Genomic DNA, 72089 nt, shown 5'->3' on the forward strand with positions numbered 1-72089 from the left:
TTTAACTAACTTGGAAAAGAATTCTAATTATTTTGTACACGAGTGAGGTGAAATTTTTAAAAACTGGTTGTATCTATGTGGTAGCTTCATTCACATTTTACTATTTTTTAATTTCCTTTTAATTTGCAGGTGTTTATTATGTTTTCTCACATTATGAAGTAGTCTAATGTACCATAAAATATTATTAACTGCCATAAAAATTAAACTGCTACCCAGCAGAATTCATTTTAAAATCTTTTATTGTTCAGATAAGATATTCATAGAAGTCCAGTTCACTGTAGTTGCTCCCCATCCATGAAACAAACCATGTAGACAAAAATAGGGAATGGCAAAACCAGTCATATGTGTAGCAGGAAGGACTCAGTCCCAGGCAGCTTTTGATCAGCCCCACATGACACAGAGGACTGAACTGTATTCAGTACCAGAAACAAAATCATTATGATGTTTAGATGGATGTCTATCATTAGGAGGCAAGTGCTGGCACTGTGTTTCTCTGACAATTGTTTGAGAAAAAACAACCAAACCAAAATGGAAGTATCAACATCCCTTTAATGCTTGAATTTTCACATTAGCCAATCGTTATATTAGCATTATTTGGCAAGACAAGGGTGACGATAAGGTAACTTGTTGGCACCAAGAAGAAAGGCTTACCTAAACAGTTTGTGAAGCTATCAAGTGCTGACTAGATTACAGAAATAAGTAAGAAAAGAAGATGGAAAAAACAAAAAGAAATAAATCTTGGCCAATTCTTGCAGACATGTCCAACCTTTTGACATTGAACATGGCATTGTCATTTATAAAACTCATATTTGAGAACTTCACAGTTGGGTTAAAAAGAAAAACACACAAAAAAGTTCTCACAGTGTTTTAAGGAAGTTTACAATTTTGTATTGCCCCATGATTGTAGCTACTCTTGGCCAAATGTCACCCCTAGGCCACGGGATAAACAGAGCTACCACAAAATACAATCTACTTAATCCATTATTTCAACTATTGTTTAGAGCACAATAAAAGTGATTTATATTATAAAGAAACGTTGTGATTTATGTTAGATAAAAACATATCTTTATGATGAAGTTGAAGTGACATCATATTTGTGAGAATTAAATATGTTTAATTGCCAGCCTTCTGCAAATTGCATTTAAATTAAAAATAATGGAAGAATTAAAACAGCCAATTATGATCAAACAATGGAAGACACATTTTATAGAACTTTGTTTTTCTTAAAAAAGTGTACGTATGAAAATTATCTGTGTGCATGGCAACCTTACTGATGTTATATTAAATATTTCCAGAATGATATACTACAATGTTACAGCAATTTTATTTCATATCACATGAGAGAGGGCCCAGTTGTAGCTAGGCAATAGTCTTCATAAGTTTAATATATAAGAAACTCTTTGTAAATTGTAACACATAGTTCAACAATTACCTCTAAATAACAGAGTTAGAAGGCTTCAAATAGTTTAAGTTTTGGGTACTTGAAAGATTGGCTTTACAACTGATGTTGGAAGATACTTTTGTTGTCACTAAACTGAAAAGTAGAAGAACACAAGCTTCCAAAAATGTGTTTAAAATTTTAAATGATTTGAAGATTAAGAAAATGATAAAAGTGCTGTTAGTTTAAAGGTTTCAAATTTGAATAGCTTTAAGTTTTAGAATTTCAACTTTGTATGATTTTCCTGTCTTGGAGATTTAAAAAAATTCCCTTGAAATTTTGATCATGCCTATAATATCTTTTTTATTGTTGTTGATTCTGAGGAAAGGAATAATATTTTTGACTTAATGACAGGACAGTGATATGTTTGACAGAAACTTGCCAACACAGTTCAAGGGGTTCCTTTGATAGTCAAGAATACAGACACTGCAAGAAAGAGAAGGGGAGAAGAGGAGGGGAGAGGAGGACATGGGGGAGCAGGAAGGTTGTGTCAGGGGATGAATAGAGGAGAGCAGGATGAGAGATACTATAATAGAGAGAGCCAATATAGGGTTGAGGAGAGATCTGGCACTAGTGATATTTTCAAAGATCTACAAGAATGACATCAACTTACAATCTAAGCAATAGTGGGGAGACTAACTTCAGTGCCCTCCCTTGATAATTTGATTGATGACTACCTTATATGCCATCTTAGAGCTGTCATCTGGTGGCTGATGGAAGCAGAGGCAGACACCCACAATAAACACTGAACGGAACTCCTGGAAACCAGTTGCAGAGAGGAAGGAGTGATGAGCAAAGGAATGAAGACCAGACTGGTGAAACCCACAGAGACAGCTGACCTGAACAGGGGGGAGCTCATGGACCCAAGACCGGTGACTGAGAGGTTAACATGGGACTGATCTAGACCCCCTGAATGTGGGTGACAGTGAGGAGGCTTCGGTAATCTATGGGCCCTCGGAGAGTAGATCAGTTTTTATCCATGGTACACAATGGATTTTGGGAGCCTGTTCCACATGGAGGGATGCTCTCTCAGCCTGAACACATGGGGAAGGGCCTAGGCCCTGCCCTGGATGATATAACAGACTTTGAAGATCCCCCATAGAAGGCTTCACCCTCCCTGGGGAGCTGACTGGGGATGAGATGGGAGGATTGGGTGGTTGGTAGTGGGTAGGGAAGGAGGGGAGGGAGAGGGAGCTGGGATTGACATGTGAAGCAAGCTTGTTTATAATTTAAATTAAAAAAATTCAAAAGGAATACAGATGCTTAGGAATATACGTAAACATTTGAACCACAAAATATGGCTCCACACAGCGCAACCAAATTCTTTCACCTCTGCAGAGCTGTATGAACTTCAGCTACTTTCAGACACACTTGTACATATGAAAGATTTCCTTAGGGACAGAAGGATCACATTTCTTCTTCCTGTGAGTTATGTTTATCATACCCTGGCCTCTTAGAGAAGTTAGTCTGAAAGACAATCTCAGGTGATGATCCTCATACTGGGATTATGCCTGGAATCTTTAAATCATTTCGAATTGTTTTCTATGGCTGCTGTAATAAAGTGTCCTACACAGAGTGACTTAAAACCAAATTTTATTGCCTCACAATGCTGGAGTGCAGCAGTCCAAGGTCAAATTGTGGGCAGAGTTGATTCTTCCTGAGGTTTCCAGGAGTAACTTGTTCTCTGAGTCTTTCCTGACCCCTGGTGGTTGGCAAGCAATTTGTGGCATTTCTTGGCAAGCACACTTGGACTCATTGGATCTCTGCCTCCATACTGCATATCATTCTTAATGTTGCCTGTCTGTGTCCAATATTCTTTTTACAGGAACATCACTCACACAGTCAGGGATCAGGCTCCATATCAACTCCTAGCATAATCTCATTTTAACCAAGTCTATGTACAACAAGAATATTTTCAAATAAGGTCTTATTGTGGTATCCAGAAGGATAGGATTTCAATATTTGAATGAGTGGAGAGATGGAATTCAGTCTGTATCAGGATATCTAGGAGAACAGTAGAGATAGAATTCAGTATGTATTAGGATATCTAGGAGAACTGTACTTCTGGAACATGATAGGGTGGGGGAGGGAGGGTTGGGTGAAGTGCTGAGTCCAGGACATGGCTCCAGTAATTATAACTATTTCACCCATTTTGTCTTCTAGAAGGCGGTGGTGGTGGTGATGCTTTTGTGTGTGTGTGTGTGTGTGTGTGTGTGTGTGTGTGTGCATGTGCACATGAATTTGTGTGTGCATGTATGTCTGTGTCTGTGTATGCCATGTCCCATTCTGAGATTTCTGGTGGATTCTTGAACTGTGGGAAATACTGAATTTTATATAGACTGTTCCCCCCTTATATATACCAGTGGCCAAGTATAATTTAAAAATTAGGCTCATGGTCCTGGAGATATGTTTCAGTGCTTAGAGCACTGTTTGTTCTTACGGAGGACCTGGGTTCAGTTTCTAGCACCCACACAATGGCTTACAAAAATCTGTAATTCCAGTTCCAGGGAATTTGACACTCTCTTCTGACTTTTGCAGGCACCAGACATCCACATAGTATTCATCCCTTCTTGCAGGCAAAACATTCATATGCACAAGAAATTCAGCTCAATGAGAAATAAACAAAACAAGTAATAAAAATAGAGCGATTGTAGCAGTGTATGAGCCTATAAGCACTCCTTGTATATATTTGAAGCAGGACTTATTTACTATATTTAACACCTAGCTTATCTGCCATTAACTAATTCATTAGTTTGCTGTTCATTCCTTTGAAATTGCTTATTGAGTTTCTGCATGTGTCAGGAATTGTGAAATATGAAGCACAAAATTTATTTCCTGATGACTTACTCTTGAAGTCCCTAAAACTTCTTAGAGACATCTAAGGCAGAACACACTTGTTCATCATCTGAAGGGCTTATGTGGTATGTCTACATTTTTAATGCTGACAATCACTCTTGACCACATAATCAGCTTCTACAGTCTTTGTCTATACCATCAGCAGTTGGTGTTCTGTGGGTCAGGGTTACCGGATTCATTTGGGAGAGCAGTGGCTGTTTCCAAGTAGGAAATCCTGCAACTGAGTCAAATGTGTGGAGGAAGAGATGGGACGATGTGATGCATAGTGTAATTTATGGATACATTTCTAGAGAAAGAGGGGACTCAGCAACAACTAATACACAATTTGTTATTACAAATTTGGGTGAAACAATATGATTAATTAGAGTAAAAGGCAGTCGGTACTCAAGTGACCCAGAAAAGAAACTAGTTAATATGAGTCATGAGTTAGTTATTAATAACCCCAAATCTCAGTAGTTTACCCCCTGAGATCACAACTCAGCCATGCACTTTAAGAAGATTCAATGCTGGTGGACCTTTATGAGTATAGCTTCGATATTACAAGGAGATGCAATTTCACAGCAAAGTCCCCATATCCTCTGACTCTTAAAATCTTTCCACCACCTCTTCTATAATGTTGCCTGAACCTTAGGCATGGGAACATTTTGTAGTGTATCCATTGGGGCTGGGATCCACGATTCTACATTTTGATTAACATTTTATAGATTCAACAGGTGATATATATGTGTATATATGTATATACACACTCACATATATATGTATACACACACACATACGTATAATTCTTGTTGCAGTCTCCACCAACCAAGAGAGCAATGCCTAAAACTTAGCTTAGGCCAAGACTCTAGGGCCTTCCTCTGATGCACTTTAGACTATAACTTTTTCTAGTTGGCAAACCTCTTTTTTACCTTGCCTGTTGATCTTACTCTGATTCCTATTTATGAGGCCTTCTGCCACAATCCGGACATTTGTCACCCTGTCCCGAAGCCCTGAGTGAATCAGCCCCACATTCTGACCATGTCATGTGGACTTATTCTTCTGTTCAAGGCTGAAGAGTTCACTCCATTTTATCTACTCAGGGCATGCTTTGTCATAGTTGATAGATGGAAGTGTCTTGACTATAAAGCTATTAAGAATTGGCTATATTTGAAGCCAATCCTTACTTCACTGTTAAGAACACATCCTTATTTCCTTTCAGAGTCACAGTTCAATCTGACAGGTATGAGGATTTTACCTCTCTCTGCCAATAGTAGCGTTAATAAGAACCATCAACTAATGATTGACTGTTTTCTCCATATTAATTAGATTCCACATTGTTTCCTAAGTTGTCACTTTTTTTTACAAATTAATATTTTTCATATTCTAACTTTTCATATCCTAACGTGGCAGAGGGGGGAGGGATATGACACAAATGGAATGTTTTCTTTGTGTTTTAATTACTTTTTTATTTTCTCAATGCTACATGGAGATCATGACAACAAGTGCTGAGGAATTCTTTGTATTCAATCTTATATAGGCAGACATAAAAGTTAGGACTTAAGAACAAGCAAAAGAAAAGAAAAAGGGAAACCCCACAAAATTAAAATTATTAATGCAAGAAGCAAAGATATAAAGGAACTAAGCACTATTCAAAACCGTAGATGGATACCTGGGAAGATGACTCAAGATAAGAGCATTTGCTATGTAGTTATGAAGCTGTGAGTTTGAATATACTGAATCCATGTGAAATTGGAATCATGGGGGATGTCCTTCTGTGTGCAGTGAATATGTTTATTTTACTGGTTGATGATAAAATGCTGACTGGTCTGTAGCCAGGGAAGAAGTATAGGCAGGGCTAGCAGACCAGGAGAATCCTGGGAAGAGGGAAGGCAGGGAGCAGTCGCCAGAGGGGATGCCACATAGCCACCAGAAGGTAAGATGCCTAGGCATTCTCTGGTAAGCTAAGATCACATGGAGATATATAGCTTAATAGAAATGGCTTAAAAATTAAGAGAGAGCTAGCCAAATAGAATCTTTCACCATTGGTCAAACAGTTTTGTAATTAGCATAAGCCTCAGTGTGTTTATTTGGGGCTCAATGGCTGTGGTATGGGGACAGAAACTCAGTCTTCAGTGGGCCATGACTGTATGTGTCTTAATGCCAGTGTAAATCTGGGAACTTCACTGGCTAGCCACCAAAATGGGGGAGCTTCAGAATCAATGAGAGAACTTGTCTTTAGAATAAGGTGAAGGCTGTAGAAGAGGATGCCTGAGGTTAATGAGAAGAGAGTTCATAGGAGCACATTATCTTCATGGCATCTGGAAGAAAGACAGAAGGACTGTGGGTAGAGAAGGTTGTTGTATGTGAATGTGAAAGACCATGTCCGTATGTGACCTCTTCTGTCATCCAAATGCTGTCCATAATGGTAGCTGTCTTTATTTACTCTTCACAGGATTTATTGTACAATGCTTTCATGTACTGGCAAGTAAGTTTATAAATTACCTTGCTATTTAAAATTAAATACAGCAGAAAGATAATTATGAACTACAGAATAAAAGGTTTTGCTAGACCATATGATTTTGTAAGTAAATAGTATGTCAAAATATCACACTTATTATTAATACATAATGTTAAGTATAATGCTGTTGTTATGGTGCTTTTTACCTTTTGGAGGGAACAATCTCATTTATTTTAAAATTCAATTTTGAATTCTGAGACAGTGCTGGGCACCAAGCTATCACTTACTCAGTGTGAACATTCCTGTAGTCAAATGAGTTTTTAGTGACCTCTCCAGATATTTGAGAGGTTTACATGTAGCTCAGCTTAACAAAGGATGAAGCTGTATGTATTTTTATCTTATAAGTATATTTTATGTGTCTTAGGCTGATATTTTGTCTCCTTTCTAGCAATGTTCTAAGACTGTGCATCGTACCCCTGAAGACTGCTGTGGTGAGGTTGTGGTGGCTCAGGTAGTATCAGGAAGGATTTGAGGGAGCTTAGTGAAGGATTTAAAGAATTTAGAAATGCTCAAAAACCCTATGAAACTTATATCACAGATATTGATATTTGGGGATGACTGTGTTGTCAATAGAAGTTGTGTCAAAGGATAGAACTGTGGTAGGTGGAATTTAGCCTTATCCTCTCAGTACCAGAGATTTTCTGCATGGACGGAGACAGGGGCCTCACATTTAGCCAGGTCATAATGGGTATTGACCTTCTCCTGCTGGGGTTGGGCTGAAATTGTCCCTTACTCTTCCACTTTGCCTTTCTTAGGAACCCAAATCTCTTCTTTTCTTTTTCCCGCTTGTTTCCATTTTTTTTCATACTAGCACTTGTCTCTCTAGGACATGCACTGCCTTTTCTTCTTATTGGAAAAGAAAATGCTACTTAATACCTTTCCCAAATGGGCAATGTAAATCACTGCACTTTGGATGCAGGGGTAGGGTGCCTCTATGTGAGGAACAAGGACATAAGTCTAAATGCACTGCTTCAGTCTGCTTAACCATATGCATCAGAGCGACAGAGCACAGCTCCTGTGACATGCAGAAATTTCCATGCATTCCCTGAGACCGAGGAAAGGGCATGGGCTTTACTGTTGACTTGTGCAATGGCACCAGACTCCCGCCCACACATGCACTTCACAGTTTATGAGGGAATTGATGACCTTTGGAATTACCTAGTCAAGAGGAGATGGGCTTTTAAGAAAGTACTTTTAAGAAAGTACACTGTGGAGTGTGCCAGAATGTTTTGACTCCTAATATAATACTTTTGGAAGTATTTGCATGAGATGCTATTATGGTTTTGTCTTGATTCATATTTGCTCTTTTGTAGTGTTTATGGATCCAGTAATGACAGGCAGAGAGGTAGCTCTTGGGGATCACAAATTCCTTCCTTCCTTCTTTCCTCCCTCCCTCTCTTTCTTCTTCCCTCCTTTCCCTCTCTTGCTCCTTTCTTCCCTCCTTCCCACTTCCCTTTGGTTCTTATGTTTCCTTTCCCTTCCCTCACATCTCCCCTGCTAATTTCTTCTCTCTAGTTTCCTTTCTACTGCTGTGGTAAAATACCATGACCAAAAGCAACTTGTAGATGAAAGTGTGTATTTCTTTTATAGCTTAAAGTGGTAATGAAATGAAGTTCGGGGCAGAAACTCAAGGTAGGAATCTGAAAGCAGAGATCCTGTATGAACTTTCCTTACCAGCTTGTTCCCCATGGCTTATAGAGCCTCCACCTAGGGACATATGTTTAGGGATGGCAGCCCCCTGCCACCATGACCAGGCCCTCCTACATCAATTATCAATTATCAATCATCAATCAAGAAGCTGTCTCACAAACTTGCTTACAGTCCAATATAATGGAGGAATTTTCTCAGCTGAGGTTCCCTTCCCAGAGAGGGAAACTTGTGTCTAGTTTGCGTCAAGCTGACAAAATCTAATCCACACTCCTTTCTCAGTCTCTTCTTTTTCCCCTTCAGTCATTCATTCACTCCTTAAAATTCTCTCTTTTTCTACATCCCCTCTCCCTCCTTTTCTAGAATATTACGTCAAAGTCTGGTTGTCTCAAGTTTTATAGAAATAACATGTCATTTTCATCTAAAAACATCTCTATAGCAGTTTTTAAAGTTTTATATTTATTTCTACAAAAAAACTATTTCGGCTCTGCTTTTGGCATAAAAATTTTGCTGTGCTTTTCAGTCCAAATCAAGTCATATTCTTTCTCCTGTTGTCTGTAGCTGCAGTGCTTAAGAAAGTGCTACTGGGGTTTGCTCCCTTACCAACGATATAAGTGCTTGTCCCTCAGGGATGGCCCTGGAGGGGACTCTGCATATTTAGCAACCAGAATGATTCTCTCAGAAAGACAAAGAATAAAATTTCCAGCTACCTTTTCAACTAGTGAAGGTACCCGTGCTATGTCCCAAGCTTCCATGGCCTGGGGAAGAAATAAAGGACACTAGAGGAATGTAGATGTTAAATGAATTTGTATTAAACTCTGAGGAAGGCAGGCAATGAGTATCTCAAGGTGAAACTTTCTTTTATTTCCAACTTAGAACAGATGAAAAAGAAGTCTGCAGTGTTTATTGTTCCAGGAAAATGAGTTTTGTTCCCAATATAATAAAATACAATCTATGGGTTCATTCTTTTTGGGAGGTAAACTTAACATTGTGATTGGATTTTCTGGTGAGAGGTTCTATATAAGAGATAAAACTCTCCCAGTGGTGGTTGTATTCTGAAAACACTGAGGGTATCTCCTATGTCTTGTCTATAGTAGAGGTTAACCTACAGGCCCTCGCTGGGTGTGCTGGCTCAGGGTTGCCTTGTCTCCATACCACTTTTGCTATAGAATGCAAAGTTTTTGGGCTTGGCAAAGGTTTAGTAAATGCTTGGGAACGTCTGTGAGAGGTTCTAGGAAGCAAAATGCCCTGCTGCTAGTGACCTTTCATTCAAGTGATGAAAGCTCAAGAGTGCATACAGTTTTTTTTCCCCAGCCTGGTATTTCCACTTCTCTGTTTCTTCATCAGTCTGAAGAAGGTTTGCATCTCAGGGTATCATTCTCTGTGAACCACGGGGAAGCACCCACAGTTAATAGTGGATATCGAGAGTTACACTTGAGGATTCTTTTTATTTTTATCATCACTGCGTGCACATTCTTGACTCATAAGAACTACTTATGTGTCCTTGTATCTCCCTAAAGGTTTTAGGACATGCCACCAAATCTCCAAGTCTTGACTAAATGCTGATCACCTTGTAGGTTCACATAAGTTCTTACACACCCACACCCACACCCACACATACACGCACGCACAGAGAGAGAGAGAGAGAGAGAGAGAGAGAGAGAGAGAGAGAGAGAGAGAGAGAGAGGGAGGGAGGGAGGGAGAGAGAGAGAGAGTTACTAGAACTTGGCTATCACTGCCACTAGGGTCACAGTCAGCCCAACAGCAGTGGAAGAAGAAACAGTGACCTTTCTGCTTTCAAAGTTCAAAATTCTGGCTTTAAAAATATGCTGGATAAAGTACTGTTGAGATAAGAAAGTGTCAGGAGAGAATGCCAGGGTGTATGTTGCCAACAGGAGGTTTTAAAATACACTCTGTACTTGGGGACTGGATTGAGGCTCTGTAGAATCATCAGATCTGTCAACAGCTGTGTGAGGCAGGAGGTGTCTCTGTGACATTATCTTGGATGGGGCCCTGTTTCTTTGTATGTTGGCAGTGAACCTGAGAGGGCTAAGGGGGCTTTGGGGAAAGAGAAATATTGAAATTTCTTTACTGTAATCATTTTTCTGAGAAGCTGAGCCTTGTCCTCATTTGCTTTCTTCAGTTATGATAAGTACCATGACCAAATGTATCTTGGAGAGGAAAGGGGTTGTTTCATGTCATAGTTTACAGTCCATCATGAAGAAAAGGACTCTAGGCAGGAACCTGGACATAAGAACTCAAGTAGAGTCCACAGAAGAAATCTGTTTATTGACTTGCTGTCCAGGCTCTTCTTCAACTCCTTTTCTATCCACATCCCAGGACCACATCCACATCCACAGCCCAGGGGTAGGACTACCCATAGTGGGCTGGGCCCTCCTACATTCATCATAATCCAGGAAATGCTCTTCCCAGACTTGCCTACAGGCCAATCACATGGAGACATTTCCTCAGTCAAGGTTTCCTCTTCCAAGAAGACCCTAGGTGTGTCAGTTTGACAAAAACTAGCATAATCCTCTGCGTGTCCTTAGGAAAAGATATGGAAATTGGCTGATGAAGAGTGAGACGGAGAGAGGAAGAGTGACCACAGACTTGAAGGATGTGGATACTTGAATGAGTTGGCACAGTTGCCTAGGAGGTGTAGATTATTTGACTAAATCTTTGAGCCTTCATCAATAGCTGACACTTGGTCTATAAGCTTACCTAGTAGAGTTGTTTCTCCTTATGGAAGGGTTCTGATCCACAAGAGAAAAGAGAAAGATTACTCGGTTAAAACAGCTAGGAATGTGCACAGACTCATGCAGAATTAGCTAAAACAATCTTGAATTTTCCGAATTATTAGCCCTTGGTTAACAAAGCTTTCTACAACTGACTATAAGGGCAGGTTGAGTAGAAACTGCATGTGGTTTTTAACTACTAAGTTACAGAGTCATGAATCTGAGCTTTTCATGTTGGGAACATCCCAACTCTCTTACTATACCCTGCAGCAAACAAAGTGAGAGATACAGTCATGTAGGGTCTTTATCTTAGAAGAGAAGGACCATTGCACTGAGAGAAACCTGAGGGAGATGGGACCAGAATACAAGGAAAGCATGACTCAAAAGTTGAGCCACTGTTGATTAAAAATTTTTATTGCATGGTTCACAGTTTCAATGTATTTGGGAAACTTGGAAAGCTGTCCCTCAGTAGGTATCTTTGTTGACACAGAGTATGCCATTACTTCAGTTTCTTACCAGTTGCCTAGAGCACAGCACCATTGACATTTCCATTTGGGCAACTACTTGCTGTTAAGGATTACACTGTACATTGTAGGATATTAAATAGACTCACTGGCTTCTATCCAGTAGCATTCCTGACTTTATTTGTGACAACTATAATTACCCCCAGACATTGACAAATGTCCCTTGTGGGGCACAATCACCTCCAATTGAACCACTGTTCTACAGTATAAATTCTTACTGTATAAACATGTCCTTGACTGTAATATAGAATGTTAAACCATCAGTGTTCTGCATGTAAGATACAAGAGATGTACTAAAGTGTGAGAGAAACTTTCAAAAAACGATAAGTGTATCAATTTTGTAGGGTTGGCTCCTTGAAATATTACATACATTTTCTTTAGAATTACAACTAAGTAAATGTCATTGAAATTTAAGACCTTGATCCTGAGAATGGTTATTGAATACATTCTGAGAGCAGCTTTCTATTTTATCTAAAGTACTGCCTTTCATACTGTCTTCTACATTCTATTTCCCAGAGCTTAATGACATGTGTGTCTCACCTGCAGACTGTCTCCAAAGTCTGGGAGTGCTGATAAAGGAAAGAAAAGGGTGATAATAGAGAAATTCCTGAGGGGGAGGAGACAGAGAGAGAGGAGAGGAGATCACACACACGCGCGCACACACACACACACATACACACACACACACACACAGAGAGAGAGAGAGAGAGAGAGAGAGAGGGGGGGAGGGAGAGAGAGAGCTACTAATAAGTGCTATCACAAAGTATGGAGTTGTAAGGAGGAAGAATAGAACATTGGCTGACTGAGGGCACATCCTGTGTTTCCCATGGAATTTAATAAGATGGTGTGGTGCAACACCATGCTTTAAAAGTTTGTAGAGTAAGTAACAATTTAAAAATGTTATAATATTAATATGAATAAACAGAAAGAGGAAAGCAACCCCACTTTACTGTCATACTTATTTACTGGCCCAGTTTTCCTCATAAGTAGAGTTTTACTTAGGTTTCAGAGGGAAGATATTGTATAAATATTTCATTCTCAGGGAAACCGAGACTCACAAAAGATATATTTTTCTCTAGTTCCTGAAACTGGGTTCAGTGATTCTAAGACTTATTGACAGTTTACTGTGGAGCGATTTATATTGTCACACCCACAGATCCTCTGGTGCTTTAATAATTTGTATGATTTATAGGTTTGGATATGAATAGCTCAATGTCTTCATCATGTTATCTGATTCCCAAGCTTATCTTTTCCGTTTGAGTGAGGATTTGTATGTGTGATTAATTCAGCAATTTTAACTGCGAAATATTTGTCCCATAATGAGTTCCCATGTGGCTTGCAAACTCTGTCTTTCAGATAAGATGGAAATTGCTCTGTCTCCTTTCAGCAGGGAGCTAGCAGAAAAACAGGAGTCAGTGCATAGTTACACTGGGAAAACTGATGTGGTTCCCAAAGTGCATGCTAAGAGGAGACTGAATTTCTGCTGCTAATTCTTTCATCTCACACACAGGAAAGGGATCTGAACCATAATATCAGCCACCCTGTACTCTCATGGAACTATGAATCCAGTTCCTAAAATCCCTGCCACACTGGCCAAACAAGTATGATATGCGCATACCTGAGCACTTCTTAAATATTTTATTATTGCCCAGACGGAGCATCGGAGGTCCTCTTCTTCCTTTATTTCTGTTGCCCTTTCAGCACAGATTATCTGAGGCCAGGGCCCTACCAGATGTACCTCTAACCATCCATTTGAAGGCATTTCTAAGATGTTTTTCAGACATCATTATTGATGTTTGCTGAGGAGGTGTAAAAGTGATGCTGAGATAGCATCTGGCTAAGTTATCCACTCTGTTTCAAGAGGTGATTCTAAGGTTCATTAGCTCAGCATCCCCGTCAGCCAATAATGAGCACCCTAGTGCAACTGCTCAAGGACTGAACATGGTACTTCCTGTCTGTTGCCTTTATGGAGAAATCTTTAAGGAAAAAATCAATCCTTGCAAGATGGTTTAAAAGTATCACTGTTGACTGGCTGTTTCCATCACTCGGGTTTTGGCATAAAAACTTTTAGTTCTAAGAAAGAAAAGTAGTTATGTATCCTATATACATTATCCCTAAAAAAAATACGTTAAGGAAAAGCATCTCCCTGAAGCAGAGTGAGTCATTTCATTGAGGAGTAGGCTGGCATTTTAGTGGCTGGTAATAAATAGTGCTCTGGGACTAAGTAAACTGAGTTTAATGATGAGTTTTACAAGGTGGTTTGTTCCTTCTTCTGGGCTCAATGACCTTTTCCCGAGAGAGGAATTGATGTGAAATCTACATCTCTCTTTTATATTCTTCCAAATCTTTAGCTCACTAACAAGGTACAGAAAAGATAAGAGGGAATAAAACACAAAATTGAAAGAATGTGGAGAGGGAGGAAGAAGGCTTTTATCCAGAGAAAGAACCCAATGGCATGCGAGAGACAGCTTTGTCCTCTAAAGGAGAAATACAGAATTTTAGGTGGCTGAGGGAATAATTAGGGAAAAAGACGTAACACAGTGCAATGGGAAATCTAGATTCTCCTAGCATACCCATGGCTCTTCATTGAATGGTACCACTGTTCACACTTTACCTTGGTCAAAATGCCCTTATGCTTTCCTTAGCCATCTCCCACGCTAGTCATTTTCTCTCTGTTGATTTTGAAAGTGTATCCATGTCTCCATCTTAGTGGGATGCTCGGGTCCTATCGTCTTTAACCGTGGCTGTCCACACTTGCTTCCTTGCCAGTCCCACTGATTCCACCCTTGCTGTTGACAGTGCATCTACTACAGTGCAGCTACAAGATCTTTGCAAATCAAATTCTTACCACTTTATTCCCCAATGTTGAAAAAAGTAATGACTTATACATCTAGAATGAATATTTGGAAACCTTTAAACATTAGAAATCATTATGTCACTTTATCGGGGTATTTATGATATTTTGGGTGTATGTATATATTTACAAACAATATTCATGCTGTAGATGTCAGATTTTATAACAAGTTTTCAGTGAAACATTGAATAATCCAGGTATCTTTATTTTCTAAAGGTGGGATTTTACCAAAATGCCTTGCTATGCTAATGAGTGGAAATCCCCATACATTTTTTTGTAGTGTAAGATGCATGTTTCTTAAGTATTTTAGATTTGTGTATTTAGTTGTTGATTAATTCAATCTTTTGAGTATTCATTTGAATTTGTAGAGGCCAGGTTGTATGCCAGGCATTATTCTAGAAGTGGTGATGAAAATGGGTAATTCTAGAACACTGGAGGCTTAGCGTCCAGTGTGATCTTAGCCGAAATAGCTAATTCTTAGCTTTATATTCAGTTTTTACCTCCAATGCTTGTAATGACATGACAATGATTGTGGTAGAAATATGACTAAGTATAACTGGAATAGGTTTTCATTACTGGAATTTTATCAAGACATTCACATGTATTATTTTATTGTATGTTTATGGTCACCTTCAAGGCAGGTGCTAATATTATTTACAGATGAGAAAGTTGATTTTGAGAAGTAACTTGGGCAATGGAGCAAAGCTAGAAGCTCCCAGGGAAGCTTTTCCCAGCTTTATTTTCATTCCTTCTTTCTTTCTTTTTTTTTTTTTTGTCTTGCTCTACTTTCTTTTATCCCCTTTCTTTATTTCATTCTTTTGTAACATGAACAAATTGTTAAAATTTGAGGGAACAAACAACAGGACTAGTATAAAAAGGAGTTCTTAATTGGTCTAGAAAATAAAAGACCGGAGTCAGATATAGAAGGAAATGCCAAGAGATCAGCGAGAAACGGCGAGACTAACCAGTCTGGCTAGCTCAGTCAGTAGATCATGAGACACTTCTTTTCTTTTTTTCTTTAAATTGGAAACAAGCTTGCTTCACATGTCACTCCCTGATCCCTCTTCCTCCCCTCAGTCTCTGCCCCCACCACCCTCCCAGCCTCCCACCCAATCCCTACTTGGTTCCCCAGGGAGGCTGAGACCCTTCATGGGGGATCTCCAGAGTCTGTCATTTTGTCCAGGGAAGGGACTGGACCCTCCCCCATGTGTCCAGGCTGAGAGAGCATCCCTCATTGTGGCATGGGTACTCAAAGTTCACTTGTATGGCAGGAATGAATACTGATATACTACCCAAAGCCCCATAGATTGACTAAGCATCCTCATTAATACCCACATTCAGGGGTTCTAGATCAGTCCCATTCTGTCCTCTCAGCCATCAGTCTGGGGTCCAAGAGGTCCCCCTTTTTCAGGTCAGCAGGTCAGGTCAAGCCTGGTTTTGAACCCTTTGCTCATCACTCCTCACTCTCTGTCACTGGGTTCCAGGGGTTCACCTTAGTGTTTAGCTGTGGATGCCTGCCTCTACTTCACTGGATGAAGGTTCTAGGATGGCATAAAAGATAGTGGTCAAAGTCATTATCAGGGAGGGGCATTTAAGGTAGTTTCTCCACTATTTCTTAGTTTGTCAGCTGATGTCATCCTTGTAGATCTCTGGAAATCTCACTAGTGCCAGATCTCCCCTCAAATCTATAATGACTCCCTCTATTATGATATCTCATCTCCTTCTCTCCTCTATTCTTCCCATGGCTCAAACTTCATGATGCCCCATGTCCTTCCCTCCCCTCCTCTTATCCCCCTCTCTTTTTCCCTGCTCCCACTCCCTTCCATCCATGTTCCCAATCTGCTCAGGAAATCTGCCTCATTCCCATTTTCTGGGGTATCATGCAAATCTCTCTTAGGGTCCTTCCTCTTTGCCAGACTCTCTGGCAGTGGGATTGTAGCCTGGCACTCCCCTGATCCATGCCTAAAATCCCTATACCAGTGAGTGCATACCATGTTTGTCTTTTTGTGACTGCTTTACCTCACTGAGGATGGTTTCTTCCAGTGCCTTCCTTTTGCCTGCAAAATTCAAGAATCAATTTTTTTTCTACTGAGTATTACTCCATTGTGTAAATGTACCACACTTTCTCTATCCACATTTCAGTTGAGGGGCATCTAGGCTGCTTCCAGTTTCTTGCTATTGTGAATAATGCTGTTATGAACATAGTGGAACAGATGTCCTTGTTGTATGAATGTACATGTTTTGGTATGTTCTTAAAAGTGGAATTGCTGGGTCTTGTAGAAGACCGATTCCACCGATTCCAATTTTTCTGAAGAATCACCATACTGATTTCCAAAGTGACTGTACAAGTTGGCACTCCCACCAGCAGTGGAGGAGTGTTCCCCTTTCTCCACATCCTCTCCAGCACAAACTGTCATTGATGGTTTTGATTTTAGCCATTCTGACAGGAGTAAGTTGTTATCTCAGAGTTGTGTTGATTTGCATTTCCCTGATGGCTAAGGATGTTGAGTACTTTCCTAAGAGTCTTTCAGACATTTTATATTCCTCTATTGAGAAATCTCTATTTAGTTCTGTACCCCACTTTTTAATCGAGTTGTTTGGTGTTTTGGTGAATAGCTTCTTGAGTTTTTTGTATATTTTGTAAATCAGCCCTCTGTCAGATATGGGTTGGTGAAAATCTTTTCCCATTCTGTGGGCTGCCTTTTTATATTGTTGACTGTGTCCTTTGAGGTACAGAAGCTTCTCAGTTTCAGGAAGTCCCATTCATTGATTGTCATCTCAGTGCCTGTGCTATTGGTGTTATGCTCAGGAAGCAGTCTCCTGTACCAATTCATTCAAGGGTACCTCCCACTTTCTTTTCAATGAGGTTCAGTGTGGCTGGATTTATGTTGAGGTTAAGTCTTGTGCATGGCAATAGACATGGATCCATCAGCAGTCTTCTTTGTGCCAATATCCAGTTATGCCAGCCCCATTGTTGAAGATGCTTTCCTTTTTGTATTGTATAATTTTAATTGCTTTGTCAAAGATCAGGTGTTCATACATATATGGATTAATATCGGGTTGTTCAATTTGATTCCATTTGTCTACCTATATATTTTTTACCAATACCAAGCTGTTTTCAGGCCTATAGCTCTATAATAGAGCTTGAAGTCAGGGATGGTAATGCTCAGGACATTGTTTTGTTGTACAAGGTTGTTTTAGCTATCTTGGGTCTTTTGTTTTTCCTTATAAAGTTGAGAATTGTTCTTTCAAGGGCTGTGAAGAATTGTTCTGAGATTTTAATGGGGATTGCATTGAATCTGTAGATTGCTTTTGGCAAGATTGCCATTTTTACTATGTTGATCCTACCCACCCAAGAGCATGGGAGATCTTTCCATTTTCTGGTGTCTAATTTTTTTCTTTAAAGACTCAAAGTTCTTGCTATGCACATCTTTCACTTGTTTGGTTAGCATTACCCCAAGGTATTTAACGTTGTTTGTGGCGATTGTAAAGGGTGATGTTTCTCTGATTTCTTTGTTTGCCCTTTTAAAAAGTATAGTAGGGCTACTGATTTTTTTTAATTGATCTTGTATCCTGCCACTTCGCTGAAGGTATTTATCAGCTTTAGGAGTTCCCTGGTAGAGTTTTTTGGGTCATTTATGTAAACAATCATCATCTGAAAATAGTGAAAGTTTGACCTCTTCCTTTCTGATTTCTATCCCCTTGATCTCCTTTTGTTGTCTTATTGCTCTAGCTAGAACTTCAAGTACAATATTGAAGAGGTATAGAGAGAGTGGACAGCCTTGTCTTGTTCTTGATTTTAGAGGAATCATGTTGAGTTTCTGTACATTTAGTTTGATGTTGGCTATTGGTTTGCTGTATATAGCTTTGATCATATTTAGGTATGTTCCTGTTATCCCAGATCTCTCCAAGACCTTTATCATGAAGTGGTGTTGGATTTTGTCAAAGGCTTTTTCAGCATCTAGTGAGATGATCATGTGGTTTCTGTTTCTTAGCTTGTTTATATGGTCGATTACATTGATGGATTTTCGTATGTTGAACCATCCCTGCATCCCTGGGATAAAACCTTCTTGTTCACGGTGAATGATTTTTCTGATTTGTTTTTGGAACTGATTTGCCAGTATTTTATTGAGTATTTTTGCATCAATGTTCATGAGGGATTTGATCTGAATTTCTCTTTCTTAGTTGTATGTTTGTTTGGCTTGGGTATCAAGGTTATTGAAGTCTTGTAAAAATAGTTTGGCAAAGACCCTTCTTCTGTTGTGTGGAATACTTTGAGGAGAATTGGTATAAGCTGTTTTTTGATTTTCTGGTAGAATTCTGCACTGAGGCCATCTGGCCCTGGACTTTTTTTTGGTTGGGAGACTTTTGCTTCTATTTCCTTAGGGGTTAGAAGTCTATTTAATTGCTTATCTGTACTTGATTTAATGTTGGTAAGTGATGTCTATACAAAAAATTCTTCTCAAAGTCATAGGCACAGATATTATTAGTTTAAGGGAAATTTCCTTGAGAAAGGTTGATTACTTTCTTCATGAACATAGAAAAATTTACATTGGACGTCATAAGCAAGACATACTGAGTGGAGAATATGTTCTTTAGCCAGCAAGTTGGGAAGGAAATGCTATGATGTGAATGCGTGGATCTCTTCAGAATTCATGCTGAAGCTGAATGATATTAAGAGACAGGCTCTGCAAGTGGGGAGTTTAGACAGTCTTCCAAAAAGCCTTATTTGACAAGTTCAACCTATCCTGTTTCTTGTTCCTTCAGCTCTTCTGCCTGGTAAGGACACAGTGCTCATAGCAAGAAATCAGCATCTCAGAATTCTCATCACACACTGATTCAGATGATGAGAAGTCAACATCCTAGAAAACACCTCCCCATGTGCTGAGTCAGAAGCTGTCTTGATCTCAGACTTCCCAGCTTCTATGACTGTGAACTAATTTTTACTATTTATAAAATATCAAGTCAGTGGTATTTTATAAGAAGAAGTAAGAATTGTTCAAGAAGGAAATCTATGAGTTTTTGTCAGCTTATGCTTTCATGGATAGCTCTTCAGTGAGCCACCATGAACTTAAGCAAATGTGAAATTACTTTAAGCTTTTCATAAAGGGAATGCATATTGACTTTAAGGCAAATCACCTTTATGCAAAACTGGACCAGAAAAAGACCCTCACTCTGGGTGCATCTTTCTTTTTTAGAACACTGATGAACAAACTACTTCCCTGGTAATGGAAGAGTCCACTCTGCTGCTGAGCTCCAGTTCATGGAAAAAGTCCACCAGGATCTTTGAAAACATTGACCTTTTGGGTTGGATAGTCTTCTTCAGTGTGTTCATCACTATCACTAACCTGGACCAGCTGAGTGTCCCTTCATCCTTATCCCAGACTGGGTATGACAACCATGAATATCTTGAGACATTGAGATTTTTCTGTTTATCCTGATTTGTGGAATCAAGGGTTTCCCCAGGGCTTTTCACTGTTCTCTTACATGGAGATTGCTCAGGAGCAAACTGCTCACAAGCAACTTCATTGCAAAGTGAGGAAATGTCATGGCACTGCACTGAGAGTTTTCTTATGGAATAAAAAATAAACATGATAAGTGGACACTGATGAACTAGTCCTCTTGCCAGACATTTTTCCTTAGATATCCAGAATTTAAACAGGGATTTCCTTCAATAACATAGATATATCTAATGGAAATAATACTGATACGTGTTTTGAAAGAATCTGCATGTCACTTCTCTACAGCTGTACTAAGCCAAAGTAATCATTGCTTTCCAGATAACCAGATGCCAACTTGTGATCTTGTAAAATGAGTGAAAAGGGGCCAGGGAGATAACTACTGTGGGAAAGTGCTTGTCATAGCATCGTGAGGACCTAAGTTAGATTCTCATCACCCTCTTGAAAAAATCCAGTCCAGAAGCATAGACCTGAAATACCAATGCTGGAGACACAGAAAGAGGGGCGTTACTGGTATTCCTTGACCAGACAGACTAGCAGAATTGGTGAGTTCCAGGTTCAGCCAGAGATCCTATGTGACAATATAAATGAATAATTGAGGAAGGTACCTGAAGTCAATCTCTAGGCTCTACACCTATGCATACGGTGTGTTGAACAGCTATACACAAACATGCATGCACATGTGCTCACACACTTACAAGGAATACAAAAAATTATTAAATAGAAAATCTGTTTTCTCTTGTATCAGTTTTACAGGCTTTAACATATTTGTAACAAATTTATATATATATATATATGTATATATATATATATATTTTTTTTTACTTTTAATGTGATAGTCACTTCAGACCCCACAGAGTTCCAGCATTTGATGAGCATTTGAAATGTCTTGTTTGCTAATTTGCCTCCCGAGAAGCCATTTCATTTTCTGATGGCCTTGGCTATGGGGTGGGAGTAGGGAGTGCGCTCCCAAGCAGCACTGGAAAGCCTTTTCACAGTAGGGAAAGAAGGTAACATTGGTTATTTATAACACCGCTCTTTATCCCTTCCAAGAGTTCCTGTGGGGAGAAAATGAATTTTAGTTCTTTCATTACAGACAGCAGAGGCAGCAGTTTGAATAGCTTACATAGCTCATCCTGGCTTCTTATCACTAAAATCTCAAAAACTCTGCCTTGGATAATCTGTTCTTATGTTATCTCTGTCGTAGATGAGGATGGAATGGCAGTCTATATCTAAGGGCTTACAATAAACACTAACTCATAAACCTATTGTGTTAAGGTAATGCAACTTTGCTAATAAAGTAATAGTCAATGAAATAATTTACATGTGGTACATATTTTGGTACTCTAGCCTTACACTGGACAATTAAATCCAGCCTTTAAAATGTCTAGATTAGATTCTAGGTAGATCACTCGGAAGAGCATCGGCTGCTCGTCTAGAAGACCCAGGTTCAATCCCCAGCACTCACATGAAAATTCACAACTGTCTGTAACTTCAGTTCCCGGGGATCCAACACCATTCTGGCCTCCACAGGCACTCATGTGGTGCACAGACATACATGCAGACAAAACACCCATATGCATAAATAAATTAAAGTAGGTTTTAAGATGTCTAAATTAAATGTGTATGTGAGTAACAAATAAATTTTTTGTTTGTCTTTTAACATATTTTTTATTTTAAAACAATCTTTTCACATTTTACATACCAACGCCAGTTCCCAATCCCTCCCCTCCTTCTGCTCTCCCCACCTCCCACCCCCACTCCTCAGAGAGGATAAGGCTTTCCATAGGGAGTCAATAAAGTATATCTCTTTGAGGCAGAACCAAGGCCCTCCACACTTTATCTAGGCTGAGCAAGGTATCCCTCCAAAGACACTGGACTCCGAAGAACCATTTCAAGCAATAGAGATAAATCCTGATCCCAGTCAGTGGTCTCATAGACTGCTTAAGCCACATATCTGTCACCCACATTTAGAGGACCCAGTTTGGTCCCATGAAGGTCCCTCACCTGTTAGTCCAGAGTCAGGAGAGAGTGAGCTCCCACTAACTCAGGTCAGCTATGGGTATCCCTCAGTCTTTACCCCTTTGCTCATATTATCACTCCTCCCTCTCTTTGAGCGGACTCTGGGAGCTCAGCCCAGTGCTTAGCTGTGGATCTCCACATCTGCCTCCATCAGTTGCTGGATGAAGGTTCTATGATGATAATTCAGGTAGCCATCAATCTGATTACAGGGGAAGGCCAGGTCAGGCACCCTCTCCACTAATGCTTAGGTTCTTAGCTGGGGTCATCCTTGTGGATTCCCAGGAACTCCCATAGTGCCAGGTTTCTCACTAGCCCCATAATGACTCCCTCAGTCAAAATATCTCTTTTCTTGCTCTCCTTCTCTGTCTTTCCCTATCTCCACCATCCAGTTTCCTTATGTTCTCCTCCCTCTTCCCCTTCTCCCCTCTTCCTCCCCTTCTGCCTCCCACTACTCTCCTAATTTTCTCAGGAGATCTTGTCTATTTCCCTTTCCAAGGGGTATCCATGTATGCCTCTCTCAGGGTTCTTCTTTTTACTTAGCTTCCCTGGATTCATGGACTAGGGTGGTTTTCATTTACTTTACATCCATTATCCACTTATTAGTGAGTGCATACTCTGTTTGTTTTTCTGGGTCTGGGTTACCTCACTAAGGATGTTTTTTTTTCTACCTATATCAATTTTCCTGTAAGTTTCATGATGTCATTGGTTTTTTTCCCACTGAGTAGTACTCCATTGTGTAAATGTGACCACATTTTTTAAATACATTCTTTGGTTGAGAGGCATCTAGTTTTTTTCCAGATTCTGGCTATTAAGAATAATGCTGCTATGAGCACAGTTGAGCTAATGTCCTTGTGATACAGAGAGTGTATCTTTTGGATACATGCCCAAGAATGTTACTTCTGGGTCATGAGGTAGATTGATTCCAAATTTTCTGAGAAACAGACATACTGATTTCCAAAGTTATTGCACAGTAACTTGAATTCTTCAATGTGTATTTTCAATGCAATTTTTTAATTTTAATACAAGTTAAATGTAAATTTCAGATTATCCAGCAGTTTATTATTTACCTTTAAAAAATACCTGATATACCTAGTCAGTAATTTGCTATAACTTACATTCACAGGCATAAAGTAGTGATAATTGGTACTGTTACATCTTTTATTATATTTTTCTAGTCTTGAAAAGTAACTGATATCATTTCACAAACTTATTGAAAATATTATACTTGGTAATAATTTAAAATTGAAAGTTTTGTCATTTTAGTTTAAGTGCTCCTATTTTTAAATATATGTGATTTTTAAAAATTCTTAAATTTATTGCAAATATTTAGGCATTTTACTTATTGATGCTTTAAGTATTTAATGAAGTTGTGATTTGTTATGCATTATAGCTACTTTTTTATTGCTAATAGTTTCAGAATATTTTTTAAATTGAGAATTCAGTCTTCAAAATCAGATTTATTATTCCTTTCCTTCCAAAGGATTTTTTTCTGGCTCCCTTTGCCTATAGCAGAACTACTTAGAGACGTCTGAAAGCTTATCTCTACTAAACATATTTGAAATTTTCATCCTTATTTACTTATGTCCAATCTTGTTTCATCCTGCCAATATGCACATTCAAACCATTCTTAAACAATTACAAAACATCTTATTTTTTTCAGTGGGCATTGCTCTCATTCAAGTACTATCTCTGCTATAGCAGGCGTTTAGCGTATATCTTGTAGTCTTTCTCAAATGATGCTGTTGCTATGTTTTTCTGAATACCCATGTTCATGTAAACACTATGACCCTAAAATATTTTGCCACTGCAAATATGAAACCTAACCCTTGCCATCTAACACCTAAACCTGGTTTCTAACTGTCTTTAAGTACCTTTTTATAAACATTTTTCAAATTATTTAATGGAATAACATTCCTATTTCTGCTCAAATTTGTGTGTATCTTCCAAAACACATGGTAGAATTTTACTTGGTGTTACAAGAGTAGTTAGAATTGGGGCCTTCAAGAGGTGGTTGGGTCATGTCATGAATGTATCAGTGTTGATATTAAGGGCATCGGTTAGTTGTACAGAAAGTTGCTAATTCAAGGGATGACATCTCATCAGGATTTTGCTCTTTCTCAAGCCAGTTCACATCTTGTTTGTTATGACACAACATGAAGGCCGTTGTTAGGTCTGGCACCATGCTTTTGGACTTGTCAGCGTTGAGAAGTGCCCATCAAACTTGTTTATAAATTATTTATTCTGCTACATTCTATTATTGGGCTGGGGTCCCAAGCAAAGTAAGGCAAATTCTCCAGGCAAAAACATATTTTCCATTAAGAAATATCAAGATATTTACTTTAAATACAAATTAACCTCCCCTCTTTGATCAAACACCTTACTCATTTATTCATTAAAAAACTATCAAATATTACACATTAATCTCATAAATATTTCATTTTAATAAAATTTCTAAGCATACAATGTATGGTGGGGCTATTGGAATCTGAAAAGGAATTTATTATGTGGTTTGTTCATGGTCCTGTTTCTTAACTTTTTCAAAAATTAATTAATTTATTTTATATCCAGACTGAAACCTCCCATCCCTCCTGTCCTCCCATGCCCCCTTCCATCTTCCCCTCAATCCATCCCTCCTCCTTAATTGCTCAGAAAGGGCCAGGCCTCCCATGGGCTTCAGCAAAGCATGGCACATCAAGCTGCCATAAGATCAGGCATCTCCCCCTGCATTCAGGCTAGACAAGGCAATACAGTGTGTTAACTGTGCTAACTTTTTGCCACTATGACAGATTGCCTCAGGTGAACAACTTGAAAGAAGAAAGTTAATTGGGGATTTAGTTTTAGAGGTTTGAGTCTGTGCTTACTTGATTTCATTGTTTTGGGTCTATGATGCCATAATACATCGTGAAGTAAATGTATGACAGAAATGGATGTGTCTTCTCACAGTCTGGAAGCAAATGGGGAAAGAAAGGGGTGGGGAATGGAGAGACATATATGGGGTTGGGTGTGGTTGGGTGTGGTTGGGTGTGGGTAGAGTCCAGAATGCTCTCCTCTGTATTTCAACTTGTTTCTCTTAGGCTCCTGGGGGTGCCATTTCCCCTGCGTGCACCATAGGCCTATACTAGAACTTTTAACATGTGAATCTGGGCAGTGGATGTGCAGTGGATTTTGGCTTTATAGCAGTCTTTTTCATAATTATGGTTTTGCAAGCAAATATAGAATCAAGTGCAAAATCATTTCAGTCCTTTGAGGTTTGTAGTAGTTGAAAATACAAGTATAAGTAAATGGTTTACATGCCTGTGTCGCATATGTACTTTTAAAGACAGAGTTTTGTTTGTTTGTTTTTTACACTGAAAGGCAGACACTTTCTTCTGTGTATGTGAATATGTTTGTATCTTACAGATGATGTTAAACCTTGGGGGAAACTTTGTTGAATGAACTTGTAGTATTTTGGAAATGGGATGTTTTCTTACCAAATAGCACAGGTCAATTAGAAGTTGCTACCTCTCACAAACAAGACGTCAGAGCTGGGTTTTCGCCTGTGGGAGGGGGCAGGTGGCATTTGTCAAAGGGCTGGGCAGGCTGTGGGGGCAGCGTGGCTGAGATGAGAGATGCTGTCCTTTCTGCCTTGGTTGGCTCCTCAGGTCTGGCTGCTATTACTCCTGGGGTTTCACGTCTACTGTTGCCTGATCCAACTTTTCTGAAGATAGAGACTTGAATTTTTATTGGAAATGTCCAGTATATTTTAGAGCTTCACAAACCATCTGAGTTGAATTCATCCTGCAGGCTGCTGGCTTATATCCTGGAACCTAGAGAGGTTTTCATTGTTGATGATGTAATTGTAACAGCTTTTACTCAGATAATGAAATAAGTTGTAGCAGTTGGTTAGTAAGTTTGAAAGTCAGACATTTCAAACTATAAATAACAATGAGCCTGTATTGTGAGTATCTCAGAGTAATTGCATCATGCTGTATATGCCTACAATTTTATGCTGAGACATATAAACTAAGTCATTTTATTTGTTTTTATTGCTATGGTCAGGACTTTGACCTGATCTATGCTTACTGGTTGAATTTTATGATTATTTCTTTGTATATAAGTGCTAGCTATTGTTCTCAATTCTAATCTCTCTTTACTCAAAGTACACACAGAAAGAAAGCTTGTCATATAAGCAGACAACATGAAAGAAAAAAATCCTAAATTTCCAAGACTTTCTTTTTACTTATAAATTGCCTTATCATCCCCAAATGAGATGACATTATTTTTAGTTACTTGTCTTTAATCAAAGCATTTAACTAAAGGCATTTAAATGAGTTTTCTTGAAAACAATTCTCTTCATGCTATTTATCAGCTTATGTAATATTTAATTAATCTGGATAATTACAGTGTAAAATAAAACTAGCAAACAAGTTTGGGAAAAAAAATGAGACCAACCCTTGGCAACCATTCAATCCAACAGATGGAAAAGTACATAGAAATATAAAGATTAGCATCTCAATCACAGAATGCAGTGGGATGTGGTCTGTGATCAGTGGCTTTCCAGAGAAGACTCCAGTTCATGGATGAACACATGCAAATGATTAAGGGTAGGGCAGTTAGCAGCAGGGTGCTGCTATCGTGGCTCCTAGAGCTGATCTAGAGTATATGACAGCCTTAGACATTAGCTGTTTTTGTTGACTCCCAGAGTTACTCTGGAGCTGCATACGTTTACTCGGGATGGAGAGACATGGTTGACATGCGGTGCCTTTTGTATATGGGGTGTTGCTCTGAATAGAGCAGCACCACACTAGGAGGGCTACAAAGTTTTAGCAAAATTTTTGCTTTGTGTAAGTCTACAGAGCCACAAGTTGAAAGAAGATGTTTTTAAGTATAACAGTGATAAGAGGACATTCCAAACAATATTTATTTTTTAATCCACAATTTCCATTCCATCTTTTATTCATTTCTTCCATAGAGCAATTATTTATCTTCACAAATAATGCTTTGTACTTAGATTAAAATTCAGGTTTGTCTTTGTAAACAACTCATTTTTTAAAGGAATCTAAAAATATTCCATGCAGCTTTATTCCACCAAGATCATTATTTTTAATCTATTGTTGTTAATCATTATGTTTCATTCACTGAGCTGACTACATTAAATCTTAGGAATGTTACCTAAACTCACAGATATCGGCATTTATTTTTAAATGGTATATATATTTCAACTGCAGAACTACAAAAAAATGTGATATTTAGCTATTCAGCCAATTGCTTTTAAAATCCTCAGGAAAAAATGACTTTTCTCATCACTTAATAATTGACAATGGAAATAAAAAGCAGTTAAGGCAGGTATTTTAATGCTCATAAGGAAATGCTGTGAAATGACCACTTATTGGCCTAAGGAAAAATTTCAAAATGATCTTTAAATCTGTCCTGGTTTCTCTTAGAGGTTCTTGAACTCTACCCTTACAAATCTGGAGTTGAATCTCTAAATGGGATGCCTGGGTCTACAGTATTGTTAACCCCTGATGGTGATTTTTATAGAGAGTGACATGGAGAAACCATGTATGTCTCCTTATAGTGGACCAAACATTCTTAAAACCTGGTGCAAGACAAGGAACCATCTCCCAGGGCAATAATTCACACTGAAGTTTTGTAGGTCTTGACCATTTGCCTATGTGAACTCAGGAGGTTTGTTCTGTCATGCTATAAAATAACTAATAAAGTGGTAGACCTGGGTAGCTGGAGAGATAGTTCAGCAATTAAGAGCACTCTTTCAGAAAACCTGGGTTCAATTCCCAGTTCCCACATGGTGGTTCACAACCTCCTGTAACTCCTGTTCTAGGGACTCGGGTGAATCTTCCACCATAACAGAAGAGTGCAAATATATCTGATTCTGATTCACCTTTGAAAAGTGTGGGGAACTAGATTCAGACATCTTTTTTTGCTAATCGTGGGTCAGAAACCTGTAAATAAACCTTGTTTTTGACTGAACACCTTCCCAAGCACCGGGATTTTAACAGGACATTTTGATCCTGTAGCTCAGCATTCTGTCCCCATTCTGGGGTTCTGGGGACATCTAAAAAGGGAGATTTATTGATAGCTCATTGTAAAGGACATATAGGAATCTTTTCCTTGTGTCTATTGTATTTTGCTTAAAAAAGAGATGTGTTCTCTTTTTCACGAATTAGCACTGCTCTGAAAGTGGTTAAAATCTATCAAAACATTCCAGGCTCTTCATTAAGCAGATAAGCAATCCATTTATATATTTCCGGGATGCATACATGTAGACATATGGTTTAAATTATTTTATTTATTTATTTTACTTTATTAACTTTTTTCATTTATTTCACATGTCCACTACAGTTTCTTCCTCCCACCTACCCCCTTTCCATCCACCACCTCTGTCTCCATTCAGAAAGGGGCAGGCCTCCCATGGGCTTGAACAAAGCATGGCACATCAAGGTGAGGCAGGACTGAGCTCCTCCCCCTGCATCAAGACTGAGATTGGTAATCCAGCATGGGGAACAGGTTCTCAAAAGCCAACTAAGCAGCAGATGCAGGTCCTGATCCCACTGCTAGGAGCCCTACAAACAGACCAAGCTGTAGAACTGTCACACACATGGGCCTAGGTTGGTCCCATGCAGGTTCCCCACTGTTACTATTTGGTTTGCATGCAGTAGAGTGCTAAAATACACAATATTGTGATTTATAACTATTTTTACTTTGGAACATACATATAACATACTTGTTATTAAATCACATTTTCCTTCTTCTGAAATCACATTTCTGCCTTCTGAAAATATCTTGTGCAATATTCTATAGTTAAAAACCACAGGGATGAGAGGCAACCTCACACAGTGTTTTAGAGGTGGGCGTTTGGGGGTATGTGCTAGCTACTGAGAAATGTTATGTAGTGTCACACATGGGAGAACACAAGGGTATGGTAGATATTGATTTCCTGAAATTATTTTGTAGCAATTCTCATGGAAAGAAGAATAAACAACAGACTAGTTTCTTAAGACTAAGTGTGATTGACTTAACATTTGAGTAGCTGTGTCCTCACTGGAAAACTACTGCTCAGCTCTTTGCCCAAACTGTGTGGAACTCCAGAACACAGTTCCATCTCTTTTGTGTCTCCTCATATAAATACATAGGCATATTAAATACTGTGTTTCCTAATTTTGAGATGTGACATCTCAGCTTTTTAGTACTAAAGAGGTTGTATCATTGTCTCATATGTTCCAAGTTTTTTTCAAATATCCAGGATCAGTAACCTTTTAAATAACAGCAAAGCTTTTTGAAATTTGTTCCAGAAATAATTTAAATACTTTCTAAAAGTAATATCCTTTATTGCCACATATGTTACATACTATGTATGCAAAAGAGCCCAGGAGATGTCATTTAGGATATACTTTCACAATAATGTTTATTTAAAATTTTGACATGGTATAAATTATTCCCTCTAGCAAGGAACATCTACAAAAATATCTACAACTCATTTAGAATTGATATCTCTGTAGAGTGAGTGTAGGTCTAGTAACTTTCTGGTTCCTATGCATGTTTAGTACTGCTTGCCACAGTTTTGGAGACCATTCTTTGGATTTGGATTTGTTGGAATGTTATGTTTTCCCCATCCCACAGAAATCTGCTCATTGTTTGCTTTGCTAGCAGAAGCTTCTGAATATAAAATCATTCTACTTGTCCAGTTTTTCTTTGGTTGCTTGTGAAACAGTTGGACAATGGCAGATCATCAGAAAAAGAAGATAAATCTTTGTTCTTTGGAGGAGAATTATCCTTGAACTCTCCTCATTGAACCCTTTGCTTCCTCCTGTCCACTGAGATGTAAGCTGCTGTTCACCATAGCTCCTTCTTGTTTTATAAGTATATGTGACCCAGGGACCAAGAAGTGAGTCCTTTGGAGCCATCATCTAAAATAAAATTCTTCCTTCTCTCATTGTTCACATCATATATTTGGCTACATGACAATAAAGGTAACTACATAATACAAAGAGCTCATTCTAATGTAAATGAAGGACTACAGTGGATCATATCAGGGTTGGCCTTTGACTGTAACAGATACATCATATCGATGCAAGAATTTCATAATAGAATCCCAGGATTGTGGGAGCATTGGCTGTAAAAATTTCTGTAAACCTAAAGCTACTAAATAATTAAATTAAAAAACATCAGATACCATTCCTTCAGCTTCAATATTTTCAACATTATATAAGTAATTTCTGTTTCCAACTGTGTAAAAGAAAATGTAGGAAGTTATTTTAAGGGCTAGGGTAAGTTAGTGGAAAGCTACTGGAAGTTAGAGGAACATTTGATCAATGAATGGGATGAGGTTAACAAATTGTTATTTCTGACACCACAAATGTCTTGCTTTGTGATTAGACCATCTGTGTTTGTTAATTGGTGCTCACGGAAGGCAGACTCCCCTCCCACAGTGCCTGGGAGACTGGGGAGCTATGTTTCTTGATGATTCAGTTTTACAAGAATAGCCCCCAGCTTCTGAGAAAGACACTGCTCAGTTATACATCTGGCGAGAGGCCTTAAAAAAAGATTTATACCTCAAAGAGATAAAGAATTAGCAATTATAATTTTTCTTCCAGCAGATAGTGACAGTAACTGGGGGTTAGAGTCTAGAGTAAGGAAGAAGCCTATCTAAAGTTTTGTTAAGCTGACGGACATGTGAGCATCCTCATCATCTCCAACACTTTCGTTTCTTGATCCTCTTGGTCTAGAAATGTGAGTTGTAGAAGAGAGTGAAGTCTATTTGGGATCTCATTCTTCTGTTTGCTAAGGTTCTGGCCCTAATTCACAGACGTTCCTCCAGGTTGAGCATGCTTCAACTTGAAGACAAGAACTAAGGAATAGAAAAAATAGGTTGGGAATATGTTAAATCCTATAGAGCTGTTTTTATAAAGATTTCACCTATTTTCTGAGAATTTCATAATCAATACAATGTTTTTGGTCATATCTCTCCCCAACTTCAATTACCTTGGAGCCCCCTACTCGAATGTGGGACCTCCAATTGCTACACCCGTTGCACAGCCTGTGTCCGAGAATGTGTGGAGGGTGTCGGGATTGATGACACAGAGACCAGTCGGTGGTGCAAAGAAAACTTCAAGAAGGCTTTTCAGAAGACTCATCAAGAAGGCTCCACTTTATTCTTACCCTAGCTGGTTGTTAAATGTCCTGACACCAGAGGCAGCAGTGGGTGGGTCAGGAAGAGGCAGTTAGTCTTTGCAGAATGTCAAGGTTGGGGTGTTCCCTGTGGGCAAGCCCTTATCAGGAACTTATTGCTCCCAGCACCATATTGTTTGTAGTAAACATTGTCTTACAGCTGCCTGCTCCCAGGCTGATGGGGACGTGGGCCTGCAGCCAAGGTCTGTTGTTCCCACAATATACATCTCTCTTTAAAATTCATATCCTCCTTTTTACTTAAAAAATAAACCTATTTAATTTAGTGCTTCTCATACACACTTAGTTGTAGGCCAACCTATCAATGGTCTAACCCAATGAAAGATGACTATCCCTCCTCTGCCACTAGCTCCTTAGTTAGGGGTATGGCTTCCTAAGTTTCTCTCCCATCCATACTGGAACTTTGTAAGTTCTGTAAACTTTATATTGACCACTAAAAATACTATGTTTCTCAAGAACCCCTACTGTGTTACTAAAAATAAAAATTAATCCATAAAATTATAAAAAAGGTTAGATATGTTATGCCTTTTTATACAACTTGCTTTAATAATATTTTATTTCAAAAACTCATTTTCAGGCTATGCATTTAAAGAATGCAACATATGTCAGAGTGAAATATTAATTGTAGTTAAATATCATGTTCTATCTTTTACAGTTATCTTTGCTTTAATAGGAATGTTCTCTTAACAAGTCTTCAGTATGACATACAGTATCAATTGTCCTTATGTACATCAGGTTCCCAGATTCACCAATTCTACCCAACTGGAAAACTCATGCTTTAAAGTGTTTCTTTTTACTCTACACCCCTAGCCCCTGCCTCCCCCTCACTTGGACCCTTACTATATGTTTCTATATATTCATCTTTTAAAAATTAGATTTATATATGGCTATTTTCTTTGTAGAAAGCTTCTTTCACTTGAAATGGTGTGTTCTGGATTCATACATTCTCTTGCAAATGACAGTATTTCCTTCTGTCTTTAAGGCTGAGTTTACCTCCTTATGCATTTGTCTTATCAATGGGTGCTCAGATTGTTCTAGATTTTGGGTTGGTGAATAAAGCTATAGTGAACACAGAGTACAGATAATAAAGCACTAATTTGATTTACTTTGGTTATATACCTATTCATGGGAATTCTGCATCAATGGTCATTCTAGCTTTAATTTTTTGGTGAGCATTTATTTTTGCTTGTCTGTCTAGTAATGGCCATTCTAAGAGGTCTGAGGTGATAGCTCTACACAGTTTAGATTTTCATTTCCCTATCAATATAATTGGAGCATTGATAGGGATACACACACACACAAACACAAACACATATACAAACATGCATGCACTTACACAAATTCATGGATGCTTACACACACACGCACACATTGTATACAAACACACATGCACTTACACACACAAATACATGCATGCTTACACACACATATTTTTCAAATTCAACATTAATGCACTAATGTTGATTGCTGTAGTAAGTTAGCTTTGCTTCACATTTGGGTAATATTCACTGAAGAACATTATTGTTCTCATTTCCACAACGGGGTCATTCCTATTATATTTGCACTTCATCTCTTGATCAGAAATACTGTGCTGACTTTTCTTCCTGATGCAAAACTCAGTAAATGAGGAATGAATGCATTCCTGCCCTACTTTCTTGACTCTTATTGGGTTGTGCACAGAAATGCATTATCATGCAAATGTTCTTTTAATCATGAGGCCCATAACATTACCAGCAATCAGAACAGATTTGTAATTTGTGAGCCATGTGTAAGGAAAAGATATCTTGCTTCACTGAAAAAGTAGACAATTTTGTGAAGTATTGGGCATTTATCTGCCAAAGTGGGCTATTATACATTGAACCACAGCAAGAAGCCATCATCTACTTCCAATTCTTTTCATTTATGCTTTAATGGAGAATATTTTTGTATCTTGTGTAAAGATGATCCAAATTCTATATTTGAATTCACTTTTGACAAAAATGGATAAGTGAAAATATTAATCAGGAGAACACAATTTGAGTGATAAAATTAGAATTAATATGTTGACTGCAATTATAAAATTTAAAAATATCCACCATTGAGGAAACAATGAGGAAGGAGGACACAGAGAATAGCAATGATCATATTTCCCCCTCTACTGCCTCTTCTCACCACTGTGGGTTGTCTTCTAATGTACCAGATATGAACACTGTTCCATTGTGTGCAGGTATAAGCCACTATTCTTTGTAGAACTTCAAAATACTGAAGCGTTTTTAATTTATACAGGAATAAGTATAGAACCGGTCCTCATAAGGCTAGGTTTTTAATTCTTGTTCTGTAATTCATAATGTATAAATGATATAACCTTAGCTATGTCATTAAGTTTTTCGTGAGTCTAGACTGCTTCATCTGAAAAATGTAAATAGTAAAAGGTGTTCTTGTTTTGTCTGTTACAAGGTTGTAATAAATAGCAAATAATTTGGTGCAAGCTGGTGCGTTTTGTAACCATGAAGAAAATAAAGATTATTACTTATGTTTCAATGCATATAATCTCTATTTTCAGAAACTATCCCTCCATCATGTTGACATTTTCTAATTTTAAGTCATGCTGCAAATGAATGGCTCAGATTGGAACACCTGCTATCATAATTTTTTAAGAAAATGAGTATCATTTGATTTACTAGAACATTTTATCTTAATAAAATCAGTTCAGCATTTATTAGCATGTATTAGTCTGTAATTCCCTTAACAGGCTATCATACTTGATTCTTTTCTCAGATATCAGAGCAGTAGTTACATTACTTTCCAAGAAAACACTCAGTAGGCACTTCTGAGCTTAATAGTCTTACTGGTTTTCCAGGAATATTTTCAAATGCATAGCATTTGAAAACACATAAAAGATGGTAGTTTGTCCACAGGAATGTAAACCCCATGTCATATTTCTACATGACATAATTTCTGTATTGTTAAAATAGGCTAAATACATTAAACTACATTTAATACACCTTATATTAAACTACATTTCCCATTGTATTTTAAAATGACTACAAAGACAAATATCACATGAGGCTATCTTAAAATAAAAGTGGATACTAGAACATGAACACAAAATAATTTTCATTTGTAGCTCTCTGTTCCCCCAGACCCAACTCCCTGTCTTACTCCTCGCAGTGCAATAGACCACTAGCTTCAACCTTCTTTCCCCCATATCTCCATCTTTTGTGAATCCCTAAACCATCCCGTCCTAAAGTCCTTCCCCCAAATCTTTGCTGTGTTTCAGACCCTAACTCCAGCAGGTAGCCACTGCTAATCTAAGAGGAGCTCCTTCAAATAGGCTGAAGACAGACCTATATCTCTTCCATTGCTCCTGAGATACAATTCCCACAGTCTTGATAAGACAACTGAAGATCAAGGGGATCCAAATTGGAAAGGAAGAAGTTAAAGTGTAGCTATTTGCAGATGATATGATAATAAACATAAGAGACCACCAAGATTCCACCAGGGAACTCTTACAACTGATAAGCACTTTCAGCAAAGTGGCTGATACAAGATTAACTAAAAAAAAATTCAGTATCCCTCCTATATATAAATGCCAAGTGACTGAGAAAGAAATCAGGAGAAGAACACATTTCACAATAGCCTCTAATAATATCAAGCATTTTGATATAACTCTATATAAGAAGATAAGAGTGTTGTATAATAAAAAAAACTTCCAGTCTTTGAAAAAGGAAATTGGAAAAGGTATACGAAGATGGAAATATCTCCCTTTCTCATGGATCAGCAGGATTAACACAGTAAAATAGCCATCCTGCCAAAAGCAATCTACAAATTCAGTGCAACCCCCATCAAAAGTCCAACACAGTTCTTCACAGATATTTAAAGGACAATTGTCAACTTCATATGAAAAAACAGAAAACTCAGAATCCTGAAAATTAGAAGAACTAAGAATGCCTCATCATTCCTGATTTCAAGTTTTGCTACAGGGTTATAGTAATTAAAACCCAATGGTATTGGCATAAATACAGAATCACTGATGAATAGAATTAAATTAAACACCCAGACATAAATCCACACATCCAGAGACACTTTATTTTTGATAAAGCCAGAAATATTCATTGGGAGTGGGGCATCTTCAGCACATGGTGTCAGTCAAACTGAATGCATGTACATAGAAAAATGCAAATAGATTCAAATTTATCCCCCTGTTCAAAATTCAAGTCTAAGTGGATCCAAGACCGCAACCTGAAACCATATACACTGAACCTGATAGAAGAGAAAGTGGGGGATTGCTTTGAGTGCATTGGCAAAGAGACAACTCTCTGAACAGAACAGTGGTAGTGCAGACCCTAAGATCAACAATTAACAAATGGGACCTCATGGAAATGAAAAGTTTCTGTAAGACAAATGAAACTGTCAATCAGACAAAGAGGTAGCCCAAAGAATGGTAAAAGATTTTTATCAAATCCACATCTGATAATGGACTAATACCAAAATATATAACAAACACAAGAAAGTAGATATCAAAAAAACCTCAAAAGATCTAATTAAAAACTGGGGAAGAGATTTAAGCAAAATTCTCAGTAGAAAAATCTCAAATGGCTGGGAAACAAAAGAATGTTCCACATTCTTAGCCATCAGGAAAAGGCAAATGAAAACTACTCTGAGACTCCATCTTATACCTGTTAGAATGACTAAGCTCAAAAATGCAAATGACAGCTCATACTGGCAAGGATGTGGAGCAAGGGGAACATTACTGGCAGGAGTGCAAACTTGTAAAGCCACTGTGGAAATCAATATGGAGTTTCTGTAGAGAGTTGGGAATCAATCTACTTCAAGACCCAGCAATTTCACTCTTTGGCATATCCCCAAAGAATGTTCCATCCTACCACAAGGACACTTGCTCAACCTTGTTTATCATGCTTTTATTCATAATAGTCAGAAACTGGAAACACTAGATATCCTTCAACCAAAGAATGACTAAGGAAAATGTGGTACGTTTATACAACAGAATATTACTCAGCTGTTTAATAATGACATGATGGAATTTTCTGGCAAATGGATGAAACTGGTAAAAAAAATCATCCTGAGTGAAATAACCCAGACATAGAAAAATAAATATGGTATGTATTCACTCATAAGCTGTTAAGTAAATGATAACCCAGCTACAGTCCATAGATTATGCATAGAAAGATTCTAAACCAAACTCCTCTATCAGATCCCTCCTGTCTGAGATGAGGAAATTCCAGGGAAGAGGAGGCAGAAACTTTCTAAAAGCCAGAGGGGATGGAGAACACCAGAAGAACATGGCCCCCAGAATCAACTCAGCAAGACACATCTTAGTTTCCAAAGAGTGAAGATGCAAGCACATGTTCTATATGTGTCTATACCAGGTTCTCTGTGTATAATATAGCTATTAGCTTAGTATTTTTGTGGGACTCCTGTGAGACTGAGTGGGTCTCTGACTCTTTTGGGACTCTTTTCCTCCGGTTGGGTTGCCATGCCCAACTTTAATATGAGAGTTTTTGCTTCATCTTACTGTATTTTATTTTATCATCTTTGGTTGTTATCTCTCAGAAGCCTGGTGTTCTCTGATGAGAGGAAGAAAAGGGATGGAAGGTGGGGAATAGAGGGAGGTGAAACTACAATCAGGATATATACTGTATGAAAAGAGAACCTACATGCAATGAAAGACAAAACAAGAGGGGGTAAGAGGGAAAAAACATTAATGTACCAACACAGCTATTCAACTGTACTCAGATAGCCAATCAAATGTTATTATGGATATTTCTCTGTGTGCATGTTTTGATTTACATGTAAACTGGTGAACTATGGATAAAGACTATTAAACTTCAAAAAAAGGAGAAACAAAAAAACCTAATTAAACTTTTCATGTATGTATCTCATGGTCATTATGTTTTATCTTAGCAAGAGAAATATAGCTAATCCTAATAACATTGTTACTCTGCGTGTTACAGTCAGTTCTCATGTGTATGGGCAGCCTACTGTCATGAATTCTTTAATTCTCAAACCATTGTAGTTTCTAGTGATCTAAGATAAGACAGATTCTAAAAATATCTCCTATCTGTATTCTTTTTATCAACACATCTTTGTCTATATAACAAAATGTCATTTATCATTAAAATTGATAGAAAAACAAGAAAGTTGTATAAGTTGAATGAAGCATTGGGATAAAAGGTTCAGATGAAATCACTGAGACTGTGTTCATTTCCTACGATGAACAGTTATGACAAACCAGTCATGACTATGATATATTTTAAGATGGAGAAAACAATGACAACAACAAAAACAAAAACAAAAACAAAACACTTGATTATTACCCTTACAGTGTCATTGCATGGTAAAATATGGACATGGAAGCACTTATATGAGACCATGATTTTCAGCTAAACTGAGTTTTAAATTATTTATTATTCCAGGAAAGAAAGTATCACTATGTTTGAAAAGACACATGAAAAGCATGGAGGTGTAAATGAAGATATAAATGATTTGATGGAGAATTTCCCTGAGTCGATGAATATCAGAAACAAACAAAAATACCTGAGTTCCTCCAGTTCTTTGACAATGTTATTGCTGAGGCTGGGGCGATAGATAGCTCCTTGCATAAAATGCTTGTCATGTCAGTATGATGACCTGAGGCCACATAGAGGCAGAAACTTCAGCATACATCTACAATCCCAGAGCACCTATGATGAGGTGGGAAGCAGAGATGGGAGAGTTCTCAAAAGCTCACACGGCAGCTAGCCTGCCACATGTAGCAGTAATCAGGAGGCCCTGCCTCAAATGAGGTGAGGACCAACACTCAAGGTTGCTCTCTGACCTCCACGTGAATGCTGTGGTGCACACATGAACAGGCAAACACACACATACACAAACATGCATACACATTTTAAAAGTTATTATGATCTCTGGAAACTCCATAGAATTTCTAACGAATGGCTTTGAGAATACGGTTGGCTGCACTACATGGAGAAAACTTAAGGATGCACCTGGAGAAATTCATGATCGCCACAGCCCTTAAGGGAAGCAGTGTAGCCAACTCATTTATCTCTTTTGGTAATCCTCCTTGGAAGACACTCCTAATGGCTCCATCCGTAGCCTCCACACTTTTTAATGTGTGCTTTATTTCCATGTAAGCCTTTGCTTGGATATGGCTTAAAATTTTCAGTCTGCAGGTCTTGAAGTTGTGTATTTTCTGAGCTGAAAACCTTTGAAATCATGAAAGACCTCTAATATGCAATATTGCAATAGTATTACAGTTCTGAAATTTATTTTTTATGTTCTCCAGAATGGTTCTAGAAAGTTGTGCCACTCAAGATAACCTAACAACAAAAAAGTTATCTGCACTTTCTTTTTCTTACTTTAATAAAAGTATTTATTTCATTTTATGTCTGTGTCTTTGTCTACTTGCTTGCATGTGTGCCATGTCCATACAGTGCCAGCGGAGGTCAGAAGAGGAGACTGAAGACTATCCGGGAAGCAAAGTTACAAATGATTGTGAGCCACCACATAGCACTGAAAACAAAATCCAGGTCCTCTCCAAGAGCAGCAAGAGTTCTTCGTTGCTGAACATCTTTCTAAGCCTTATACTGTCATTTGTTAAAAATTCTTGAGGTCATAATATAGTTGCAGCATTTGTCTCTTCCCTTTCCTTCCAATGCCTCTCCACCACATTTCCCTCATTGCTTTCTTTCAAATTCTTGGTTTTCCTTTTCATTAAGCATCATCCCCTGGACATACACATAATACATAAATACATATGTATGTATGTATGTACACACACATACACACACACACATTGCCTTTTAAAACCTATCCTTTATTGTAGCTCACATGGTTTGTAGCTGGGTAATTTTATATTCCCCTAGCAGCCTGCATCCTGTATAGCACTTTCTGGTCCTACAGAAGCAAACCAACAGGAAGAAACTTTCCTGGTCAGTGCCAACTTGATTCCTACATGTCCTCTGACCAAAGTGTGTGACATCTTCAATAACAGTGTTTTACCAACAGTGCTGATGGGATACCAAGAGCAATGACAATAACCTATATTTTTTGTGGAGGTGTATACTGTAACTAGCACTGGCCTTTTTGCAAACTATGGCTTCTGGGTTTCCAGTGTAGGGTAACTTCAACTGTGTGTGTGTGTGTGTGTGTGTGTGTGTGTGTGTGTGTGTGTGTGTGTGTATCTTATAGAATAGTAGGATTCCGTATATCTCTTTCAGATATTTTTAGTGATAGTCACTGGCCTCCCTACTTCCAGGCTAGCCTATTGCTCATCCCTCCCTCCACTTAAACTTCTCTATTATTCCTTTTCTTTACTTTATATCACCTGTGTTCTATGATTTTTCCCTTCCATATGATCTTTATACCCTCTATCAAATATTCTAGATTCTGTATCTATTCTAAGCTAAAAAAATCTGAATATTTGACACTAGGATATCCATGTAAATGAAGACATAGGGCATTTATCTCTTTGGGTCTAGGTTCACACACTCAATATATTGGTTTTCAGTTTTATCCTTTTACATTCCAATTTCATTGTTTCTTTTTTTTCATTTTTTTATTTTAAATAGCTTGTTTTACATGTCAATCCCAGTTCCCTCTCCCTCCCCTCCTCCCCCACTCCCCTTTCCCCCCACCCTCCCAACCTATTGCCAAATCCTTCCACATAGGGGATATCAGAGTCTGGGTAGGGTCCAGGCACTCCCCTAAGAGTCCAGGCTGAACATCCCTCTTTGTGCTATAGGCACACGAAGACTGTTTGTATATCAGGGATAGACACTGGTCCACAGCTCAGGGCCCCATAGGTTGCCCAGGCCTTCTCGCTGACACTCACATTTGGGGGGTCCAGATCAGTCCCATACTGGCCTCCTCACTGTCAGTCTGGGATCCAAGAGCTCTCCCCTGTTCAGATCAGCTGTCTCTGCTGGTTTTGCCAGCCCATTCTTTGCCAATTTGCTCATCACTCCTCTCTCTCTGTCACTGGGTTCCTTGGGTTCAGTTCAGTGATTGTGTGTTTGCCTCTGCTTCCATCAGTCACAGGATGAAGGCTCCCGGATGGTTATAGACATCAAGTTCATTATCAGGAATGGGCATTCGAGGTGGTCTCTCCACTATTGCTTAGCTTGCCAATTGGTGTTATCCTTTTAGATCATTGTTTCATTTTTATATACAGTTAATAAAAATCCCATTTTATAAAAGGTTAGCCTTTTCATTTCTCAATATCAGTTGTTGGATGTCCAGTCGGTTCCCATGTCATGGTTGCTGTGACTAGAGCAGCTATGAGCATGGATTAGCAGATGTCTCTGCAGCCTTTGGGTAATTGCTAAGTAGTGGAAAAACTGGGTCACATGGTAGATCTATTTATACATTTCTAATGAACTCCTATACTGATTTTCATAGTGGCTACTAATTTGTATTCATAAGATTCCTAAATCCTCTACATTCTCACCAGCATTTGTCTTTTATTTTCCCCTTTAATTTATGTTTTGAAAATTTTATGAATCATTATTATAGTCTTACTATTTCCACTCTTCCTTTCCCCTTCCAACACTGTCCATGCCCCATACTCACAGATACCTCAGCTACATCAGCCTATTTAGTCATATATATATATACATATATATATATATATACATGTGTGTGTGGTTAGTCCTTTAGACTGGATGAATAATCAGAAATAGAAGTAAGATTGAATGAACAATTGGGAAGCTTGCCTCTGGAGAAGACTGACTCTCTGTTTCTTAGCATTATTAATTAATTGCCTGTAGCTCTTCATCTTTGAGTGGGGCCTTAGTAGGTTTCCTCCATTCATGTCATATTGTCAACTTATGCTGTCATTATGTGGGTTTTATTTAGGTAACCATATTGTTGAAAATTCATGGATTCAGCTTTTCTGTCATATATAGAAGACACTGTATCAACAGAATTCTACTCTTCTGTCCTTTACAATCTTTATGTTTCCTTTTCTGCAGTGTTTCCAGTCTTAGTTGTAGGAGTTGCATAGTAGATGTATTCATTAGGTTTGGGTACCATTCTCTGAACTTTCACTAGTTGTGGATTTTGTTAAAAATCCCCGTGTGCTGCAAATGATGCCTCTTTGATGAGCTACACTTATCTGGAAACTTATACCTAGTCAAATTGCAGTGAATAAGTATTTGTGTAGTATTTAGCCAATGATAGAACATTTGTGGTACACACCCATCTACCCAATGCTCAAGGACCACAGTGGAAGAGATGGTAGAAAGATTATGAGCCACCAAAGACTAGGGAGGACCTGAGTGAAATAGTGTCTTCTGGACTTGATAGAATTGCTGCACTCAAACTCATAGCTGCTATGGTCATTTACATAAGACTTGCACAAGATCAAGGTACTCAACATTCCTGTGTGGATAGGGAAGGAACTTCTGAGTCCCTACCCCTTGCTGAAGAGATACAGCAGTTCTGGGGGAAGGACAGTTAATTGTGTTTAAGTGTTGGATCCTGACAAGTTGGCTATGTCCAGTAGATGACCCCACAACCAAAATATGTGGACAGCATAAATTTGATTCTGTGAGTTATATATTTAAAAAGAATAAGAAACTGACCGGAAGTACAGGTGTGTCAGGGTAGATCTGGTTGGAGTTAAGGGAAGGGTGTTAAACATGGTAAAAACACATTGTATACCTGAGTTATATTGATAAACACATAGTGCAGTTTATTGCCTTTTGTAAAGCAAGAATCTCCACGTGGTTACTATGCATCTATCCTCAGTTAGCCATGCATTCTACAAACAACACAAGGACAGGCAGTACAGTAATTATGTGTGATAGTTATGTCAGACTTTCAACATTCATTAAAATTTGATGATGAGTGGTCTAGACACTGAGAAGTAATCTTTAAAAACCATGTATCTCCTTAAACTTTTAAGATCATCCTGAAATATACTACTTGGTGGGTACATGTACTTCAAGGATAAATAGAGGTGTAATTTGCCATTTGTACCAAATTAAATCAGACTTTCAGTTCAATCAAAACAGCTTGCAGCTGGATGCAATAATCTGATTTCCTGACACTCAGAGAAAAATTGAAGCCCTCCAAAAAGTCCCCTGCTGATCTTTAACATGAAATACAGTTTGCTGGCAATTTCACTCAACTTATGAATGCCCTCATACTTAATAAGCTAAAAATGCAAATAGAGCACAAGGTTAGTTGGAGATGGCTCTCGGGTGAAGAGGAATATTAAGCTACACAAAGTATACTGGGAAGGGATGTCATATGATACTTTATTAGGGAGAAGTCACTTACATGAGAAGCCCAGAACCTGAGGTCAACGCTCCGCTGGTCTCCCCCAAGAAGAGACTGTTCCCTTCCTCCTAGCTCTTTATGGCCCTGCCTTCTCCCATGTACCTGTGACCACACCCAAACAGGGGTGGTCAGTGCTACAGGTAGGAAAGATCTCTCCCTACACTCAGGTAACATTTTGTTACTGCTAAATGAAACACAGAGCACAATGCCTCTAAAGGAACATGTTCTTGCTCCTTTTCAGAGCAGTTGTTTTGTTAAATATGCCATCAGATGAATCTCCGTATTAGTGTCCTGGGAGTACTGTTTTGACAATGGATGAGTATTACAAACATAATAAAAGGCTTCAGAGAACAAGTTGTGAAATTCAGATGAATAACTTGCTATTTTCTTGGGAAGGTGATGAGACAGCCTAATGTGAATCCTCAAGCATCCATTAACTGCCTATTTTTCAAGAGTGGGGATATAAACTTACAGAAACATTGAATTCCAGAAAATTAGCTCAATTTATAACAACTGGTGTTTTTCAATCGTCTTATGTATAAATGAATAAGTGAAGGGTGTTCTGTATGTCGAATGAACTTCGTAGAATGGAAGGGGATTTATTGTACTTGAAATCTCAGTCTTTCTTTGTGACTTAGTATGAGGTTTCAAACTGATTCTGTTCTTTGGCTACAAATTCTATATCCCCTTTGATAATTATACAACTTAGGGAAGATGCAGAGGGTTTAGCAGAGGTTCTCTGGATTATGAGTTCTTAGCATAGGATATGTTTGCTGCTGCCCTTTCCTGGAGATCCTAACAGAAAATAGGAGGCACTCATCATGGATAGCTGGGGCAAGAATAATAAAATGAAAAACTTGTGGATAAAGCAAAAGGAAGCTGTCTTAGTCAGTGTTCTGTTGCTATGAAGAGACAATATGACCAAGGATATCCTTTTTTTAAATAAGAAATAGTTTTTATTAGTATTTTTTACATTCCTGACCAAGGATATTCTTACAAAAAGGTGTTTCATTGGGGCTTGCTTACAGGTTCAGAGGATTAGTCCGATTGCCATCATGGTGGGAAGCCATGCAGACATGATGATTAAATATCTGAGAATTCTACATCTGGATCAGCAGGCAGCAGGAAGATGGAGATAATGGGCCTAGCAAGTACTGGTAAGGATGTAGGCGAAAGGAGACACACATTGCTGTTGGACTATAAACAAGTCTAGTCATCATGGAACCCAGAGCAGAGATTTCTCAAAGTACTAGAATCAATGTTGTCACATGACCTATTTTATTTTACTCCTAGGTATGTACACAAAGGACCCAAGTCAACCCATCACAAAGATACTTTAAAATCATTGTTTAATGTGTACATAGCTAACATAAATGAGTTATGGTACAAACTTCTGTTTTTAACCACAGAAGAATGGATAAAAGAAATGTGTTATAGATACACATTGGAACATTTTCTGTCATAGTGAGTGAAGTATGTCAAAGGCAGGAAAATGCCTTTAATTGGAGATAATCCTAACAATTAAATTAAACCAGTATCAAAAATCCTTTCAAAAATAGATTTAAAGACTCCAAAAATGACAAATGCTTTGAAAGAGTAAGTTTCATTTTTCATTGGAGTCATCTTTTATGCATATTTCTGCATGAAACTGCAGTCTCTGCACTTCACTATTTCCTACCATGGCATGCTTGTGACTTCTCTCATGCAGCATACAGCATGCCCTGCTCCCTCAGAAGCAGTGACTCCATGTGGAGGTAAACATATTAAATAAAAATTACTATCACGAGCACTGTCCCTTAATACATCTAAATTTAAAATATCATTGCATGAACAAAAATGTCAAGTTTTTCAGACTTGCCTTTATCCTTAACACACATACCACATCATACCACACATCAAACACAAATACACTCATTACACACATACCACACACACATCTCACATCCACACATCCACATGCTCCCTCACACATATCACATACATACACACATATCACACACATGCAGAGATATACTGTTTGTTTTTATCTGTTTTCTCTTACAACTCTGAATTTTCCAACGATTAAAATATGAAAAGACATTGCAATTATTCTAATAAATTCAGAAAACATACAGTGTGAGTTTCAACTATATAAATATCATAGAAAAATTTAAAAAATAAACAAGGAGATACAGCTTCATAGTTAGCATTGCTCCAAAGAAAGAACTCTCAGTAGGAAGAATTCAATACTTGTTTTTAAATTTTTGGGCCTCTATCTGTGGTGCCAGCACTCTTTAGTTGGAGCAGTTAAATGTAAATGTTGACTTATATTGAGGTTACCTAACATTTGTCAAAGGTTGTTTTCATAAGTGAATTTCTGATTAAAATACCTCACTTGTGTGTTTGTGAATATTTATGATTGGTACATTTCAGTAGTACCTGTCAGGTAATGAGTAAGTACGTGGAAATTTAAAGAGCCTTCAGGATGATCAACATTAGCTTCTAAACAATTTCTAGAAAACAGAGTTCTTTTAACATAATGAACTTGAAAACTGGCATCATACAGCAAAATTGTGAATATTCTGGGCCAAACATGAGAATTAGAACTACTTCAGTAACTTAGCACTGTGTGTGTCATATAAGTGGCAGTGAAATTTGTTAGTTGTAACTTAGTTAAAACTGAAAAAGGAATAGCCTAATGGAGAAAATAAATGAAACAAAATGTTGAGAAAATGCACACATTTCAAGTACAGGGTTACATATTTTACAATATAACCTCAATTATTTCCCAAATAAATATCAGGAAGGAGTTAATAAAACTTTACAAATGAAGAAAATAGGACTTCCCAGAGTTTCAGGACAGTGTTTCAGTTTCTAAGGCCAAAGTTTAAAAAATCCAAAAAAGAAATAAAAGAAATGGCTTAAAAATCAACCTGATATTCCATGATGTCATTGTCTTTTGCAACTGAGTAATATTCCATTGTGTAGACTCTTTTGCCATTCACTACTATATTTTCTTTATCCATTGTTCTGTTGAAGGGCATCTAGATGGTTTCAGGCTTCTGAATATTATGAAACATGCTGTGAGCATAGTTGAACAAGTGTCCTTGCGGTATGATTGAGCATCCTTGGGGTGTATTCCAAAGATTTATATAACTGGATCTTGAGATAGGTTGGTTCCCAGTTTTCTGAGAAATTGCCATATCAATTTCCAAAGTGGCTATACATGTTTTCACTCCCACCAGTAGTGAAGGGGTATTCCCTTACTCCACATCCTTTCCAACATAAGCTGTCATTAATGAATTTTATCTTAGCCACTCTGACAGGCATAAGATAGTATCTCAGAGTTATTTTGATTTTCATTTCCCTGATGGCTAAGGATTTTGAACAATTCTTTAGGTGTATCTCAGCCTTTGAGATTCTTCTGTAGAGAGTTTTCTGTTTAGATCTGCACCCGTCTTTAAATTGGATTATTTTTTATTTTGATGTCTTGCTTCTTGACTTCTTTATATACTTTGGATATCAGTCCTCTGTCAGAAGCAGCATTGGTGAAGATCATTTTCCCATTTTGCAGGCTGCTATTTTGTCTTATTGACAATGCCTTTTGCCTTACAGAAGCTTTTCAGTTTCAGGAGGTCCCTTTTAATAATTGTCAACCTCCGTGTCTGTGCTACTGGTGTTATATTCAGGAAGTAGTCTCCTGTGTCAAAGCACTCAAGGTTACTATGTAAAATATTTCTATGAAAATAATGTAAACTATGCTAGTCTAAACATCAAAACTATAAAAGAAATGCAAATATGTCTGCTTCCTTTCCTCTTAAAATAAATCAACCAGATAAAAATTAATGGAAGTAAACTTCAAATCCAGGTGGCTCTTGACCCACGCCTTTGAATTGACCAATTATGGTGTATCTAACTGTGAATGCTCACCTGACTTGGGTTGAAGATCATTGATAAAGGAAGAATGAGGCTTCTCTGACATAGGGGTATGCACTTTAATAGGTAGTCAAGGATGTGGAATGACCCACAAAATCTCAAACATAATTGCTTATACTCTGTGGGGTAGACATAGTTAGTGGATACACAAGTCAAGCAGGAAATAATTTTAAACAGGGAAAAGGAAAAAAAGTTGTTTCTAACCAGAAGATATTCAAATCAGCAGGAGATGACACTGAAAATGTATACAGAAATCTTAGAAATGATAAAATTGCTAATCAGACTTTAGTAAACTCAGCAGGCAGGGCCATCCAAAGAGCAGCTAATGAATTATTAAAGTGAGACATGGCCTTGGATTAAGATAAAAAGGAGCTAGAAGATGATATCTTCTAGAGGACATAAAACAAATGTGACAATCAGCAACTTTGAAAATACTGTGAGGACGTTAAGGGGGAACTATCTGCTTCATGCATTTCTCTATCAATTATGTATCTTACAGTAAACTTAAAGAGATTCCTAATCAAGCTCCCTGTGCAGCTGTCAGAGGACTTTTTCTTTATTTAGTACCAAGCATAAAGTCTGTGACAAAACATCCATGATTGCAAATACCAAGTGAAAGAGCAAATGAATTAAAGATGTGACCATCATTCAAAACACAATTCAGGTAGTTTCTGAGTTGATTTTCTCCATGATTTCAAACTGCTTCATTTGGAATTTTCCACTGTGTTCTCTCTCCTTTTTTCCTAGAGAGACACATCTCTGCAGATATGATTCAATTGCAGGTGAGTCAAACGTGTGGAATTATTCAACCACGGGTAGGCTGATTTCATGGAGGTAGAGGACAGGGGCCTAGAATTGAGAGTCTAAGTGGTTGTCTATCACTCTAATCCTCCATGCTCTATGAAGAAAGGTACATTCTTCAGAGCTTAAGTGTAAAGAAAGGATAAGCTGTCTCAACCACAGTTTCTCATGAATAGGTCAAGAACTATGATGATAGAGTTAAACTATAGAGGTTTACTTTACAATACAAGCCTGTGAGAGCAAAGAATGGGAGTACAAATGGGCCTTTATCCAAGAGGATACATGAGATATATTTTGGAAACAGTCTGTTAAATTTTGGTTGTGTGTTGTGGAGGAATCTGAGCACACACAGATGGTTCTCTGCTCAGCCATCCATGCTTGAATATGTGTCATCAGGCAGTTATTGAAAGGGGAAGTGGGATGGAGGTAGAAGAATGTTTTACTGTCATTTGGGGGAGAATTTTGGTCAGAGCCCTAGTGGACTTGTAGAATCCTTGAGTCAGTTGCAAGCAAAGCAGGTATGATGACAATGTTACATCTTCCTGTGTCACTGTGGCAGATGAAAGCTCCATGTTTGTAGGATACTACCAGAGTAGACTTGATTTGCCAGAAGCAGTTTACCAGAGATCAATGGGATAGATTATGTATAGGGAGGATTCAAAAATCCCCAGAAGTTAGCCCTTGAAATGGAGATCCCTTTATCACTGCTGTGAAGCTAGTTGTCTTCCTTCAAGGCAAGAAATACTATATTGGGGAAAAAGACGAGGGAATGCCTCAAGGAGACCCAGTAAGGCTCAAAAAGTCCTAGTTGTGTATGTCACAGGCAAGGTTTAATGGCCTCTTGGGGATGCTCTGCCAGAAACCAACTGTCAGGCACAAGAGTTAAGAAACACAGAGCACACGGCAGGAAGATGCATGTTTTTCTTTTCTTTCTTTTTTTTTTTTTTTTTTTTTTTTGGTTCCACTAAGAATGAAACACTTTGTCACAGAGAAGCCCAAAGGTGTATAAACACGATCCATCTTGCTTCTGGTTCAATTTCCCATCATTTTTTAAAAAAAGAATTTTAAAATGTCCTCATTGGCAGAGCAGGAGGGTTGATCCAGGGTAAGAATAGAGGAGAAAAGGATGGGAGATACCATAAAAGAGGGAGCCAGTATAAGTTGGAGGAGAGAACTGGCACTAGCAAGATCTTCACAGAGCTGCAAGAATGACACCAACTGGCATTAAGGCTACCTTAAATGCCATCCCATGATAATGAGAATGATAACTACCTTACATGCCTTCCTAGAACTCTCATCCAGTGGCTGATGGAGGCAGAAGCAGACACCCACAGCTATGAACCGAATTGAACTCCTGGAACCCAGTTGCAAAGAAGAGTGATGACCTAAGGAATCAAGATTAGGCTGGCAAAACCCACAGAGGCAGCTGACCTAAACAAGGGGGACACATGGACCCCAGACTGAAGACTGAGGGGCCAGCATGAGACTGATCCAGATACCCTCCCACCGAACCTAGTTGACAGAGAGGAGATCTTGGCAATCTATGTGACCTTGGAGAGAGGAGCAGTATTTATTCCTGACATACAGAAGGACTCTGGGAACCCATACCACGTGGAGGGATGCTCTCTCAGCCTAGCAAAATGGGGAAGAACCTGGGCGCTTCCCAGGATGATGTCACAGACTCTGAAAATCCCTCATGGAGGCCCTTGCCCTCACTGGGGAGCAGAGGGGGGATGGAGTAAGGGTGAGGGGTTGGGAGAATTGTGGGGTGGGGGAGAAGGGAAGGGAGAGGGAACTGAAAGTGACATGTGTAAAATTTAAATAAAAAATACATTTTAAAAAATCTAAAAAATTTTTTTCTCATCTGCCAAATTGGTGGATTTGTTTTGAAAGAGAGTTTGAAGAAAAAGAAGAAGAGAAAGAAAGGAAAGAGTATCTGCTGGATTATTTTTAAGGAAAGCTCTTTGAAGCCTCCTGGGGCTGATCCACTTAAGCTTACTAGCTAGACATTAACTTCATAGCTCACAAGGTTCAAACACTGAGATGTGTTGACTTTATTGCAGGCCACAGTGACAAACTGAACCTTTTACTTCAAAATAAAGAATAAAGAAAAAAGAACTCTCCCATCATGTCCTGGATGTAAGACAACATAAAGCAAAGGGTGATGGCCAACTTTCGGTCTGCACTATGATCATTAGCATTTTAAATTTTAATGGCTTTTGTTGTTACAGACATTTCAAAGAAAAATCTGGAGAAATGTTGTCTAGTTCTAGGCATACATAATACTCTTAGAGGATTTTAATTCTTAATGAATTACACAGAGAAAATCAGTTATTTAGTATGAAAGACTGCATTGTCTAAGTATTTGGATATTAATATTATTATTGTTGATGGACAGGCTCTCACTGTGTAGCCCTGGCTGACCTTGGACTCAGAGAAACCAGCCTGCTTCTCCCTCTTATGTGGCAGGATTAAAGACCTGCGTCACCGCACCAAACCTTTGAAGTAAAGGTCATTACTCATCCTTCCTCTAACGTTCTTAACTTTCAAGCAAACCAGCAAATATATTTTCCCCACTATACTTCTGACTAAACTATTAATTTTGCTTCCTATTTAGTTTTTTGTTTGTTTGTGTGCAGGAGTGTGTGTATGAATGTACATATATTTGCTCATGCATGGGTGCATCCATGTCTGCATATGGAGGCCAAAAGTTAGCATTGAGTATTTTTTTTCAGTCACTCACAAGAGTGGTCTTTGTCTTTATTCACTTAAATTGATTTCTGTCTTTATCCTGGAGACTATGCTATCTTAAAAATTATTGAGATGTGGCTTCATAACCTTTAAATACTTTTATTGAGTTGAAATGATTTATAAATTTTTGGTGACAAAGAAAAGACATGACCCATTTTAAGTGTAGTCAATGATCTTTTGAATAAACTGATCAAGCTCTACAACCATTACCATCAAACAATTATAGAATATTCCATTTATGCCTGTAATATCTTAGTACCTTTTATTGCTAATTTATACTTGACTTTTCTCTTCACCACAGGCAGGTTTTGAGTCTAGATTTTTCAAAATACACTTTTTAAATTGAAATACTTTTCCTTTTCCTCCTTCCAAGCCCTCCACGCGCGCAGTCCCTGAATATCTCTCAAAAGGATGACTTCTTTTACTTAAATACATATAAACAGACACACACACACACACACGCACACACAAACACACACACACACACACACACACATACCTCTACAACCTGCTGAATCCCATTTTTATTGTTGTGTGCATGTGATTTGATTTCAAGCATGACTATTTGTATCAGATAACTAACTAGGAACTCCTGTGGAGAGGTTAACTTTAAACAACTAAATTATAAACAAAAATTATAAAATAAAATATATTTCCATGAAATAATAATTTATCCTAGCTACCTTGTAGAAGGCCATGTCTCTAAATTAATTTACTACCTAATATAGGGTGTGGATAGGATCACAACACATGAATTTATTTTTCTTTTCCAAAATATGCTTATTCATTCTTCTCTCATATATACACCCTTACCACAGCTTCCTCTCTCTCCACTTTCCCAAGCTCTCCTCTCAGGTCCTGTAGCCAGGTTCCATACCCCTGAGTCTTCCCCCAGAAAAGAACAAGCCTCCCAAGGTCATTAACTGAACGTGGCCTAACAAGATACGATAACAGGCACAAAACCCCACATCAAGGCTGGGAGAGGCAACCCAGTGGAAGACAAGAGTCCCAAGAGCAGGCAAAAGAGTGAGAGACACCCTCACTCTGACTGTCAGGAGTTGTGTAAGACCACCATGACATATGTGCAGGTGACCTTGCACAGATTCATGTAGATTCCATGTTTGCCACTTCATTCTCTGTTAGCTCCCATGAGTCCTGTTCAATTGATTCTACATACATGCTCTCCTGGTATTCTCAACACCTGTGGGTCCCATAATTCCTCTCTATTTAGCGGGGGTCAGGTGGGGTGGGGGTATGTGTATGTGTGTCTGTGTGTCCCAGAACTTCAAGGGGAGAAACCTCATAGAAACTTCCAACCTTTATGTCTAATGTCTGGTTGTGGGTCTCTGCACCTGCTCCTATTAGATGCTAGAGGTAGTCTCTCTGATAATAACACTGGACTAGATACATATCTATGAGCAGAGCAGAGCATCATCAGTAATCATTTCATTAATATTTATTTGTTTATTATTTGTTTGTTTATTGTTTTGTCAGTAGTGTTTGGGTCTGCCCTAGGTCTCTGGGCTATGCAGCCCTAGGTTTCTGGTCATCCAGGCAATATTATACATGGACTGCCTTTGTGGCTTGTGGAGTGGGCCTCAAATTATGTGAGTCATTGACTGACTACTCCCACAAGTTCTGAGCCCCCTTACACCAGCACATTGTGCAGGCAGGACAGGTTGTAGGAAGAAGGTTTTGTGGCTGGGTTGGTGTCCCTGTCCTACCACTGGAAGGCTTGCCTGGTGACAGAAGATGGTCAGTTCACTCTCCATATCCTCCATTACAAAGTCTATTCTATTTCTCCTTCCCAGGGAGAACCATGAGTTCCCCCCTTGAGTCCTCCTTGCTACTTAGCCTTTCTGGGTGTGTAGATTATAGCCTGATTATCATTTATTTAACAGCTAAGATCCATTTATAAGTGAGTACATACCAAGCACATGAATCTCAAGGGTAATAATCAACCTCACCTATTTACATTTTACTAGATATATCTTTCTAATAAATTTCTCTGCCTTCTTTTGCACATTTATTTCCTTCCCTACTTTATTGTTCTAGTAGGTATGGTCTCCTGCCTTACAATTTTAAGTTGCATTCCACTAGTGGTGTTGATCAAGTTTTCATGTGCTTGCTAGACATTAATATATATTCTTTCATGAGATGCATATTTGAATTATTTTCTAAAATTTTTTATGTTTTTTTGGCCATAAAACTCCTTTTTATTTAAATTAGACATAAACTTGCTTCACATGTCAATCTCAGCTTCCTCTTCCTCCCCTCCTCCCCCACACCAAGCCCCCAATCCCTCACCCAATTACCACTTGACTCTCCAGGGAGGGTGAGGCCCTTCATGGGGGAATCTCCAAAAACTGTCATATCATCTGGAGCGGGGCCTGTATCCTTCCCCATGTGTCCAGGTTGAGAGACCTTCCCTCCATATGGAATGGGCTCCCAAAGTCCATTTGGATCTCAGTGATAAGCAGTTGTCTAATACCCGAGGCCCCAAAGAATGCCAAGGCCTCCTCACTGACACCCACATTCAGGGGATCTGGATCAGTCCCATGCTGGCCTCTCAGCTATCAGTCTGGGGTCCATGAGCTCCTCCTTGTTCAGGTCATCAGTTTCTGTGGGTTTCACCAGCCAGGTCTTGACCCCTTTGCTCATCACTCCTCCCTCTCAGCAATTTGGTTCCAGTTCAGTTCAGTGTTTAGTTGTGGGTATCTACTTCTGCTTCTGTCAGAAACTGGATGAAGGCCCTAGGATGGCATACAAAGTAGTCATCAATCTCATTATCCAGGAAGGGCATTTAAGGTAGTCTCACTACTATTGTTTTGATTGTCAGTTGGTGTCATCCTTGTATCTGGAAATCTCACTAGTGCCAGATCTCTCCTCACCTATAATGGCTCCATCTATTATGGTATCTCTCATCCTGCTCTCCTCTATTCTTACCCTTACCCTGATCCCCCATGTCCTCCTCTTCTCTTCTCCCTCTCACTTTTCCCTAGCTCCCTGTCCCTGCCCCATGTCCCCAGTCCACTCAGTAGATCCTGTCCCATTCCCCTTTTCTGTAGTAACATGCATATCTCTCTTAGGGTCTTCCTTGATTCCAAGAGTCTCTGGTGGTTGGATTGTAAGCTGGCACTCCCCTACTTCATGCCTAACATCTATATAAGAGTGAGTACATACCATGTTTGATCAACAATTAATAAATGGGACCTTATGCAGCTGAGAAGTTTCTGTGAGGTAAAGGACACAGTCAACAAGACAAAAAGGCAGCCCATAGAGTGGGAAAAGATATTCACTAACCCCACATCTGACATAGAACTGATCTCTAAAATTTACAAGAACTCAAGAAGCAAGTCTCCAAAACATCAAAGGGTCCAATTAAAAAAGTGGGGTACACAACAAAACACAGAATTCTCAATAGAGGAGTCTAAAATGGTTGAGAAACACTTAAGAACATGCTCAACATCCTTAGCCATTAGGGAAATGCAAATTAAAATAACTCTGAGACACCATTTGCTCCCATCAGAATGGCTAAAATAAAAAACACCAATGACAGTTCATGCTGGAGAGGATGTGAAGAAAGGGGAACACTTCTCCACTTCTGGTGGGATTGCTGACTTATACAGCCACTTTGGAAATCAGTATGGAGATTCCTCAGGAAAATGGGAATCAATCTACCACAAGATCCAGCAATTCCACTCTTAGGCATCTACCCAAAAGATGCACACTCATACAACAAGGACATAGTTCCACTATGTCTACAGCAGCACTATTTGTAACAGCCAGAACCTGGAAGCAACCTAGATGACCCTCAACTGAAGAGCGGATAGAGAAAATCTGTTACATTTACACAATGGAGTACCACTCATCAGAGAAAACAATGAAATCTTGAAATTTGCAGGCAAATGGATGGCATTAGAAGAAACCATCCTGAGTGAGGTAACCCAGTCATAAAAATCTCTTAAAGTATCTCTGCAATGCCTGCAATGACAAGAAAAACAGTCAAGAGTAGAAGAAAAGATCTACAAAAACTAATCAAAAGCATAATAGTCACACTTAGAAATTATCCAGATATACTTGCAATTCTTAAATTGAGAAGAATCTGCTCACATCTTAAAAGATTTGGTACATAGGCCACATTGTGTTTTCTATTAAATATATATATATATATGATTTATTTATTATATGTGCACAATGTTCTTTGCTTAAGCCATGATTATAGGTATTTTATCTTGGTATTTTCCAAAACTTTATAATTTCATCTTTTACAAAAATTATTATGATTAAATAAAGGAAAATCCTTTAGTTTATGTATAAGAATATAAAACTGTATATAGTTACATGGGCCCATGTGATGTCCTAATAATTTTATACTTCATACAGTCTTTAACTCATGTTAAATATGTTTATATTCTCAAAATGTATTATTTTTATGAGGGAAGATAAGCTTAGGTTAATTTTAATGTTCTTGTCTATAATAATTTGTAGTATTCAGGATATAATTATTATCTAAATTCCCCATGCTGTATGAGAGCATGCTGCAGTCCCTTCCTTTTCACTAATTGTTCCCCATTTCTCATCCAGTTCTTTCCCCTCCACAAGTCACAGCTGTGAGTCAAATTCAAGTTCATGTTTGTCCACACACATACATTACTTACTTTTTCAAGAGTAATTTTCTTGAAAGTCTTCATTTCGTGTGTGGCCCACTGAGTTTAATTAAACATGCTCTGTTTTGAGCATGTTGCATATGTATATATATGTGTGTGTGTGTCTGCGTGTGAATATATTTATATATATGTGTGTGTGTGAATATATGTATATATGTATACATATATGTGTGTGTGTGTAATGATAAAGAGCATACTTTATGAGGGTATAGATAACTATTTATTGTAGAAATTACTTACAAGAAAAAACAGGAAACCAAGGTGAGTCAGCAGCTTTCACCACAGAACCGGAAGCTGATAAGAGAGTGTGTGTCTCTCCTGCCTCGCCTTTTATTACCACCTCTCTATACTTTGGGTGTGGCTAGCAGTGTGGTCCTAATATCTCTTCCTACAATTCCCCTTTTAGTCTAAAGAACATATTTAAGCTTAAAACAAAACTAACTTCTTTCAATGAACAAAATGTCTCAAACATCTATCCTGTCTAATCCTAAGCTTATCTGAAAGAATTACCAAGTCTGAACACCTCCTTCCAAGCCCAACCTTAAAATAATTGAAAACTAACACTACCAGGTGTAAACTATCCTGCAATATCAACATTAGGGAGGGGGGCATGAAATTCTCAGAACTACTTCCTGATGAAATGGGACGATGACAATCTCATGGGGACCTGTGGGAAGAAAAATGTTAGTGTAACAAGAATCTCAAATAGACAGTTTGGCAGGAGATGCTTGATTGAAGTTCTTGACTGGAGTTCTAGTGTTGATTGGAGCTCTTGTCTGAAGCTCTGGCCAGATTGTAGAAGGTGCAGTGTATCAGTTTCTTGGTCTGGACTTGTGCCTAGTGATGTAGTTTCAATTTACTGGAGACATATGCTGGATACATTGTCATTTTTTATTTGTGCGGGTATACCCAGAAAAGCCATCACCTCTAAAAGGTGTGTGATAACAGAATCAGCATTTTCAGAACTGAGGGCAGTAGCCCATTGGAAGCGTGAGAACATGTCTATGGTATAGTGTACATATTTCAAACTGCCAAATTCTGGAAAGTGAAAAACACCTATCTGCCAAATTTCATTTCTGTGAATACCTTTGGGATTACTACCTGCTGGTAATGGAGTTTCCTTGGCTTATTGCCAGGTGATAGAAAAATCCTTCTTTAAACCTTTGATGTTAATATGGTGTTTCTTATGAAATTATGAAGCTTCCAACATACTTCCTATTAATAAACGATCAATCTCATCACATAAGGTGACCTCATAAAAGGAAGGAACAACTGCTGAAATATACTTGATTATAAATGTCGCTGAATTAATCCAATTTATATATTTCAAAAATGCTTTGACTTCTAACTTTAAATATAAGGACAGGTTACTTGGAAAAAGGGTTTTTGTTTATGTTTCCACAAAAAATGGAAATCTGTAGATTCCTTTCAGGCTTCTGTGGCTTGATGAACCAAGACCCCTGGGAGCAGTGGGCCAGGTGTTCCAATTTTGTGATATGTATATTTCTCCTCTTAAGTATTGTGTCTATACTGACCTTTTAAAATGTAATACATAATTACATACAGATTATAGATACTTATAGTAGAATTTATAGTTACATTAGTTAGGTTTTCTAGATATACAGAGATATATTTAAGATAGATAGATAGTCTTCACACCTTTCAAAGACCTTCAGAAAATGGCATTTAAAATGGTTTAGGGTTTTTCTTGACAATGAGAAATGTCTACTTCTAGAACGCCAATTACATCTGAGAGGAAGATGGGCACTGAAGAAACTTGTTATGGAGTTTGCTTTCAACATGGCAAGATTAGCCATTTGGACAAGAAATGCTCTTGCCTGGACTGCTTAACTGTTGCTGTAGAAACTGGACATTCAGGACCCACAGGAAAGTGACTGCTGAACTCAGTCTTACAGGGTTCCTGATTCATGGAAGAGTCTACCAGACTTTCTGCAGGACACAGAAAAATGACTGACAGACTGCCAATGCAGATGGATAGTCTGACATTTCCTGCTTTGCTGAAAAGTCTTCCAGACACACTGTGGCCAATGGGCTTAAAAGGATGCCTCAGCATTACAGAGGAACTTCGGGTGACTGTCCAGGTAGCAAGATGTCTCTGTCAATCCTAGTGTTTATGTATTATCCTTCTGTCATCTTTGATGGAGTTGAAGACAGATAGTTGTAGTTATAATTTTCCTTAGTTATGATAAAAGGTAAGCTACATATAAGACTTTAGACTCACACAGATAAGATAGATGATAAAATATTTTCTTTGAATCTTACTAAATGTTAATGGAAAAAATATTGTAACTATAATTCTTGCTTGATCACTGTTTTGTTATATGTAATTTGACTATGTTAAAGTTAAAACCTTTCTTTTTATTTAGACAGAAAAGAGGAGATGATTGGAGATGTCATTCTGTAAATCTGTCCCTCTTATTGGTTGTTGAGTAAAGCACTGTTAGCCAATAGGGAAGTAAGATAGATGGGACTAGGAGTCAAGGAGGATTCTGGGAAAGAGAGAGACAGACATGATGTATGCTGCCAGAGGAGTAAGAGGTCCAGAGCATTTTCTCCAGTAAGAGAAATACTTATATTAACAATTACGGGTTAAATACTTAAGTCAGAGCTAGCCAGTAAGAAACCAAGCAAATGGCCAGCAGCTTCATAATTAATATAGCGTCCAGTGAGTTATTTGGGAGCTAAAGCAGCAATGGGACCTAGGCAGTTGGCAGGAAGACACATTACATATATGTAAGAGGTCATCAATTTGAAAAGGAGCAAGGGGGAAGTAGAAGTCCCAGATGGAGGAAGGGAAAGTAGAAAATGATATAATCACATTGTAATATTAACAATAGAAGTACTTGGAAAATGAAATCACAAGTAAATGTAAAAATGTATTTATTATTCTTGTGGGGTTGGGGTTGCACGGATGCGTGTGCCTTGGCACGTGTGCAGAGGGCAGGAGACGACTCTGTGGAGTTTGTTCTCATCTGTTTATGCTTGGTTCCAGGGATTGGACTCAGGTCACCAGGCTTGCATGGGAAGCACCTTTACCCTCTGAGCATCTTGCTGGCCTTCATTTTGCTCATTGAGCACACTGATTTTTTTTTCTTATTTGTATCAGCCATTGTCTACATATGTGAACAATTTCTAGGTAACATTTTGTGTCTATGAGAGATCTGATTTATTTACATTAAATAAAAAAGTTTGCTTATTTCTCTTTTTGTTCACCTATGGCACTTGGTAAATTTTGCTTTTAAAATATTCATTCCTTCCTTTCAGGATGGGTGGGCTGTTCTTTATACTACTCATTTGAGATACACCTATGTTGGCTGTACCCATGATTCCCTGGTGTGGATCCTTCTCTTCTCTCTTTTTTTGTTTTCTCCCTCCCTCCCTCCTTCCCTCCCTTCTTCCATCCCTCCCTCCCTCCTTCCCTCCCCCCTTCTTCCCTCCTTTCTTCCCAGGATTGGTGTAAGAATTTTAGCTACTTAATTCTAGAAAAAAGGATGAATCAATACTATAATTTTTAATAATTCATTGTTTCAGTAAGTTACTTACAGTTGTGTAAATACTGATTTTATAATTGTTAGCATTCAGGAATGATGCTGGCCTGTCCTTGGGGAACTAGCAGAATACATCGCCAACCACAACCATCCCCTAAGCACATGTGTTTGCTAGTGTTTCAGGCACCATGCTAACCTGCCTCCAGGGTCCTTAGGTGTAGCCACCAAAAGCATCCTTTGAGTACATTCCTTGTCAGCATTCAGGCAGATACCTGGCTAGGGCCACTTTTACTATGCAGTCTATGCACATGCACTATGTCACTGCTGGTAGTCTTTGTGCAAATGTGCTAAGTGCCCCCTAAAATGGAGTTCTGCCTGTCCCCACCCCCTCTTCTGCTGCCCTTCCAAAGAGGCAGGAAGGCATTTGTGGCACTCCCTTCCAACTCCCTTCCCTTTTCCTCAATAAACCTGGGAGTTTGTTGCATGGTGAGATACCTCCTTGCCACAGCCACTACAATGATAATTATTTCACATGAGTCACAATTCTTTTAGAACAGTAGTGATATGTGCTTCAAAAACCTAATCTGTGCACCTTTTGAAATGCGAAATAGAAGATTGGCCGAGATTCTTTTCTTCAATCTCTTGTATTGTGTTGGTGAAGCTTGACTTTGCAGTTTCTGTTTGAATTCCTACAATTTCCATTTCCAGAATTTCCTCAGTTTGTGTTTTATTTATTGATTCTATTTCCATTTTCAGGCATTGAAAAGTTTTACTCATTTTCTCCAATTTTTTTCTGCCTTTCTTCAAGGGATTTATTCATCTCCTCACACTGTGTTTTCCTGGATTTCTTTTCCTCTTCCCTTGTCCTCCCCACCAGATCCCTCAGCCCCCTACTCAATCTCCACTCTGATCCCCAGGGAAGATGAGGTCCTCCATGGAGGATCTCCAGAGTCTGTCATTTCATCCAGGGCAGGGCCTAGGCCCTTCCACAAGAGTCCAGGCTGAGAGAGCATCCCTCATTGTGGGATGGGCACTCAAAGACTATTTGTACACCAGGGATAAATACTACCCAAGGCCCCAGTATTCCTGGCTCTATGAGGGATAATTAATTTCCTCTTTAAGAACCTCTATCATCTACATATAATTGGTTTTAAGGTATTTTTCTCATGCTTCAAATATGTTGGAATATGCAGGGCCTGCTGAGGTAGGATAGCTGGGCTGTAGTGTAGACACGTTGCCCTGACTGCTCTTGTGTTTTTATGCTGGTGTCTAGGCATCTGTGTTTGAGATTATTTGAGGTCTAGGTGCTGATTGATTCTGGAACATGTCTTTGTTGGGTGGGTGTTTTGTTGTTTGTTTTTTGTTTTCTCTCTGGAGTTTCAGGAAATGTGATAGTTGTATGTAGCCTGTTTTCCTTGCCTGCTCAGTTCGTGCTCATAGTGTTGTCATTTTGCTTAAGAGCAGAAATTTGAAGTTAGAAGTTAGAAGGGGTGAAAGGTGAAACAGGAGCCCGAGCACGGAACCGGGACCAGCGCTATACAGCACAAGCCATGAAGAGCACATTAACCATAGTTTATTATAGCGGAGAGAGACTGAATAGGGTGAGACAGACATACGAGAGAGAGAGAGAGAGAGAGAGAGAGAGAGAGAGAGAGAGAGAGAGAGAGAGAGATACGAGGGCATAAGTGGGCAGGGGCCTGTCTTTTAAAGGGGTCCCTTGCACCTACGTGCAGACTGGTTCTCATGGAGCCCTGGGCTGGCCAAAGAACTGCCTGAGTGTATTCTGCCAGGTAACAGGGGCAGGCCAGTGCAATGTTTGAACCTTTCATTCCCTCCTTTACTTATTATTAGAAAAGAGGCAGGGTGTTAGATGAATAGGGAATAAGGATGTTGAGTTCTTAAGACTGCTTCCTGCTAACTTGGGGGGTATTGACCATCTTTGGGGGACCTGAGGAAGTTGGGGTGTTGACATGTCCCGGGGTAGTTGGTTGCCCCATCACAGTCTAGGCTGTATGGAACTCTCTGGCGTTTCTTAGACCTGGGAAGATGTTAGCAGAGTAGAGGACAAGGTTAAGTTTAGAAAAAAAAATTTGTATAGGTCCTGGTATTTGAGGGGAAGATTGTAAGATGAGGGAGGAGTTCCTGAGGGGGTCCCAAGATGAGGCAATGGAATCCCAGAGCCAGGGGAGAGGTTAAATAATATCTGGAGAGAATCTGACCAGTTTGGATGGGTCCAATTTAGCTCCCTGGAACTTACAAGAATCATTTGAGTTTGTGAAAACATAAGTATTAGACACATTAGCAGCATATTTATGTTAGAAGTAACTTGGCTGAAAGTATTAGCATTTTTAAAACTGACAGATATGTTTTAGCACAACAAAAGCACCATAATTTTGAGCTTATAATTTTGATTGTATAGTGGCATAGTTGTTTAGTACTCTGTTGGAGTTAGATTAGTAGTTTATTAGAACTTTATTAAAATTAAGACTATGAACATAATGCAAGAGAGAATTCTGTCTCAACTCACTCTATTTATCATCACTTAAGCCTTTTAATCCTCAGAACTTCATAACATTAATTCATACACCTTACATTACCATCTTATATAGATAATCCTTAGAATACTTGTTCCTGAAATTTGTTTTGTGACAGAGTTTTGGCTACCAGTCATCAAAAGCAGAGTTCTTGAGAAGGATAAAAATTTTATCCTAGTTAATGATCAAAGAATAACAGAGACCCACCAGCCAGCTGTATGCACAGCCACCTCCAAGGTCCACCATAGTTGTTGAGGGCAAAGACTTTTAAGGACATCTACCTTCTGCTGATAGCATGGGACTGTGAATTGGGGACTTTTTAGGAAGATTTCCCTACTGTTGACCCAACTGGTGAAAAGTTGATTCCACTGTCCTCTTGTCCATGATCTGAAGAGGCCTTGGCAGCAATTAAGGTGAAGGGCAGGACTGGTCAGTGGCCAGTTTCGTCACTTAGTTTCTTCAGTGCCCACCAGTCTTCTTGGAGGGAATGGGGTGGGGCCAGGAGCTGGCCTGTCTCTCTGTTACAAAAAGCTTTTTAATAAAACATTTAAATGCCATGTTCTCTAGATCTCTGAACATTTGAGTGTTGTCTGTCTGTTAACTATATCTCAACAAATAAATTTTATCTTTAGTGACTTGCCTTAGAAACAGAGGTTGCTAGAGAGAAAAATCCCATTTTGTAAGAGAAACTTTACCTTTGTAAACAGCTTACAGGAAGGACTGGGTGCTATAAATATTCTGTTAATTTGAAATAGCTCTTTATAACTTTAAATGTTTATCATCATTTAAAGATATAACAACTTAGAAATATTTGATACTTAGCATGGTTGAATTTAAATTGTATATAAAGTTACCTTACATTCCTTAAACAGTGGCTACATATACACATACATATAGATACATTAAACAGGACTGGCTAAAATTAAGAAGAAAGTGCCAGTGTGTAATTTCTGATCAGCACATTGTAGAAAACAGATTTAAAGAGAAGGCACATCTGCTGCAGATAGAACAGGGGCTCTGGAAAGGCACAGTATCCAATAAACAAGTCATGCACAACAGGGCCAGTGAAGGAAGAAATTAGAGGTAAAATTAAAGCACAAATGATTGTATCTGTCAGTAGGGTTTGCCAACAGAAGCTGGCAAGACTGAGTGGGCATGTCTACAGATAAGTCACACAGTAAAGATGGAAGCCCCCAGGTTATGCCACATGGCCAAGACAGCAGCCTCCATAAGCACATTCCAATTTTCTAGCAGAAGCAGCCTTTTTCCTCCACGAGTGAGGCAGAAAGATGTGAGACCACTGTAGGTCTAAGAGACAAATGAACTGCCAATGCCAGGGTCAAAACCTGAGAGGAACCTTCATGGGTCTGGGAAGTACAAAACCAAAGACTTCAAAACACATTCATGGGAAAAGAATGAAAAGCTCTCAGAGCATCCTGAGCAGATGTTAACCCAGGCCAGCCCTTTGTGAGCTGCTGGCATCTGTATGGAGAAGAAACACGGTAGAAGGGCAGCAGAGAGGTAGAAGCTGCCTCCCCAGCAGACGCTAACCCAGGCTGGGCCACGGCCAGTTGCTGGCATCTGTATGGAGAAGAAACAAGGTAGAAGTACAGCTGGATGGAAAAGAGGAACTAGCTATTCCAAGCTGAATGAACAGGAGAGAGATGAAACAGGAAACTCCTAGGTTAAAGGAGTTAAACCTAGGAGTTAAAGTACAGCTGGATGGAAAAGAGGAAGTAGCTATTCCAAGCTGAATGAACAGGAGATTGATAAAACAGGACACTCCTAGGTTAAAGGCGGTTCCCGCCCTGAGACAGGTTTAGCCATGGTGGGAAGCTTCTGTGGCCTGAGGGTGAGAGTTTAAGCATGCAGGGAAGAGAAAATCAAGACAAGTGAGGAAGAGTAGAGCCTGTATTCCTAACCATGGATCACTGGTAGAATGTGGGTGACAAAAGAGGGCACATGGTTTGATATGGGGGGCACAGCTTCCATGAGAGAGGCAGAGATCCAAAACCTATAGTCTCTGGCGTCCAGCGACTAAAGGAGGATTGATGAGAAGGCAACTAGTGATTACCGTGATTCCTCAAGCACGGATCAGGTGCTGGGCTCCTTGAGCCGAAAAGACACATGGCCATCCAGAACTGGGATTTTCGACCCGTCTAAAAGAGACAGAGACCACAATCTCGATAAGTCCTAGCTCATGGAAGCAAGGGAGGGGCAGGCTTACCTGACATGGCAATGGTGGATGGAAGGATCCAGAGATCCTTAGTTGGAAAAGCAATTGAGTTGATGTTTACAGTGGGTCCAGGCATCTCAGACTGCACAGGCAGGAGCACAGGAGGAAATGCAAGGGAAACCTGCCTAGTCACTTTCACCAAAATGTTGTTATTTTGCTTAGGAACAGAAATTAGAAATTAGAAAACTGGCAAAAAATGTGAAACAGGAGCCCGGCATGGAACAAGGACCTGCGTGTTATAGCATAAGCCATGGAGAGCATGTTAACCATAGTTTATTATAGCACAGGGAGACCAAATAGGGGGAGACAGAGATGATAGAGAGAGAGAGTGAGTAAGAGAAGAGTGAGGTTAGAGAGAGAGAACGAGATAAGAGAGGTGAGGTAAGACAGCCTAAGCGGGCAGGGGTCTGTCTTTTAAAGGGGTCCTTTGCACCTACGTGCAGACTGGTTCTCATGGAGCCCTGGGCTGGCCAAAGAAGTGCCTGAGTGTATTCTGCCAGGTAACAGGGACATGCCAGTGTAATACCTGAATCTTTCACATAGGAAATTTCTAGTGATGTTGGAGGTTGGAATTCTGGGATGAGTTGGGGAAAGGAAGATGCAGGAGAAGATCTTAGGGATCCATTGGGGATGGGCTCACAGAGAAAAAGCAAACCACAGTAGATTCACTCTTACAGAGCTGGGTATGAAACTGGGATTGGGTCTCAGGAGCAGCAGGAGAAGTGTGGGTCTGCCTTCAGCCTATTTGTTGCCCTGGCAGGAGCAGCCCCTGTGTTAGCTGGGGTTGGGGTCTGGAACAGAGTAACAGGGCAACAGGGCAAGGGAAGATTGAAGGAGGGGTCTTGGGATCAACAGGAGATAGGAATAGGAATGTAGGGGTGCTTGCCACATCTCCTTGGGACAAGGGGGCCAGTTGGAACTGGGGGGACCAGAGAAAGAAGGGAAGGTCTTCGGGGAGCCTACCTGTGTTTCTGGCAGGTGTGGCCTGTGGGTTAGCAGGGAGCATCTGCTGGTGGTGGGAGCTGGGATAGAATGACTAGTGAGAGGAGGGAGCTTAGAAGGGTAAGATCCGTGGGGTCTAAAGGAGATGGGAGTGGGAGGGGGCAGGGAAGGATGCCAAGGGGGTTCTGCTACAGATCTGGGAATGATTCTGGGAGATTGGATCTGGGGAAAAGTAAGAGAAGGAAGGTCTAGAAGGAGCCTGTGCGCGTTTCTGGCTCGATGATTAACTTGCTAGTACTTATTTTTTACCAGCATCTTACCTAGAAACATGATATGTGTAGTACCAGTTTGGTACATAATTAAATCAACAACTTTATTTACACTTTTTATTATTTTTGTTTTTGTGTCCACACATATAATGTGTATGAGGGTAGGCTTGTGTGCCATGGATTTTAAGGATATAGTTCTAGGTGTTTAAACATATGCCAAATGATTTGTAGGGATTTTTCCTTTATTTTTATTCTATGTAAATGGACACTTTCGATTTATATGTGCACCACATGTATGCAGTGCCCATGGAGGCAAGAAGAGGGCACTTTATTAAGAAAGGAATTACATGACCTCCTCTCCCCTCGTCTTTTCTTCCTCTCTTTCTCCCATCTCCTTCTGCCCCCCCTCCTGCCTCCCAAATCAATTAGGAGATCTCATACCATAACCCTTCTCCGGGTTACCATGCATATCTCTCTTAGGGTCCTCCCTGCTTCCCAGATTCTCTGGCAGTGGGATTGTAGGCTGGCAATGCCCTGCTCCATGTCTAAAATCCATATATGAGTCAGTACATACCATGTATGTCTTTTTGTGACTGGGTTACCTCACTCAGGATGATTTCTTCTAATGCCATCCATTTGCCTTCAAATTTCAAGATTCCTTTTTTTTCTGCTGAGTAGTACTCCATTGTGTAGATATGCCGGTTGAGATGGTAAAAATAGAGGAGAGAAGGATGAGAGATACCATAATAGAAGGAGCAATTATAAGTTGGAAGAGAGATTTGACACTAGTGAGGTCTTCACAGACCTACAAGAATGACACCAACTGGCATTAAGGCTACCTTAAATGCCCTCCCATGAAAATGAGATTGATGACTACCTTATATGCCATCCTAGAACCCTCATCCAGTGGCCAATGGAAGCAGAGACAGACAACCACAGCTAAAAACCGAATTGAAATCCTGAAATCCAATTGCAAAGAGGAGTGATGAGCAAAGGAATCAAGATTGGGCTGGTGAAACACACAGAGGCAGCTGACTTAAACAAGGGGGGAATGCATGGACTCCAGACTGATGACTGAGAGGCCAGCATGGGACTGATCCAGACATACTCCCCCCCCCCCACCCCAGAACCTGGGTGTGAGAGAAGAGGCCTTGACAATCTATGGGACCTTGGAGAGTAGAGCAGTATTTATTCCTGGCATATAAATAGAATCTGGGAGCCCATTCCACATGAAGGGATCCTCTCTCAGCCTGGACACATGGGGAAGGACCTAGGCCCTGCCTTGGGGTTATACAAAAGACTCTGAAAATCCCTAATGGAAGTGTTTACCCTCCCTGGGGAGCAGAGGGAGGATTGAGTAGGGTGGGGGGGTTGGGAGGACTGAGGGGTTGGGGGGGAGGGGATGAAGAGGGAACTAAGAGTAACATGTGTAAAAAGATTTTAAAACAACAACAACAATAACAAAACCAAAAAAAAAAAAAAGAAAGGAGTTACAGAGAGTTGTGAACAACCATATCGGTGCTAGGAATCAAACTCAACGTCCTTTCGAAGAGCAGCCAGTACTCTGAACTGTTGACTCATTTATCTAGACTCATTTGATGGAATTTAATTATATAAGAAGTTAATACAAAGATAGCTCCTGTCCTTCAATAATTATAAATAGCATATGTTTTCTACTTCTTTTTTAAAAAAAAAAGCTCACATTTGCCATTTACTTTAGTCTGACATTTAAGACACCTAAATATTTGGAAAACAACATCGTTTTAGAAAAGATCAATTAATCATATGTATAATAATAATAAAAGTTTAGTTAACTATGAAATTAGTTTACTTCCTATAAATCACACTGTTTACTTTCTACTATGGGGTTTTTAAGTCCACTGGCTTGTTTAATGATTAATGATAACTCTATTATTGAAACTATCATTTTCATAGGGGATCATATGATTTTGATATTTACCCCTGGAATCTGAAAAGTGATCCAAAAGCCTCGGTTTTTCTTTATTCACTTGGTTCAAATTTCTTAGATACAAATTCAATTCAAAACTAATCCCTTTTTTACAGCATCAGCTACAGCAAGGGGAAAAGGGAAGCTGGGAATTGTTCTATTGATTTAGATAAGTGTGCAAGATCATGTCAAAAGGGTATGACTAATTGCTTTATATTCACCTATAAAACAGACCATGCACTTGGTTCTGGGATATATTATTAAATGTCATGTGCTTTAGTAGTTCCCTATCTAGCAGAAGATTGTAAAGACTAACTTTAGAATTTACTATGGCCAGGATCACAATGGCTTTAGCCAGACATGTACTTGAGATACAAAAATAGTAGTCATCAAACCTTAATCTAAGAGGAACTCTGAAACTGTCAGTTTGTTTCTTCCATTCATAACATTTATGTAACCAGATGTATGAACAATGCAAAACTCAACATAAAGGAAACATCACAGTCACTTGTCTTAGCCAGTTGGTATCTCCCAATGACTAGGAAGAACTCTAAAAGTTTGTAAAGTAACTGGACACCTCTTTGTCTGTCTACACATGTGAATGTATATATGTATCCATCCACCTATGCAGCCTTCAATCCATATATTTCAAGAGCAGAATGTGGAAAGTCTGGAAATGAGTGGACTATATTAAAGAATTTTGTATCACCATAGTAGAGATCTCTTATGGTATCTGAGATAAAGCCCAGGACTCATTAATTATATTGTTTCTACATGATGCCGTTTTGAAAAATAAAATAAAAGCATAGCCACTTACCCTTAAAGAAATGCTTGTATTTTACTCCTTATATTTTTAAGCAATCAATTTTAATGAATTATGATTAACTCCACTTTGTGTGTTTTTATGTGTCTAAATGGATTTATATGAATATGTGTGGGAAATTGCCTTATTTAAAAATAGGCATTTGCTACCCAAACTGATGACCTGAGTTCAATCTGAGCGATTCATGTGGTGGAGTCCTTATCTCTACACACATGTTGTGGTGTATATGCATGCATGTGCACTCACAGGCAAACACAACTTTTAAAATATAATTCGATATGTTGAATATATTCTTAATGTGAAACTTTCTCATGAAGACTGACAGCATAGATAGTTGCTAACTGCTTCATTAGCAAGTATAAAAAATAACTTCCTAGCAATGGAAAATATATCACCCTTTCTCTCATCATTGCTACCTCATCTTCAAAGTGAGGAACCACTGATCTATTTCCTTTAGTGTAGATAGGATTCTTATGCTGTAGAGTTTTCTATTTTTGGAGTCATCTTTTGAGATGACTTAGTTGTTCTACTTACCTTATCTCTCAGTCTAGAACCTTCAGAGTTGCCAAAGTGGCAAAAAATGTTTGAAATATTAGTGATAAATAATGGTTTCCTTAGCCATTAATTGTGATATGTCATTTAAGGTGCTGATAGCTGCCTATTTTCTAGTAAGGAGCTTCACTCATTTTCTGTTTACTCAGAAAAAAATTAATGTGAATTCTGAAACTGTTAAAACACCTTTGTATCACCTATTGGGACAATAGTTTTCAGTTCAGTTGGTTAATATGAGGTAAGATTGACTCAGATTCTTGGATTATTCACAGGCAGTGACAGAGTGTTCTGTCAACATTTGCATCATCGGATGTTGGCTGCACTCATGTTTTACACACACACATAGGTGCATACATACATTATCAATGTGCATAATGTGTTTATATAGCAAAATCACACTGAAGTTTAAATTTGTGTAAAAATATTCACAGTATTTTAAAAGGCTATACTATTTGTTCACGTCACTTCATGAGTTGCTTCTTGATTCTAACATGTTCAAAAACTGGATTGTCTTTGTTGAACATGTAGGAGCTAATTGCATATCCTGGACAGCTGTCTTCTTTGATACATGGTTTGCAGTGTACACTCCCAGCTCATGGCTTTAGTTGTAATTTTGTTAATGAAGCTTTTAAATTAACATATCCCTTTAAACTTCATGAAGTATAATCTATCAATTGTGTTGCTAATTACCAAGAGTGATTCCATATGTTTATTAAGAAGATTTCCGTTTGTCAAAGTTACAGTTTTCCTTATATATTTCTTTCTAAATACTTTAAAATTGTAGCATTTTTGTTTTGGTCAATGAGCTGTTTCAAATAAATTTCTTGTGTATCATAGCTTTTGTGTATCATATGGCTTAGGCCCATTTACTTAAACTTGGATATCCAGTTATTATGATAATATTTACTGAAAAGAATTTTTTCCTCAATTGCTTTGATCCATTTTTTTGTCATAATTTTGGCTGAACAGTTGTAATTTCATGTGGTAATTTATGCTGTTCAGCTATATATTTAGTCTTTCACCAACAAAACATTTTCTTGACTATTGTATTGTAGCACGTCTTAAGACAATAACAGCAGTTCTCAGAGTTTGTACTTTTTGATGTTTGCTCCATCTTAGGTCCTTTGTCAACCACACTCCTTTTAAATAATCTGCAAAGCCTTCTTCAGATATCTACTGAGGTTATGTTCAGTTTCAGATTTGGAGGATTCATGTATTTATACTGTGGAATTTTCTGATCTCTGTACATTGTTATTTTTTAATGTTTCATTTATATTTAACTGAATATCTACTTTATTATTTTAGTATGCAAATCACATGTTCTTCTATAGTTATCACTACCACCATAATCGTAATCTTCAAAACTAACCACATACTCAGACACAAGCAAGCCTCAGTAGATACAAGAAAATTGAAACAATACTCTGCATAATATTTACCACCACAGATTAAAGCTGGATATCAACCACAACAGAAACAACAAAAAGATTACAAAGTCACAGAAACTGAACAACTCACTACTGAATGAAAGGTGGGTCATGGCAGAAATTAAGAGTGAAATCAAAATTTTCTAGAATCCAAAGAAAATGAAAACACAACATACTCAAACTTATGGTGCAAGATGAAGGCTATTATGAGAGGCAAGTTAATAGCACAAAGTGCCTAAATAAAAATTCGTGGAGATTCTCATATAGTAACAGCAGAACATATGAAAACTCTAGGACAAAAAGAAGAAATTATATCCAAAAGGAGTAGATAGCAAGAAATAATCAAACTCAGGACTGAAATCAGCAAAATAGAAACAAAACAACAATACAAAGAACCCATGAAACAAAAAGCTGGCTCTTAGTGAAAACCAATGAGATTGATAAGCCTTTATTTAAATTAACTAAAAGGCAAAGGGAGAAGATTCAAACAAAATTACAGATGAAAAGGGATATAAGAACTCACACCAGGCTTCCTCACATATTTATCTTGGGATTTGTTTTTCAGAACTGAAAAGCTTAAATTTTATAATCTTAGCTTCCTGGTTCATGGTATTTTATTATGGAAGCACTAGCAAACTTATTCTGGCTTAACATTCTTAAGAATTTCTTTGCTTTAACAAATTAACACATTTTAATAATTGTCCATTAACAAAAAAACTCTTGGCTTTAGACTAGCCCTATAGCAATCTGGAAACGAATACACACAATAAAAATAGTAGTTTTTTAAGCTCCTAATTTTTTGAGATATGTTTTTACTACGTGGCCCAGATAGGCTCAAAATGAAGATATCTCTGTATCTGAGTGTTGTGTTATTGGCATGCACAACATTTCTGGTGAGTTTAGGAATGTTTGATTCCTGATAAGCTGCATATTTGTGTATTTAAAGAAAAAATTCAGAGTAAATGACAACAGCACAGGTATTACCAAGTCAAAGAGGAGATATGGTAAATTAAGCCTTACTATCCATGTTCTCTTACTTTTATTTGGGTTTAATGTTTTTGTGGAATATTATTCATTCTCTGTATTTTCTCACTGGAAGAGAATGTTGCAAAATTAGGAAGGTATTAAAAAGAAAACCTTTTCCAAATAAAAGGTGATCTTTACTGACTTATCTCTTGCATGAATATTGGTATATAGGCTGTTTCAAGTAATGAACCTTAATGTGCTTTTATTTTCCTATATATTAAAGGAACACCTTTACTAGTTGTAGAATTCTAGGCTGACAACTATTTCCTTTCAGCACTATAATGAAATTAAGTTATTTTCACCTTGAAAGGTCATAAGCTGCCATTTCTGGTACTGGAACAAGTACTTTGGTTTTATTTCAATTGTAGGTATTATATGGGCATGTTTCCATTATGCTGACATGGATTTGTGATTAAGTAAATAATTCTGGGAAAAACTAGCTCTTCAGACTTAGGAATGTTTAATAGTTGAGATGCAGGAACTTTAGACATGTTGAACTGATAAGAACTGTCAATTAGTTTGGGTCAATAGAAGTTAAACAGTTCCTCACACTAATTTCCATGGAGATAAAATATTTCTACAGACAAAAATATAAGAAAGACAGATAAATGTGGGCAAGAAAGAAGACAGTGTTCTTTGTTCCTGTGGTCTTTGCTTTAGTTCTTGTCTTCACATTCCTCCCTTGAGTTCTTGCCTTAGCTTCATTGAAGCTATACTGTAACCAGTAAGCTCAATGAATGCTTTCCTTCTTCAGGTCGCTTTTGGTTATGTTTTTATCCTACCCACAGAAATTCAACTAGAACGATTTTGAATGGTGGTAGCATCATAATGATAACTTTTCTTTTCGAGATGTAAGGAAGAACTTTACCTAGGTGTAGGATGAAAGTTTGAGGTTAGCACTAGGTAGCTTAAAAACAGAAGGCAAAAGATGATCTCTACAGCTTTGAATAATGGATTCTGAATTTTAAAGCAGGGTTCCCCCCCATCAGTTTCTATTCTATTTTTAAAAGCTATGATAAAGCTGTTTGAAATTATATCCAAAGCTGGAGGTTGGAGATTTTTTTAATCAAAAGCCAACAGAGTTTCCCTCTGTTGCAAATTTGGAAGGATATTTATTTATTTATTTATTTATTTTTCTATCTGCTATCATGTCCTTATCCATGCAAGTAGAAAGGCAGCTTGATTAAATCGAGTTTCTTAAAGCCTTAGAAATACAGACAAGTTTTAGTTTCTGTGTAAGCTTGTTAGGATTAGCTCATTCACAATTCAGTAAGCAGTCACAACTTAAAAAGGAACGTTACGTTGGATTATTTATCATAGAGCTATTAGGAGGTAATCTTTTAAGACTACGAAATAGGAATAGCTTATCATTTTATTAGGAGGTGCTGCAAATACGTTTTGTCTTTGTAATGCAGATAGGGTATAAGGAAAAATAACTTTGGGAAAAGAGAGCATTGAACTTTCCGAATAAAACATCAACGTTTCCTTCTACTGTTCCATCATGAATACTGCACTTACCCCAAAACTGTCACTCATCACTCTTCAATCCGTGCTACTAATCCACAGCCAGGTGAAACTGAGAAGTTATGTCTAAAAGTTTCCTCACACATGAGGGAAGCTGAAAGGAACAATCAAGTGACAGAAAGTTGGTAATAATAAGGGGAAGAGAGAGGACTCTTGGCTGTGCTCTGTCAAGTAAAATATCCAACGCAAACCTGTGCTCTTAAAAACTGCTTTGTCACCCAGGGAGCCCAGCTTCAGGTGAGATTGGGTCTCCAGCGGGGACCGCCCGCCCATCACCCATCCCCCTCCATCTTCGGGGCCACTCCCGGCTTCCAGAAGAGCCGTCCACACAGGAAAGAGATCAGCCCCTCCAAGACCCCAACCCCAGGGAGCCCAGCTTCAGGTGAGATTGGGTCTCCAGCGGGGACCGCCCGCCCATCACCCATCCCCCTCCATCTTCAGGGCCACTCCCGGCTTCCAGAAGAGCCGCCCACACAGGAAAGGCATCAGCCCCTCCAAGACCCCAACCCCAGGGAGTCCAGCTTCAGGTGAGATTGGGTCTCCTGCAGGGAGGACCGCCCGCCCATCACCCATCCCCCGCGATCTTCTGGGCTGCTCCCAGCATCCAGAAGACACGCCCACACAGGAAAGAGATCAGCCCCTCCAAGACCCCAACCCCAGG

This window comes from Mesocricetus auratus, unplaced genomic scaffold, assembly GCF_017639785.1.
Source record: "Mesocricetus auratus isolate SY011 unplaced genomic scaffold, BCM_Maur_2.0 Super-Scaffold_6731, whole genome shotgun sequence".
Lineage (NCBI taxonomy): Eukaryota > Metazoa > Chordata > Mammalia > Rodentia > Cricetidae > Mesocricetus > Mesocricetus auratus.